Genomic DNA, 70,251 nt, shown 5'->3' on the forward strand with positions numbered 1-70,251 from the left:
CCCCCCACCCTGGTGCCCCCCTTCCTCATCCGTGAGAATGCAGGGAGTGACAGCTTCGGCATGGGCTCCAGGGTGTTATGGGTGTGAACACTGCAGGGATCAGAATTGTCTGGGGACAGGAGAAAAGTGCTGGTGGAAAACGCTCATCTGTGCAGAGGGGGCCGTGGGCCTGTGCTATCCTTGTGGGTTTGGGGAAGGAATGAGAGTTGGCTTCCGAGAGAGGAAGGCCAGAGGGGGCAGCCCAGTCCCAAGCGTCAGTCCTGTGTATCAGCCTCGATGGAGACGGAGTGAAAGTTCCCAGGCTGTGTAGGAAGGACAGCGGTGAGGGGGACAGCCAGTGACGCTCCAGAAAGACAATGTTTCGCTCAGAAAGGGCCAGGGAAGCCTGTCGGTGGGTCTGCCTTCTCTTAGCGTCACCTTGTGGGCTATCAACTCCTGTCCCCAGGAGACAGGGACCATTGGATCTGTTGCCCTTAGAGGTGAATTTTCCTGACTTCACCTTGTCCTCCTTCTCCCTGGGACAGATGCCATTCTCTGGAAAGAAAATGAGGCAGGGAGACAGCTATAGTGTTTTAGTGCTGGAGCCAGCTACTGTCATTGTGCAGATGAGGAAACTGAGGCACAGAAGGTGCAGCAAGTTGCTCCAGGCCTCTTACCTACACACAGGGCAGACTGGAGAGGCCTCTTCCCTCTCCTCCTCTCTCCTGGCAAGGTGAGGCTGTGAGTGCCTCCTGACAGGTGTGGGGGATGTCAGTGGTAGGGGACAGTATTTTCTCCTCCTTTCAGATAGGTTTTCTAGTTACTTGGGAAGGAAGCAGCTTGCAGCGGGGAGGGAAGTTGTTCGGTTACTTTCCATCATGCACCACAGGGGATACACAGTTTTGAGGGTCCTGTCAGAGCCAAAGATTAGATATCCCTCCTGCCCTGATGCCAGCAGCTGTGAACACAGCTGGAGAGCAGGAACCCAGGCCAGAGAGACTTTAGTTCTCTCTCTGACAGCATCTCAGGATGGGAGGCTCTGACCAGCCCATTATTCCGAGTGAAAGGAGTCACCGTGTGTCTGGCTCGGAAACAGCTGCTTTTCGGAGACACCCTCTGGGCACACAACCCCCAAGGCTGGCTCCTGGTGACTCCACAACATGCCGCGGGCAGCATGATAATCACCAGGAACTGCTGGGGTGACCTGGGGGGAGGGATGGAGTTCCCAGCAAACCAGATGGAAATCAGCTGCTTGTCAGTGACAGTGTAGTGTCAGAGGGGACAGGACGCATCCTACCAGAGGGAGACCGTGGGTCTGGCTCCTCTCCTGGGGTCCCAGAAAGCTGGTGTGTCTCCCTTAGCTAGCAGAGGCAGGGGCAGGCCTCGGAGGGGCCCCCCAAATCACAGAAGGAGAACCAGACTTGTAGAGCAGACAGCCTGGTTCTGGACCGAGAAGCTCTATTGGCTGGCACTCTGGCCTCAGTTTCCCTACCTGACAGCTGGACATGAAAACACCTTCTTCAGATAGGTGGAAGGGCTTTGGAAACTTGTCAGGTGTTTATTAGAGACAGGAAGTGTTATTCCTGGAGACTCTAGAAATCCTGGTCTAGATCAAAACCATCTGTTTCCTGCCATGATGGGGGAAACGTAGTTATTCCTCAAAGGAGGATGCCGTCTCTCTCTGTGGCCATCTAGGGCACCCTTCCAGGCTTGGAAGGCAGGCCAGCCCTTTCCAACCCACTTCAAGTTGTGTTTGACCCTTGAGGACTTCCCTTCCCCCATCCTTCCTGCAAAGCGGACCTTCCTGCAGGCCTGTATCCTCTCCACTGACTCTTAAATCCCAGGGACTCTCTACTCTGGTTTTTCCTGGGAAGTGGCTGGTGGAGGAACCATAGACATAATGGGCATAAAGTGCTGCGAGCTCTTTGCACAGAGTGTCCAGGGTGCGGGAATCCACGTGGTATTCAGGCTTGGGCAGACTTGCACTGGGAAAGGCTGTAGTGAAAGCGCTTAGGGGAAGTGCTCAGTTTCAAGAGAGATCTGCAGCTTTTAGTACTTTGTTTTGCATGAAGTGGGTTCCTCATGCTCTATCCTCTTCCCTCTCCTGGGAAAGCAGTGGTTTTCACAACTTAGACATCAGCATGGGTGTGTCAATGAGACTCCGAATCCTTGCCTGTGAGTTGGCTGGTACACCTCGTGCAAGGTAGGGTTGCATGGGGAGCTGAAAGGAGAATATGGGCAGCTCAGGAAGGATGATATGTTCTTGTTCTAGATCTGTCTGGATTGCTCAGGGCCAACCGAGGCTGGCTCTTAAGAAGTGCACACTGCAGCCAGAACTCCATGTCTGTGTTTCTAGGGCAGGATCTGCACCCAAGCAGCCAAGTTTCTTGTTAGCACCTGGGGGCTGGTACTGAGACATGCAGAGGCAGGGCAGGAGGTAAGGGGGCGCCCCATTGCCACCTCCTGCCTCCTTCTGGTCATTAGTAATGTTCCCAAAGGGGAAATTGAAGCAAGGACCCATTTAGAAAACCAAGACTAAGATCCTAGTGTTCTGACCCCACTTTCTGCTTTTCTTACCATTCCACTCTGCTGTCGAGATTGTTTTGTTTTGTTTTTGCAACTGGCCGGTAAGGGGATCCAAACCCTTGACCTTGGTGTTGCCAGTACCACATTCTCCCAGCGAGCTAACGGGCCAGCCCTGCGGTCAAGATTGGAAGAGCTGGGCTGGGCTGGATGAGTTATGGCACAACCCTGTGCCTGCAGGCCTTCTTTCCTGCAAGTCAGGGCCTCTGGTGTCCTCAGAAGACCAGACAGAGAGGCCAGGCCAGCTTCCGGTGGGGAGCTGAACTCTCTCCTGCCCATCACTGAGTGGCCTAGCCAAGGAAGGTGGCCCTGAGACAGGAGCCTTCTCCTCACTCTGGCTGGTCTTTGCAGAACCATGTCCAGCCAGAGGGACACTGGCCTCAGGCCTTGTGGTCTAGCAAAAGAGCAAGGGGCCCTAAGATCTTTGGAGGTACAGGTGAGCAAGGTGGACCTGTGGCCAATTGGCTGGAAATAGGGCCGTTTGTTGGGGTTTTGATGTTGAGGCCTCATGGCCCCCGGGCATCTGAGTGGTAGTGACTTGGCCCTAGGCTAGAAACACAGCAGAGGCAACTGGATGCTCACCCAGGGCCCTGTGGGGAAATCAACTGTGCTTTTATGGGGGGCGTGGGACCATGGAAAGACCTGTCACAAGCAGACATACTGCCTGGGGCACTTGGGAGCTGGGTTCACACCTGCTCCGTTACCCAGTTACACTTCCCTCACTTCCCTGAGTCTTCCATTGGCTGCATGGCAAAGCAATTCCCACCCCACAGGACCATTGGGAGGATAGACAGGAGGAAGCAGAAAGATGTCCAGCATGCTGCCTGGTGACAGAGTCCCCTTCTGTCCCTGCTGTCTGGCAGTCCAGGGATCTCTGGGGTGACTGACCATGCTTTGGTGGCACTCAACAATGTCCAGCAGTGTCTGACCAACAGTGCCGATTGCCCCAGGCACTGTTAGAACTGAGCTGTTCCCTTCAAAAAAGCTTCAGACCCCTGAGGACTGGGGTGGTTCTCACACCAGAGGGTGTGTGGAGGAGGGGGTGCCCTTCAGTACAACAAGCTGTTGCTGGGCCAGGGATCCCCCCTGGGCCGGAGCTTGGTATGTCCAGGCCTGTGAACTAGGCCAGGCTTGGGAGAGCTTCTCAGGCACCAGAAGAATAATAGCCTGAATGGTGAGCCTGGCCCAAGACCTTGGTGCCACTCAGCAGCCTCACGTTCCTTGTCATTACTTTTTAATCCTCTCCACACTCAAGGGGAGAGCTAGAGCAGGTATGAGTTGCCCACTCAATAGATGAGAAAGCTCAGGCTCCAGCCACAGCCCCCCCCCCCCACACACACAGCAGCAGGATCCAAACTGGGCCCACGGAAGGTTTGATTGCAGTGGACTGACTGTGAGTCGTCCTCCCTGGGCACAGTTGACATACCCTGAGCTCACCTCCTATTGCTGGTGGTTTTGCTGAAGTTGCTTAAGACAAAAGGACCTGGAAGTGAAGGTCATGCATCTCTCCCCTTCCCCTTCACTCTGGGCAGGGTGCCCAGAGCAGGGTTCTGCTGAAGGACAGCTCCTGTCATAAGAGCAGGGAAAACGGAAGGGATAGGATTCCCACCCCACCCCCACCCATGCTCAGAGGGGCTGAGCCACTCGGTACAGCCATGCCCAGGCTCCACACTCCATAGGTGGCTCCTCGGGGCCCTGACCCAGGCACGTGCAGCTTTCCCTGCTTGGAGTGGTCAGGATGGAGGGGACAAGGAGCTATGCACAGGTCCCTGGCCCAGACACAGAGCTGCAAAGTGGAGGAGCGGGAGGAGCCCCAGTCCCAGCGCTCTCCCGTGGGTCTGGGGAGGAAACCCAGGCCAGAAAAGCCCTGACTTTTTCCCAGACACAGAGGAGGGAAAGAAGTTGGGAAGAGCAGGCTTTCTGACCTAGGCCTTATTCCAGAGGCTGGGAATGCAGGCTCTCCTGCCTACTTACTGGGTGGGTTACCTTGAACCCAGCTCTGACCTGGTCCATCCTCACTGGCTCCCCGAGCCTGCCCTTCAAAGACTCATCTGCAGTTAAGCCCGAACAACCTTATCCAGTAAGGCCCCTTCCCACACACTGTGGCTCTCACTCAAAGGCTCTTCATGTGTAGGGAGGGGGCATATGTCAGATCACCTTGCAGTTTTTCCTAAATATACATGCCCAGCTTTTCTGCCCGGCTCACCTCCAGCTTGGCTAAGAACCATTGCTCTGGCAAATCAAGACATATCAAAAGGTGATTATCTGCCCCATGCCTTGGACTGTCTGATCCACCTCCTCCTCCCATCCCCGTCCTTGTTTTCTTCCCCATCCTCACCTATTCCGTCTCCCTGTCCTTCAAAGCCCAACTCAAATGCTACCTCCTCCATGAAGCCTGCCCTGGATCTCAGCCAGAAGAGGTCTCGAAAGCCTTTAATGCCTTTATTGCATCGAGTCTGTCTCTTCTGCTAGACAGTGAGCTCATCATTTTTCAGGTGTTCATTGAATGCCAGTCACACATGTGTCCTCTGGTAATTCATGGGGAAAGGGGCAGGTAGGCAAGGAATAGGATAATGACAACAGCTTGAGAATAATAATAATATTCTATAGTAATGGCAGAAGAAGATGCCTGGTGACATTCTGGCAAGGGCTAGTAAAGCTGACAGTGTACATACTTTATGACCAATGGTTTCACATCTAGGTGTGTAATTACCTAGAGAAACTCATATGTGCACATAAGGAGATAGTTCCAAAGATATTAAGGGCAATAATGCTTGAAATGCAAAAAGGAGATCTCAACCTCAATAGCTACAATATCTACAATAACGGAATATACAAGAATAACTGTGATATTATGCAGTAGTTAAAATATGTCTAATTGGAGAATTTTATTTTATGTAAATTATACCTCGATAAAGCTGATACGTACACACACACACACACATATTCTGTACTACATGAATAAATCTTAAAAACAATCTTGCAGAAAAAAATTGCATAATAATACCATTAGTGAAAATTTAATTTTAATGAAAATCACAAAACAATACTATTTATGTTATATAGATAAAAACGTGTTGTGATACCTACCAAGTTCATGCTTGTGGTGGTCTTTGGAAAGAGAAGGAGCTGAGACCGAAAGGGGAAAAGGAAGGACTTCTGATTTGTCAGTAACATTCTATTAACAAAAAAGATTTGAAGCCAAAATGACAGAATGTTAATATTTGTTAATTCAGCTGGTTTTATTCTTTTACCTTTTTTGCTTTAAAAAATTTTCGGAATAAAAAAAAAAGTAATCTGGGCGTCAGAGGAAAGGCACTGATTTCTCCCTGTGGAGTCAGGGAAGGGTGCAAGAGCAGGTGACAGCTGGGTGTTGAAGGATGGGTGGGAGTTGCTGGGTATAACTAGGGGTGGAGGAGTTGGGAGAAGGAAGTGTAGGGTATTCAAGGCCAGGCAATATGTGGGCAGGCTCTTTGCACTTTTGAAAAGTTTGTTGAGTGGCTTGTGTTTATCAAGCTTCCCCTACCCTGCCACCTGCTCATCCCCATCCCTGGTCTCATCTCCTCTCTTTCTGGGCTGTGTACATAATAAGTAGGATCCTAAGGAAAAACTCATGTGTAATTTGATGATTTTTTAAAAAGCCTTGCTAATCTAATGGCAGTTGGAGGAGGAATGAGGCAAATACATAAAACTGAACATTAAAACGAGAAAGTAGCCACTGATAGAAAATAGGAAGACTTTGTAAGGGTACTGTTTAACTATATGCAGATTCAGTTGAAAACCAGTTGAAACAGATAGTTTTCTGGGAAAATGTAAATCATCAGTTTGAACCCAGAAGAACTAGAAAACCCAAACGGACCAATAATCGTAGAAGAAACTGAATTTTCATAAAATTCTCCTCCAAAAAAATCCCAGGTTTAGACAGCTTCTAATTTCTTTCAAACCTTCAAGGAGCACCTGATTTCAATGTTATTTAGACATTGGTACCAACTACACCAGATCACAGAGAAGGAGAGATTCTAAATTATTTTATGAAGGCAGCACAACATTGATACCAAAGACTGATAAAGATAGCAGTAGAGAAAAATGAGTAAATTACTAAAAAAAAAAAAAACCCTCAAGTATAAATTGGTGCAAAATTCATAAATTCAATGACAATAAACAGAATCATGCAGCATTATGTTAAAAGATTAATACAACACAAGCAAGTGGGGTATATTCGAGAAATATAGATTCAATATTAGAAAAACTGTTAAGATAATTGAGCAAATTAATGGTTCAAAAGAGATGAAACATCATATATACAGCTCCATAAAAGCTAAAAAATGCCTAAAAGGCATTTGATAAAATTCAACATATGTCCCCAATTTAACTCTTATTTAGTAAGAATAGATGGATATTGCTTAACATGACTCGTGTGTGTGTGTGTGTGTGTGTGTGTGTGTGTGTGTGTGTAGACATAAACACATATAAGGAAAGAATGCTTACCACTACCTTAATTCCTTAGCACTTCTCTGGAAGTACAAGCCAATGTAAAATTTGAAAAAACAAGTCGTAAAATAGGAAAATTTATCAAAATTGTAGATGATAAAATTGACCATGTAGAGAAAAAAACAACACGATTGTCAACTGAAAAAAAAAACTATTAGGAATAATAAAAGAATATACTAAGATGACCAGTAATAAATATTAGAAACAAAAATGTATAACTTGTCTATATATAAAAATTATTTTCTTTTAAAATATAATAAAAAAAAACATTTACAATAACAGTAAAAATGCTAAAAATAACTAGAACTAAGTCTAACCAGAGAGAGTGGGACAGCTCTTATTACTGGTTCCCCAGCGCTTGGAACAGGACCCGATACGTAGTAGTAGATATTTGTCAAATGATAGAACTGGCTCACAGATAAAAGGAACAAAGTACATTTAATATGCAGTAATAATAATAGTAATTGCCAGCAAGCATATAGTAGTTCCCACGTGTGGACACTGTTCTATACTCTTTACCTGTAGCTTAACGCATGACCTATCCTGGATAACATTCCATATGTGCTTGAGAAGAATACATATTCTGCTGCTGTTGGGAGGAGTGTTGTGAGTATGTCTGTTAGGTCTAACTGGCCTATAGTTTTGTTCAAGTTCTCTGTTTTCTTATTGTCTTCTGTCTGGTTATTCTATTTATTATTAAAAATGGGGTATCGAAATCTCCTACTGTTATTGCATTACTGTCTATTTCTCCCTTCAATTCTGTCAATGTTTGGTTCATATATTTGGGTGCTCTGTTGTTAGGTGCATATATATTTATAATCTTATATCTTTCTGGTGAATTGACACTTTATCATTATACAATGTCTTTCTCTGTCTCTTGCAATAGTTTTTGACTGATATAAATATGGCCACCCCTGTTCTCTTTTGGACTTCTCTGGCTTTTCCCAGCATGTAGTCCACTGAGTCTGTCTTCACATGCAGCCACATAGGAATCTGTTAAAATACAGATTCCCAGGCACTTCCTGGTGATTCAGATTCAGTGGGCTAGGGTAGGGCCTTAAACCTGCATTTGAGCAAGCCCCACTCTCAGGTGATTCTGAGGTAGGTGATGCCTATGGCCCCCTCTGATCTCCCTCAGCTCAGCCCTGCTGGCATTCTGTGCACCTAGGCTGAAGCCTCCCACGCCAGTGAGGGAAAGTGGGGTGCTCCACCTCACCAGGGGCAAGTGACTTGGACCTCTTGGACTTCTAATGCAACACTCCACCCATGGTCCTGCCCCCAGGCCCCTGCTCAGCTGAAATGAATGGTAGCTCCCCAGCTCACCCACCCCAGGGGTGGGCATTCACTGGCCTATATTTGGAGGTGGAGGGCAGACTGGTGGTCATGGGTGTCTATGGGGTACATGTCACCCCACCAGAGTTCCAATGAGGCAGGCCTTGTTGGAAGATGCTGACAAGCATGTTGGGCCTGGGAGGAGCCACAAGAAGGCCAGGGAGGACTGAGATCCATACCTGCCTGCACTGAGAGTGTTCCATTGTCCCTGTGCTGTAGAGCCTTGGAGGATCCACCTTTGTGGTCAGGAATCGAGTGGGCATGCGGCTGTGCCACTCAGAAGCACCTTTTTCTGGGGACTGATCAAGAGGCAGGAAGACCCAGTAACAGCCCATCAGCCTGAGCCCCAGACCACACCTGCCACTCCAGGTAGGTGCCTCGGTTGCTATCCCACCCATCAGGGCTAAGACCTAGTGCCAGCTCCTCCCTTAAGCCTGGGAAATGTGGCCATCCCCATGCCTTTGGTTCTCCAGTCAGCACTTGGGCAAATGCCCTCCCTAAGCCCTTCTAAACCCAGCCTGACAAGAGGGGAAGGAAGGGCCTAGTCCCCTCTCCAAAGGGCACTATCCCAGGTGACCCTGGCTCCTGAGGCCTGGGAAAGGGGCTTTGGTTAGGATACCCTCTGCCCCTTAGAAACTCCCCAGGCTGAGCTTCAAGCTGGGTCCCCTGAGTGGTTGTTGCCTAGCTGACCCTGGTTTGGGGCAAGTCCAGAACCCAGCCAGACACAGCTCTTCAAGGAGTCCTCTATGTCTTGACACTTTTTCCTTGGGAAAGGATTAAGACAGATGTTATCCTCATAGACGCTAGAGCTGGAAAGGATCTTAATGATATAATTCAATTGTAATCTCTTTTTACTTCTTACGCATTACTTATGTCAATAGTATAGTTTTGAATGTTGTAGCTGAACATCTCAGAGGAACCAGGTGTACTCTTGTCAAAATCGCACAGGAAACCTTTGACTTCAGACAGCCCTTCTAAGTTCAGCTGCCTCCTCCCTCCTTGGCCTCAGCAAAGTACTTAATGTCCATGTCTCCCTTATGATTTCCTGGTCCTTTCTTGGGTGAGCCCTCCAGGGTGAGAAGACTTAGCCACTTCCTTCCCTCCAGCCACACCCAGAGCTCCAGCCCTGTGCCAGACCCTTGTTCATCTGGTCTAGATCACTGTGACAGGCAGCATCAAATAGTGGTCAAAAGCTCAAGCTCTGGAGCCAGATGGCTTCACATCCCGTCTTAACCACCTACTAATGTCATCTCTATGTACTTCAGTCTCTTCATCTATAAAATGTATATAACAATAGTACCCTAGGGTTACTGTGAAGATTAAGTTAATACTGTATAAAGTTCTCGAAACAACCCCCTAGCACCCAGTAAGTGCTTAACACATTAGCTCTGATCTTTACAAAAGCCTGCTCTCTCCCAATCACACTCTGCTGCCTGATTAACCTCCCTAAAGCATATTGCAGTCATCTCACTCCCCTGCTCTACAATCATCCATGGCTCCCTGTTGCCTGTTCAATGACTATTCTCTACCCTACCCTTTAAGATCCTTGAAGGCAGAAACTATATATTGTTTACCTTTCACATAGGAAGGAATCAGTAATGTTCATTGAGAGAGAGGGTGGAATGAGTTCCTAAAGAATGGAAGTGCAGCCACCTACAGCTCCACGGCTGGCAGTTTGATCCAAGTTCCCCTGCCTCCCCGACATAGCCCACCATGAACGGACCAGGATACAGCGTGTCGGATCTGCACATAGTAGGAATGGTTTCCCTTGGATCTGCTGGGACTGCAAATGCAGAGAGCCCTATTTTGAACTCCAGCCATGGTACACGTCAGAATAAGGAGAGGACACCCGGCCATAGCCCAGAACAGGCAGTGACTGCAGTTATAACGCATACTCTGAGGAGTTCAGGTCAGGCAGCAGATGTGAAGTCATTGTCTTAATTCATCAGTGGGAGGTGGCAGAAACCTCGGGCTCCCATAGCTTAGGACATTTTGTTACATGAGTAACAAAATAAATGGTCTCAGCAGAGACCACCCATGATCTGGCCCCTTGGACAGAGCACTCAGCAAGCTCCACATCCTGTGTCCCAGCTGCTTCTCTGGCAGAAGAGAGGCCATGAACTGTGGGTAAATGAGCACTGGGTTGGACTAGGACAGACCTGAGTTTAAAACCAGGTTCCTCATCTGGCAGGGAGACCTTGGCCATGCAGTGAAATTCTCTGAGCCTCTATTTTTCCATGTGTGTTAAGGGGAAGGTACACTTGGTTCATAGGGTTGGTGTGAGGCCAAAATGAAACAAAATGCCCAGAGCTGTATAGGTAACTTGCAGTTATTCTGATCAGACCATTGGGGTTTTCTTCCAGGCTGCCAGGTGGAGCTGCCTCAATCCTGCAAACCTCTTGCTTGTTGTAGGTGAAATTGTCCTCTTCTGGTCTCCACACCAAGATGAAGGAAAATAGTGGTGGTTTTTGGCAGGGGAGGGAAGGAGGAACATTACAGATCTTCCCAGACTCCTGGCAAGGGTGAGAGGCACAGGAGGGAAGCATCACAGTTCTGTCTGGTTTTCTTAGAGATTTTCCACTCGGAAGCCTGGGTACTGCCGAGCCCAGGAAGCCAGGAGTCAAGTGACAGGGAGGGAGCAAACCAGACCAAGCTGGTTCCTGCAGGGTGATATTTTTCTCTTTATTCGTTCAACAAATGAATGCATGTGTTGAGATTCTGGTCACTGTGCCAGGCAGTGGGTATTAAGCAGCAAGTGAAACGGACATGGACTCTGTCCTCATGGGGCCTGCATTCTGAGGGGAGTGGGGGCAGACAATAAACAGCATAAACCATGGGTGAGGTGTGTTAGAAGGAGATAAGTGCCATGGGGAAAATAAAAACATACAGCAGGAAAGGGAAATCGCGAGTGCCAGAGGAGCTGTGTTATTAAATAGGGTCATCAGGGTGACCTCACCGTAAAGGTAACATTTGAGACACACAAATTATTTGCTCCCCTTGAGATTCCTCTGAGAGGCCTGGGGGCTTGGAATCAGGGCCAGGTCCTTTTCGTGAGCTCCTAGGACAGAAATGAAATCTAGAAGCCCTTCTAGTCCCAGCCGAGATAATATCATGCCTTTCCTCCAAAACCTTCCATAGCTCCCCGCTGCCTAAACAATTAAGTGCAAATCATTCAGCCTGAGATTCAGGGTGTCATGGACTGACCCCAACCTGCCTGTTATCTCACCAGACCCTTCTCACCTCACCTCTGCAGCCAAGCCTGCCTGCCAGCTATTTCTGGAATATTCCACACTCTACTTCCCTTCTCTACTTATTTGTCCCCTCCGCTCAGACTGCCCCTGTCCCCACTGATTTCTGTCAGCACAGAAATCTCACCTGCCCTCCAAATGCTACCTCTCTGAAGCCTGCCCAGGCCCCTGGAGCTGTGGTCTCTGACCCCTACAACGTTGGCTTGTACCTTTCTCATCATATGGCCATTTCTTCCTTGGGTTTAGGCATTTGTTTAACTGTCTGGTTCTCCACCTGGCTGGAAGTGCCCTGGACAGGGCCTGGGCCCTTTCACCTCCAGCTGGTGTAGGACTCAGCTAACACATCTGAATTGTATCCAGGCTCAAAGGCCTCCAGTGACACTGGGACAAGCTGGGGGAGCCTTTGGCCCACTTAGACAAGGAAGGCAGAAGTGGAAGGCAAGCAGGGAGAGAGGAAAGTAAACTGTAGGTGAGATACAACAGAGGAGCTAGTGAAGGAAGGGGAGAGAAAAATCCCCAGCATATTTTTTTTTTGGACAGACTGTCACAGACTGAAAGATGAGTACCTAGAAATAGCTACTACTCCCTTCAGCATCCCAGGCCAGTGCTTCCTTGTGTCTAACTGTAATATCTCTTGCTGCAGCTGGAGCTCATTTTCTCTGGTTCCGTCCTCTGGATTCAGGTTGGATCAGAGAAGCTTTCCTGACCCCCCACCCACCCACCCCCCACCCAAGGGGTAAGAGCAAGGTCAGAAGGAGGCTGACCCCTGGCCTGGGGGCTTGTGCCACAGTTGAGGAGGTCACACAGAGACTGTCTGGGGCTAAGGTGTGGGGGCCACCATAAGCCATGGAGGTTGTGCCAGTCTTTACCCCTCAGCGCTCAGCCCCCCTTCAGCTAACCTTCATCACAAGCAGATCTATAAATAGAGAGCTCCCACCAGGGAAGCACATGATTCTCAGGCCCCTCGTGTTCTGGGCTCTCTGTGCTCCCTGTGAGGCCCTGTGAGCCAGACCTGCAGCTTCTGCCATCTGGCTCCCACCCATCACTGGAGCAGCTGGGCTCAGAGAGCCCCCAAGGCAGCCAGTGCAGCTCCTGCCCTATTTAGACATATGGGGCCAGAGCCCCAGGGACAGAGCCCAGGGACAGGCTGTGACCTGGTCTCCTTCCCGTGTCTGCTGTCCCTGAGGGGCAGCGCATTTCCATCTGGGGACATGAATTTGCCCAGGGCAAAGCCTGAATACAGTCTGGGCCCACAACTTGTCCTGCCTCCCACTTGGCTTTTGTGCATGCCTGGTTTCTGCCTGGAATGTCCTGCTTCTGTCCTCCGCATAGTAGGAGGCCCATATGCCCTCAGGCTGGGAACGTGGCTGCTTGAGGCCCAAATCTCATGTCAGCGATAGTGCTTCCCATCCTGGGGTTGTTGGGAGAGTTAAAAGCACTCATGCTTGCAAACTCGTGCTGTGCTAAGACACATAGCAGCAGGCCAGTAAGCCCTCAACTCATGGTGATCCATGTTGTAAGAGCTGCCCTGGCTAGCACGTCCTCCAGGCAGCCTTCCTGGACTCCCCAGGGCTGAGGCAGGTGCTCCTCCCCTGTGCTCCCAGCACACATTGAACAGGCCTCTGGAGTGCACTTCTGCAGCCCTATTACTGTCTCTTTAGGGGTCTGAGTACCCACTAGAATCTTGTGCTAGACTGTAGGCACCTTGAATGTAGGGAATAGAGTCTGGACGATACTTTGCTGAATAAATGAGTTTATGAGTAACAGGTGGGGGGCTGGGAGAGCCACTCTGAGAGAATCAGATTAAGAGAGCCAGGCCTGACTTTTCCAGGAACTGTCCTAACAGGCCAGGCTGCCCACACCCAGGTCTGGGGGTCAGATGAGGGACCAAAGAGGAACCTCCATTTCTTGTTATATGGTCCAGTGCAGTGATTCTCAAAGCATGGCCCCGTAGTCCAGCATTATCAGCATCACCAGGAACTTGTTAGAGTTGCAGATTCTCAGGCTCCATCCTGGACCTGCTGCATCAGAGACTCCAAGGCAGGGCCCAGCAATCTGCGGTGTAATGAGCCCTCCAGGTGATGCTGCCCCACTGGAGTTTGAGATCCACTGCTCTAGTGTTTCAAAGCAACTCAGATTCATTTTCCCTTGAACTAACCCCAAAGAGCAGAGGAGATAAAATCTCTCTGGGGGGACTCTGCTCTGCTGTAGGCTTCCAAGAAGGCTCTTAGGCTGGGCCCACACTCCTGAGCTTGAGACGATTTTGCTGACAGAGCAGGTGTAATGGGGACACTTCTCCTGCAGACACTCTTTATATTCCCCTCCCTTTCCCGGGTGGCCCTAGACCAGAGAGGATGCTGCTCCAGTCTGGCCTAGAGTCTATTCCATCCCTTCTGCCAGTGGCCAGCATCCCTTGAGGCCAACCCCTACAGCAGGAGCTCCCAGGCAGACTTTTGGGAAGACAGGGCCGAGGAAGAGCCCAGAGATTGTTGGCTACATGCACATATGCTCACACACACACTGAAACACACAAATATACACACATACACAAATTCATAGACACAACTCAACTTGCACACATATAAACATATAAACTTGCATGACCCCCCCACAAGCACCCAAATCCCAAATTATAGTCCCAAGCACATTCCCAAGCCCACCCAAATACTCTCCAAAACATACACAGATAGACACACACACACACACACACACACAACACATCGACACACACACCTCAAAATATACAAACACAAATGCATAGAACCATGTGTTAGCTTCCTAGGGCAGATGTTACAAATTGCCACAAATTGGGTGGCTTGAGACAATGGAAATTTATTCCCTTACAGTTCTGGGGGCTAGAAGTCTGAAATCAAGGTATTGGCAGGGCCCTGCTCCCCCTGCAGGCTCTAGAGGAGGATCCGTGGTGGCCTCTTCCTAGCTTCTGGTGGTGCCCGCAATCCTGGCATTCCTTGATTTGTATGTGCATCACTCCAACCTCTGCCTCTGTCCTCGTGTTGTCTCCTTTTAAGGACACCAGTCATTGGATTGAGGGGCCACCTCATCTAAACCAAAACAATTACATCTGCAAAGACCCTATTTCCAAACAAGGTCACATTCTATGGTTCCAGGTGGACATGCATTTTGGAGGGACACATTCAACCCACTAGATCCACACATCCTAAAACACATCAATAGAGAGGCAGACAAGCAGGTTCACACACGTGCGTGCACGAGCGCACACACACACACACACACACACACACACACACACACACACACACTGGACAGACAAGAAACCAACGTCCTGAGAGGACAGGAGCGTCCCTCAGTGTCAGAGCTGTCCCTTCCTCCTCTCTGGGCACTTAGTACTACATAGTTCACACGCTTATCACAGCCCTTGTCACGTGGAGCTGCTTTTCATTTTGGTTTTGTTGTTTTGTTTGAAGTGCTTAGATATGCGTATGATACAAAATTCAAAAACCAATAAAGAGAATATAGTGGAATATAGCAGGTTACTCACCCTGCTCCTGCTGCCACTTCACCCCCACCCCCAAAGGCAACCACTGCCAGCATTTCTGTGGATCCTTCCAGAGAAAACCTAGCTCCAGGCAGGCACACGCACAGGAGGTAGCATTCTGCATGTGCTGTCTGCATCTTGCTGTTTCCACTGGACAGCGCATCTGTGACTTTAGAACTGGTTGTCTACCAACACCTTGCTCAGGGTCTCCCCCACCTGACTGTGCGCTCACTCAGGGCAGGGCCATATGTTATCGACCCTTCCTCCCCAGTTTCTAGCTTGGTACCGGCACAGAGCAGGTGTTCAGTCAAGGCTGGCTCTATCCAAACATCAACGCATCGTCAGCTGGTTGGGTCTAAGTGGGACTAGGGCTCAGCCTCCTGGCTGCAGAGCCTTGGTCAATCAGAGTCCATCCCGGCAGCAGCAAGAGGTGGGGTGGGATGGCACCCAGCAGCATTCTGCCCCCTTGCTCCTGCTGGTGGCACTTGTCTGCTAGCAGCCTTCATCCTGGCTCTAGCTGGGGCTGCCTCTAGGACCCAGGCCTCTGCCGTTGCTGAATCCCTGTGCTCCCCTCCCCTGCTCTCCCTCCCTGCCCACTCCAGACTCTTGCAGAGGAATGTCAGGGAAGAGGCTGGGGAGAGATCCACACTGCCGGCATCCTAGCCCAAGGGGCCTCTGATGACAGCTGAGCAATGCTCAGTCTTGCTGGCTGAAGGCTTAGTCGGGACTTGTTACCACGGAGATGAGAATTATAGCAATAACTCAGGATCGAACTGGAGCCTGCAGCTTCGCCCAGTTGCAGTGCATGTATTTGCTCCACAGCACTCAGATATGAGATGTGCCACATTTTTTTTTCTAAATGAAGACAGAAATGAATGCCTCAGTCTGAGATTTCACCATGTCCTTCATCAGGAGGCTTAGGGCAGAGGCCCAAGGGGAGAGAGAGTGGGGCAGGGGCTGCCCAGCCCCTGGGAGACTGGAAGCCCAGGGAAATGTTAGCCAGCAGCTCCCTTGCCCATCTATGGAAGGAGGGGCTTAGGTTAGAGGATTTGTAGGATCCACTCCAACCACAGCACTCTGGGTTCGAGACCACAGGGGCCATATGTGTCCCACCCCAACCCCACTACCAATCTTTCCTTTCTTCAACCAACATTTGTAAAGTGCTCAGCCCTACCCAGCATAGCAGAGAAAATAATTGGTAAACACAGCCCTGGACTGTCATCAGGGAGCTTTCCCTTCAGTGGGGGAGTTGGCCCTTTTGCTACGTTGTCCCATTAATGAACCTCAAATGTTCTAGGGACTAATAAGGAAAGTCATGTTTGACTTTATTGAGCCATTACTGTGTGCTAGGCAGTGTTCTAAATGTTTCATGTGAACTGGTTCACTTAATCATCACATCCACCCAATATGGTAGATGCTATTAACATCTCCATTTTACAGATAAGGAAACTGATGCACAGGGAGGTTAACAAACTTGCCCAAAGACATGGAGCTAGTAAATAGCAGCAGCAGGATTTGGACACAGGGAGTCTGCCCACATTTAAATGCTACACTGTCTGCCTCTCAAGATGCTCTGAGGCATGGGATGTGCAGGGGTGCTTGACCTGGCCTGGAGTACTTCCCTAAGGAAGCAAAAATTGAGCTGAGATTAACAAGTGGAAGGATGAGTCAACTAGCAGGCAGGAGAAACATTCCAGGCAAAGGGACTAGCATACACAAAAGCCCTGTGGCAGAAGGGAAGGTGGCATGCTCCAGGAACTGAGGAAAAGCTGTAGGGGCTGGAGGTGAAAGTGATGGGGAATTCAGCAATATGAAGCTGTCACACTAGGTAGGACCACACGTGGCAGGCCTCGCTGGCCTGGTTGAGGAAAGTGACCTAGCTGATTCCATCCTCATCCAGGAAGCCTCCCTGGGCACTCCAGTGCCCCTCATCTGTGAGCCCTGCCACTGCGGCAGCCCTTCTCACACACCATGTGTTATAATGCCTCAGTCAAGGAGTCAAGGCCTTTCTCTCTCCCCTTCTAGAATGAGCTCGGTGAGGGCAGGGACACATCATGTTCTCTTTAGCACTGACTGCTGGGCAGAGAGCTCAGGAGAGAACAAGTGAGAGCTGCAGGAGTTGAGGGGAGGTGAGACCATGGAGGCCTGGGGGTGCTCCCAGAAGGCTGCCTGGAGGAAGCAGACTTGAGCTGGGCCTCAAAGGTGGAGCATTCTCATTGAGGAAGGATCAGGAGGTCCTCCACAAGGGGGAGGGCTGGAGGTAGCAGAGAAAGCCAAGGCCTTTGAGGGGCACTGAGGCTTCTTGCAGGAGATGGGGGAGGGAAGACTGGAGGAGCTTCTGGGGCCAAGAGGGTCTCCCACGTCCGAGCCCCTGTCCCTGGAGCAGGCCAGGAGCCGAGAGCTCAGACATCAGGAGGAGCGGGGAGTTGTGCAAAGGATCAGGCCTTGACATTGGACCCCCACCCTGTCTCACCACTGCTAGCTGTGTCATCCTGCCCAGGCCATTCATCCACTTGGCCTCAGTGTCCTCGTTTGTAAAACGGGGACAGTCATCACCCCAACCGTGACAGGACTGTTGGGGGTCAGGTAAGATGATGACTCCAAACACACTTTGTAACCTGGAAGAAAGTGCACATCAGGGCCTCTGTCAGTCACTTCAGAGACAGCTCAGAGGCCACACCCATCTCAGGAGCCCTCTCACCTTCACCCAGGAGGCTCTTGTTTCTCTTTCGTTCCCTTTCCCATAGGAGCCTAGGTTTAGACCACCGTCCCCCAAACCAACTATAGGGGCTTCAGTGGTCACCATGTCTCACTGATGATTGGGGATGGGGAGGAGAGAAAGGGGGTGCTGAGCAGGTGACAGGGCAGGCTGGCCCTGCTTGCCCTACTGAGAGCTGTGCTGGGGGGCCACTGAGCCCCCTTCCTGATCACTGCACCTGGATCTTGATGCTGTGGCCAGCACAGTAGCACAGCTGCCAGGAGAAGGCATTGATCTGGGAAGGGAGGGTGCCTCTGGCTTCCAGGCAGACCCCAGGGGCTTGGTGGCCACCTTGGCCCAGATGGTGCAGGGTCAAGCCTTAATCTTCCCACGGCTGGTCCAGCCAGGCCCTGAGGGCAGGAGGTGGGGGAGAGGAGGTGGCATCAGATTCAGGCCTTGAGTCTTCTTCCTGAGTAGGCAGCCTGTGCAGGAACCGCTGGGCTGCATGTCATCGGGAGGGCCCAGCCTTCCACCCTCTCCCATCGACAAGCTTGAGTGGGAGCTTGTCAACATGAGGGCGCTTGAGGAAGGGAAGAGAAGGATTTGATGGAGAAAGAAGAAGGAAGCTGATTCTATGTGTGCCTAGAAATATCAAGCCTTACTTTTAAAATATAATCTTTTTCTCATTACACACAATCATACATGTTCATATGAAATAGTTTTTCAAATTCAGAAAAAATATTTAAAAGACAGTTGAAAGAACATGGTATAATTTTAGTTTTTTACTTTTTCTTTTTCTTTTTTTAATTTTAGAATCGAGATCATCTAGTTTAACAGCATTATATCCTGCTGTTTTTACTTACTATTTTGTCTTTAGCACAAGCAGGGAGTCACCCCTCCTTCTCTTGGTGTCTGCCTGAGTCACTGCCCAGCTCCCAGGAGCCCGGCCACAGCTACCTCAGCCCCATCTGGGCATGATCATGGCTGCTCACCAATTCGGAGCAATGGGCCCCTGGGCTGGGGTGCAGGGTCTGGAGGGCAAGGAGTGGCATTCCCACAGGAATCCCAGAGGTGAGATGGTTGCGGTGGGGAAGCTGGCACACTCGGCTTCCAGCCCGGGTCCAAGTGGCCACTTTCTCCCCCCATGGCATTCCAGCTCCCTCTGCCACCTGCAAGCTTTCCTTCCTTTCAGCTGACAGTCCATTAGATGTAGTGCAGATCTGGGAGGTGTCTTCCTGTACCCCAGACATATAGTCCTCCTGCAAGGGGCAAAGCTGTGCTCTCCCCAGTTGAGCCTCCAGAGACTGCGTGGTGTAGTGGAGCCAGACACTTAGGTTCCAGTCCTGCCTGTCTTTCTCCAGCTTCATGACTTTAGGCCAGGTACTTAACCTCTTTGAGCCTCAGTTTCTCTACCTGTGAAACGGGGACACTTCTTTGTACCTTAGGTTGCCTGTGACGATTAAACGATGTTCAGTGCGATAACCATAAGAAGGCACCGTACCATGCCTGGCCCGTCCCAGATGTCCAGACCCTCGCCTTCCCGTTTCATCTCCTGATGCCCTCTCGTGGGCTGCTGCCACTGGAGCTGGGAGGATGGTCCCAGTGTTCCCTGTCAGCATTTTCTTTTCTCCATTTAACTTCTGTCTTGAGCCTATGGGCTTCATTCCTGTTTGTCAGAATCAGTGTTCTCTGCCTTAAGGTTGGCACACAACAAAGTAATTTGGGGGGGCTGACTTTACAGCCCCCCTGGGCTCAGGTCCCAACTTGACTGTTACCAGCTCCCTGATCTGGACAAGTCAAACTCTCTGGGCCTCAGATTCCTCACTCATAAAACAAGATAATAATAGGACTTACCTCTTCTTTGTACAGGAAACAAAAAACACTCTAAGAATTTTAAACAAAAACAGGACTTGAGACAAGGCATTCCATACTTTCAAAATCACTGGCAGGGTTAGAATCTGAGTCTTCAGAACAGCAGAACTGGCCCACCAGACAAACTGCTCCTCACCCACAGTCAGGAAGGCCATTACTGCAGCCACCGGATTCATGTCCCCTCACCTGCAATCCAGGGATCAGGAAACCTCTTCAGAGTTTGCCACATTGCCTCCCACGCCCCCATTCCTGGAAGCCAGAGGCTGGGCACTGAATCTGCTGCAGAGACTCTTTCCTCTCTCTATGTGGCTTGTCAGCAGAACACAGCCCAAGCATCAGGAAACCTCCTCCTCCATTCTGCCTCATAACTCTATCTCCAGTGCATCTTATTGTTGGGACCTAATCTGTATCCAGCACCCCAGCTGCAAGGGAATGTTGGAAATGTAGTTTTTAGCTTTCCAGATTCTGCCATGTAGGAAGGCACACTAGTCAGAAGTGGGAATGAATGCAGAGGGCCGTCAATCACAACCAATATGCAACCTCATAGGCTTGTTAACCCAGACGACCCATTAAGAGATGTGGCACAGTGCTTGGCACATGAAATTACTCCATAAATGCTTGCTGTTATTCTTATTATTGGGCCAGGGCACCAGTGAGCACTGCCTGGCCCTGCTCTCAAGCCCTGGCAGAGAGAAGCTGCAGCAGAAATGCAGTGCTCCACGTGGTGCTGTCCACGGTGCTGGGCGTCCTGCTAGACCCCGCCGCTGGCTGCCTTATTACTTCCCAGCTTGCATAATGGGCCTCGCAACAAAGTGGAACCCTAATCCATTCACCCCCTGCTGAGGCCTCAAGGGTGAAGTGGGGGGCATTTGGGGGCTTCTGAGGGAAGGCTGGTCTCAATCCTAGGAAGAAAATCGCAAAGGCAAGCAAGGGGCCAAGACTGCTGCTACCGAAGGTGCTTTTGGTGAGCTGCCCAGCTGTGCCAGAGTGGGCACGGAGGTAGGAGGCACCGGGGGCACCTGTCATGTGATCTATAGGAGCCAGAGCTTCCTGACTTCAGCCCAGGAGCCAAGGGGGATGGCCGACCCCAGGCCAACCTCGTCCTGCCCTGGAGCAACTTCACCTACCAGAGCAGGCTGCCCAGGCCGTGGGCACTGAACTCGGATGGCAGAGACTCCACATGGAAAGGGGGCCTCAGAAGCAAGAGAGAGAAGGGGGCTGAGGAACAGGCCAGGGGCTTGCCCAGCCTGCCCTTTGCAGGCTTCTGCCCCATGCTGTCTGCCCAGCTGTTCCACTTTGGAAAGAGCATTTCCTGGAGGGGCAAGCCAGCGAGCCTCTTCAGTGCCCACCTGGGGCTGCCTCTGCAGGGCCCAGTCTTCTCGGCCTTCAGGGAGACCCAGACCAGCCCCAACCTGGTGCTTGGAAGCCCACACTTGCTCATGAAGAAGGAAGGTGGGTACTGGCCCTGCAGGAAGGCACAGGAGGGGCTCAGCTTGCACACAGGAGGAACTCAGGCTCTGAGGGAAAACTTCTGGTGGACCTGAGGTACCGACAATGAAGGGCCATGGATAGTGACAACTCGGACCAGTAGGCCTTGGGCAGCAATGCTAGCAAACTCAGCGACACCTCCATGGAGGACGGGGGTAGCAGGTCGGTCGTGAAAGGCAAAGCCCTCAAGTTGTGAGTGGCTTCCTGGCTTCTGTCATATTCAGGGAAAGCAGTATATCTGTGCATGTGTATAAATAATACTCATGATTAAAAAGAGAGGAAGCTGGAGTCTGTATTCATAGCCCTGTGTATATGTACTAACACCAAACGATGTTTTTATTTAACAGGTGTGTCCTGATAAATATGTTTTTTGTGGATTTTTGTAAATTATTTAAAGTGATGTAAAAAATATTTTTGGAAAATATTGTCATTCAATTTTGTAGGGCATTCCTAACTACAGTTTTCTGTGGTCTGCAAACAAGTCTTAGATTAGCAAACATTTGGTCCTTACCATCATAGCCAGATTCAAGAATACTCTGAGACAGGGCTTTTTTGGGTGATTGCTGGCAAAAATGTCCAGTGGTACCTGCAGCTCAAGCCTGAAGAAGGCAGCAGTTGCCCTCCCCAAGAATCATTAACTGCCCAGAGGTGACTATAAGGAAGCTCCTGGGACAGCACTTTTTATATAAAGGACCCCCCTGGTCCCTAGAGGACAGAGCATGACTTCTAAAAACTGCAGTCCTAGCCTTTGATTGGAAAAATGTTTCAAATCACAATGGCCAATGCACAAACTGCCCAAGCTGTTCCCTGTTGCATGTGGAAACCCCAGTGAGGTCTTGGCGGTGGGTGCTCTGCAGCTCAGCCCTGGAGCCTGGAACATTTAATGTCCGGTCTTGTTCATTCACTAGATGATTCTAACATCTAAATAGACCTCTTTTTATATGAGGGGGAAAAAATAGGAAAATAGCAAAGGCAACAATTAACATTTGTGGCACTCACAGTTTACAAAAAAGTCTCCATGCACTATCTCCTTGAACCACTCCTCATACCCACCCTGGTGTAGTCAGGACAGACATAATGATATCCTTATTGTAGAAGAGAAAACTGAACAGCAGGAGGTTAAGTAGCAGCTAATAAGTAACAGAGCCAGGTTCACACCCAATCTCCTGATGTAAAATGTATGTTCGCTCCATTCCATGCTATCACCTGGGGAGAGAGACTTGGTAACCAATAGTGTGCGGTGAGTAGGCAAAAATTCAGGACTCAGGTGCTCTCTGTACACTATGCAAATGTATACGAGTCACCCATGTTTTATTTCCTATCCCTGAGTGTAAAGGACTATGTCTCTGGGTAAAAGACCATCTATCTTTCATTGAGGCTTACTACATGCTGGTCATTGTGGGAGAACCATGGAAAGTTTTTTTTTTTTTAAATGGCCCCTGTCACCAAAGATCCCACAAGTTTGTTGAGGAACTGGCTGCTCATGTGCATGGAGGAATAAGACGATAGTGCCAGGCGGTGGTGGCAATGCCGTCTGTGTAAAGAGGGTGAGGACAAGGTGCAGACTAGGCTGGTCACAGGAAAGAAGGTTCCAAGGATAGGATATGAGCTGGACCCAAGGGCTGTAAATGCTGATGAGACCAGGGCCGGCCCGTGGCTCACTCGGGAGAGTGCGGTGCTGATAACACCAAGGCCACAGATTCGGATCCTGTATAGGGATGGCCGGTTAGCTCACTGGGTGAGCATGGTGCTGACAACACCAAGTCAAGAGTTAAGATCCCCTTACCGGTCATCTTTAAAAAAAAAAAAAAATGCTGATGAGACCAAGGCCCCCACCGAGCCCAGAATGAAGTGGCTCAAGCTCTGCAGGGTGGGGCAAGGAGCTCTGAGACACATGGCGGCGGCGGGGGCGTGTGGGGGCAGGAGAGAGGGCAAGCTTGGTGTCCATGAAGAAGTGGCCAGGCCAGTGGCCTCTGATAATGGGAAAATGCCAGATCTTGGAGATTCCAGTGAAGAGGCGGTGTGGACCTCTGTAGTCCTTCAGCCAACTCTCCACACTCTCAGAACCAGCAGGGAGGGGGAGAAGGATGAATGGACCAGCCTCAGGAGCTGCCCCACTGGGACATGATTTAAAGGGCACTGAGTTACTGTTGTTTATCCCCATCCTCTCTCATTTAGGGGGATCAGAAAACTTTTTGAGTCTTCAAGAACTGCTTATCTACATGTAAATAACCCTGGAAGTCTGAAGCTGGTGGTGCCGTCTCAGCTGTGCACAAGAATTGACTGCAGATTCTTATTCTTAACGTCTGGGTGCAGCGTGAGTATCTGGATCTACTAAACACCTTCCAGGTGATTCCGGTGACACCGCCCCTCCAGACTGAAGGGTCACTGAGAGCATTCGGATGGGGAGCCTTTAGCCCGGTTTTCATCCCCAATCCACCACTTTCCTCAGTGAAGTTGGGCAAACCATCCTTTCTCATGAAGATATGAGGAGACTGAGGACAAGAGGACAGTTTAGAGCCAGGAAGGACTTACTGACACTTAGGGGAAGATTCATGGTCAGCTGATATGGGGGGTGGGGAAGGACATGAACCAGAACCCCTCATTCTTGTAACCCCTCAACCTCTCTTCCCCTTCCGCCAAAGAGTACCTGCCCTCCTAGTAGTGAGAGTGAACCTAAGCCACCGAGCTGACCTCTGCAAAGGGGTAGTAGGGACAGGGGAGGAGGCCCAGAGAAGAAGGGGACATGGGAGGGGGTGCCCGTGGCCGGGAACTCCAGTTTGTTTGTTTTAAGTCTGAAACCTAGGGAGATAATCTTTCTGGTTAACAAAAAGGTGATGAGTTATTGAAGAGACGGAGAAGGGCAGATGGCAAGGGGGGCAGGACAGGGGCTGTGGCTGTGTGCACTCTGGGGGTGATCCTAGTACCCAGGGGTCCTTGTGAGGGTTAAATGAACTAGTACTTAAATGGGAAATATTCAGCCCAAAGTAAGTACTCAGTAAATGTTAGCTATTAATAAAATTGGCCTCTCCCTAGGGTCTCCTGGACCATCCTAATTCTAGGGTCGTACCTGAGACTTGGGTTCCCCACACAGAGGGCTTGACCTTGACTTGTCCAGCTCATCTGGAAGGAAAAGTCGGGTACAGAGTGCTGGCCTAGCAAGTCAGGACAGCAGTAGGTGACCCCAGGCTAGTTCTGCAAGCCTGGTAGTGAGCAGTGGGATGGAGAGTCAGAAAGACAAAGCTGGTTCTTTTCAAACCCTTTGCCCAGTTGCCAAGGAAAACTTTGCCCAGCCTCAAACTGCTGAGCCTCTGCCGTTTGGCAGGGGAAACCAAAACATGTGAGTAATGAGTCATGGGACAGGACAAAGGCCACACACTCCCCCATCAGACAAGACGTGCAGCTGGGGAGGGGACCTGAGAATCCCCACCCACCAGCCAGCATTCACAACCCCTCCACTGCCCCTGCTTGGCCCCAAAGCAAGGCTGACATTTGCTTTGCACGCACAGCAAGAACAGAGGCACTGGCTGTCTACCGGCTGCACTTTGGGGGTAGTGGATGGTCCTTCCAACCTTGCATCTCTCCTCTTGCCCATCCCAGAACAGAGTAGGTGGAAGGAGCCTAGGGATGGTCCAGTCTGGGTCCCTCACCACCATCTCACAAATAGCCAATGATAGTGATGACGGCACTGGCTGGTATTGAGCACTTACATTGTCAATCATTGTGCGAAGGGCTTTATGTGAATTGTTACCTCATCTCCACAATAACCCCGTAAGGCAGTACTACCATTATCTCCACTGTCCAGGGAGTCAGGTCACTGTCCATGGCCGCACAGCTAGGAAAGGTGGATCTGGGATTTAAGTCCAGACAGTCTGGCTCCAGAGAGCCTGATTCTCCCTGCTACCCCAAACAGCCTGTCCGTGTCCCCTGCTGTGACATTGATGACCAAAGAGATGATTCCCGGATGCCCCCTGACCCAAGCCAGGTTGGTGCTCCTGTGTGTGTTCTTTAGCACCCTTGGGTTTCAAGCTTCATTCTTTCTAGTCCTGATGCTTTCTGCTTCTCTCCTTCACACTCAAGAGCTAGCACTCCCTCCTGAAACAAGGAAGGTCCAGGGATGGCGAAGGGGTGTGGAGAAAAGGCTTGGTGCTGCTCTAGGTTTCCATGACAACAGCCTCCTTGTTACTGCCTCTGTGTGCCGTCTGAGAAGGCCAAGGAGGGGGTGAGCTGGGAGGGGGGAGGATCTCCTCTTCTCTTTTCCTCCCTCACCTGCCCTGCAGGCTGGGCAGCCGGGTTAAGCTGGATGCCTGCACCTGACCAGCCTGCTGGATGGAATTCCCAGCTTAGAGGCTGGGTCCTTGTAGCTGGGGGTCCTCCCTGGCAGTACAATAGCCTGAGCCAGGCCTCCAAACAACAACCTTCTCCCCAAATCCCAAAGGCTATGAACTCCCTGAAGAGGACCTCATGTTTGCACTTCCAGGGCCTATCCAGGGCCTGGCAAGAGTAGATACTCAGTGAATTCTTGTTGAATGAATGAATGAGTGAACGAACCAGTGATCCATCCTACATTCTAGCCACGACTATTCACTTTCTCTTTCCCAGAACGCTATTCTCAGTGTCCCTCTGGGTCTTTGCCAATATGACTCCCTCTGTCCTCACCTCCCCTCTGCACAGTGCTACCTCCCACACCTCTTTCACATCTCAGCTTTGAGGTCACTTCATTCTGTTCAAAAGACACCATCAAGAAAATAAAAAGACAAGCAACAGGCTGGGAGAAACTATCTGCAAAACACACATCTGACAAAGGACATGCATCTGAGCCTAAAATGAGGAAAGGGGCCCTGTGGGATGATGCTGCCGGTGAGGGGGGTCCTGGGTCCCTAAGTGTTGTGGTCTCTCCACTGCGTTTGTTCTTTTACAGCATCCCTGGGGCTGAGTGGAGACTCCAGGCCTGACTTAACCTTCCCTGGAGAACTGACTCAGGTAGGAAGTCTCCCTGGGACCTTTAGAACTGCAGTTTCCTTCCCACACCTTGTACCACTGGCCTCCCTAGTGCGGGCTCCCCCCTGTGTCCACCAGCAGCACCGCAGCTTCCTGCACAGCTGCCCTAGAGCCTGAGGCAGCACGGATGCCTGCTCCACCCACCAGGAGACCCTGAATGTGCCACTGCAGTCCTCTGATGCTCCGGCAGAAGGCTTACTGTCAAAGTGTGCTGTGTTCAGTGTAAACTATTATAAGTTGACATCTGGCTAAACATGTTAGCAAATGTGTTCATCAGGGAGCTGGGGTGGAGATGATGAACCCATGGGCAGCCTGGGCAGAACAAGGGGAAGCAGGAAGTAGGGAAACATAGAAAGATAGACAGGAGACCCCCTGTTCTTGTTAGACCCTAACCCGGAGGGTGGGAGTGTGAAAAGTTTCTGTGTTCTCCTTCCTTGGCCAGGACTGATCTCATTATGCTCTCTAGCTCTATTTTTGTGAGTGAGCACGTGGAGCCCTGGGCTCGCAGGCCACTCCCATCTTCTGCACTCCAGCCCTTTACCTTCATTCCCTTCTCCATCCCCATCTGCCACCCCTCCCTGGCTCCTGAAACCATTCCACTGTGCCCCCTGGAACTCCACGTCCACGTTTTATTTTACAGATACTTATGCGACACTTCCTGTGTTCCAGGCAGTGTTCCACATGATTGACAAATCTTAACTCATTCACTCCTCTTAACAGCCCTGTGAAGTGGGTTCTAATGGCTGCTGCTTCTGCATTTTACAGAGGAGTAAAGCAAGGCAGGGAGAGCTTAAGTACCTTGCCCAAGGTCGCCCAGCGAATAAGTATTGGAGCTGGGCCCAGTGTCACAGAGCCCATGATGCCCAGAGACACCCCAGCTCCTCTGCGCCTGCTCACTGAGAACGGAAACGTGACACCCCCCGGACCGCTTCCCTTACCAGCCTCCCAGAGAGCGGGTCCTGCTTCTCCCTCCACACCGCTGGCCTGGGGATGGAGAGATGTCTTTCTTGCTCCTCTTTGCAACCTCCACATTCTTCCTCCCTCCGCCACTAGAGCCCCATCCTGGACCTGTGGTTGTCACCCTAGACATCCCGCTGCTCCTCTCTGACACAGTCATCAAGGACTCCCCCAGGCCACTCCTCCTCCGTCCTGGAAGAGTTTAGTTCCTGCCTCACTGTCCCTCCAGTACCATTTCCGTCTTCATTCTTGCTGATCCACATATCCACAAAGATGGTCCTTCCAACACTCTGGCCTCGCAGTTCCTTGACCTCCCTACTCAGCCACTCACTCCCAGGGTCATGGCCTAGACCTTAGCACTACCAATAACTGCAACCTCTCTCTAATCTCAGTGACAAACCTCCCACTTTCCGACGGCCACTCCAGTCACACCCTCTGGTACTCAACAGTTCCCTACCCCACTTGGAACTCCAACACCTCTCACTGTCCTCACCCGTCTTATGTCTACCCGGTGCAAACTCCATGGGCAACCATTAAAATTACCCCCTTGCACACACCACAGCCCTCTTGCCTCATGTTCATACTCGCTTGGGAAAACCTCTACCCCAGTGAAAAGTTCCGCCGCACCTGCAACCGCACAGATGGCTATAGCACAACGAGTCTGCCTCCTGTCACTGTAAATTCAGGACCATGAACTTCAGTGAGCCTCAGTGCTGCCTGGCGGTCCCATTACATTCCCCCTAACCCACTCACTCTTTCACTCCCCTGGATTTCTATTTCTACCTTTTTTCCTGACCTCAAACATCCAGCATCTGCCCACCATCACCATCTCACATTCAGCCAAGACTTTGTTCCCGCCTTTACTGAGGATGTAGAAGCAGTGAGGGCAGAACGTCCCAGAGCTCCCGCCACCACACCTGCCGACCCGCCGGCCCCTGTGCACGTGCGCTGCCTTCCCTCCCGCTCCAGGAGCCAGCCATCCGGCTCTCAGCAGAGGCCAGCGTCTCCACTTGGGCGCTAGTTCCCAATCCCTCCTGCTGTCTAACGTTGCTCCAGTGATGCCGCCCTCTCTCCTCCATCGCCAAGTGTTTTCTCTACTGGACCATCACCATTAGCAGACAGTGCTGTCTCTCCCATTCCAACCACGTCCATCTCTAGTTGCCCTTCCAAAGAGTTCTTTGTGCCCTCCGGCTCCAATCCCTCTCCTGTCATTCTCTCTTGAACCTTTTCCAATCTGGCCACCAATAACCCGTCCGTTGCCTCAACCATGGCTCATTCTCAGTTGTCGTCTTACTTGACCACATCAACACAACTGGTTCCTCCCTTCTAGAAACGTTTCTGTTGTTCGGCTTCCAGGACACTACCCTACTCTGCTTTTGCCTTCCTCACTGGCTGCTCCTCCTTGTCCCTTTTCTGTTTCCTCCCAACCTCTATACACTGGAGTGCCCACGGCTCACACCGTGAACCTCTCTCTTCTCTCTCAATCCAGTCCTTTGCCTCTGAGAGTCATCTACATGCTGGTGACTTTGCGTCTCATTTATGTCTCAGTATCTCCTCTGACCTGCAGACTTGCATGTCCAACTGCTTGACATCTCCACTTGGCATGTCCAGAACTGAGCTCCTGATCACCCCCGCCGCCACTCTGTGCTTTCCACCCAGCACTTCCTGTCCTCGCCACCCAATAGCAGCAACTCCATTTTCCCAGCGGCTCAGACCAAAAGCCTTAGAACTTCATTCATTCATGTTCCCCACCCTATCCGTTAGCAACTCTTTTTGGCTCCATGTTCAAAATATTTCCAATATCTGACCACTTCTCACTACCTCAACTGCTCCTAGCCCGGTCCAGGCTTCCAGGACCTCTGCTGGATCCTGACGGACCCCTCTTTCTGCTTCTCTGCTTGTTCGCACCACCCACCCCATCTATTCTCAATGCATGGATCTATGTGATCTGTTTAAAATGCAGATCATTTCACGTCACTCCTTGGCTCAACCCCCCTACCCCATGCCCTTCACTCCTCTGACCAGCCACACTGGCCTGTCTGCTGTCCCTCAGCACTGGGGCAAGGCTGCACCCCAGGGCCTGTTTCTCTGCCTGAAGTGCCCTTTCCCCATAACTATATGGTTTGCTCTCTCTCTTCAAGTCCTTGCTCAAATGTCATCCTCTCAGGGAGGCCTTCCCTAACCACCCTCTAACTTGACCCTCCTCCCCGCACTGTTCCTCCCACTGGAATCCTACAAAGGAGGGATTTTTATCTTGTCCACTGATGTATTACTAGCATCAATTTGGCACAAAGCAGTTGCTCACCAAATATTTGAATGAATGAGTGAATGAGTGAGTGAGTCTACTTTTCTTAAATGAGGGTGAAGAGTTTCTAGGGTGAGGTGAGGTCTGGAGCCAAAATGAATGATCTTCTCAGATCTGAACAACCTTGCAGACAAGTTCAAGCAGCCACCAGTTGCCTCCAGTCTTCAATGGCTCTTTGCACACTTATCCATGCCCGAAGAAGCCAGTGACCGTGCATTTGACTCTAGCCTAAAAGCTTAGCTCACTGATTTGGCTCAGGTCCCTGGGCAAGTGCTGATCTCCCTGGTTCAAATGCAAGGCAGGACGGGGAGGTTTACAGAGTCACTGCTATGTGCCAGGCACTCCACATCCTTAGGAGCTGTGGCCTTTCCCTGGAACTGGATTGGAGACTTGAAAAATGTAGAGATGATCCCCAGTGAGCCCCATCCTCACGGGCATCCTGTGAGCACAGCGGTTCTTTTCTTCCAAACGGCACATTTATACTCTGAGGTCTGACCCACCTTTGCGAGATTTGTTAATTTGTAAACAAGAAAAGCTTCACAAGGTAGATGTAGGAAGACCGATTTGGATGTGCATTTGACAACTCTTTTTAAAGAGATCAGGTGATACAAAATGAGAACGCTCCCAGGGAACCTGAGCTGCCCTGTCGTCACCGCGCAGGTATGAGGCAACTCTCCCCTGCAGGACAGGGCTGTGTACCATCATATGGGCTGACACTCCTGCCTTGACCAAACAGTTACAAGCCTGGCCAGAGCACCCAGGGCACGTTCTCCTGGCTCCCCGGCAGGCTTCTGTGTCTTGCAAAGTGAGGGGGAGTCCTCCTGTCTGATTTGGAGACCCCTTTGTTCACCAGGAAGCCTCCCACGATGACCGCCTCACCGGACGACATGAGTGTGGTGGGAAAGTTCCACAACATGACAGCTGATGACTGTTTCCAATCTCGGAACACTGTCCTCCAGGGGCAGCCCTTTGGGGGTGTCCCCACCGTGCTGTTCCTCAACATCATCTTGTGGGTGGTGAGTGCTGGGCACTGTGGGGAGCAGACAATGAGGTCTCAGCCAGGGTGGATGGTTGAACTTTCACCAGTGATGCGATGGGGCACCAGTTGTCTGAGCCGATGCCAGTCACAGTGATGCTAACTCCCTGTGTGTCAGTCCTGCTCAGGGCGGCCCGGATGGGTGGGCCTCCGGGAACAGGCAGAATTCCTGGAATTCTCTTCCATGCACCATTGTCCAAAGGCCCATCTGGCTGGCACCCTTGGGCCTCCCTTCCCTTTCCCCTTGCTGAAGTCTGCAAGAGGCATTCTTGTCCCATGGTTCTAAATGTGCCGCTGGCTCCTTCATTCAACAAATTCTAAATATCCACTCTGTGCAAGGAAGCTGTGGGTACGGAAAAGCCAGAGTTGAAACAGAAGGCCCCTCCTACAACAGAGCTTACCTTCTAGTCGGGGAGCTCCCTGGGGACCTCAGGGACAGGGTGTCCCCCATGGGAATGCCTGGGCCAGCCAAGGGGAAGGCATCGTGAGTTCTGTCCCACATTGCTCTCCCTGGCCCGTAGCTTGTCCTTGTGGTTTACTCCTTCCTCCGGAAAGCTGCGTGGGACTACGGGCGCCTGGCTCTGCTGATCCACAATGACAGGTGAGGAAGGGTGGGGGTCAGGATGGGTGGGATGTTTGCTCCTTTGCAGGGAATGTGCTGCCCTGACCAGGATGCGGCTCTGCCCAGTGCCCAAGCTGCAGCACGCATCTCGTCAGCAGGTGGCATCTCATCACCATCCCTTGCCCTGTTCTGCCCCTTCCTACAGCAAGGGGACTTACAGCATAGCCATCTCTGCACAAGGCCGCTTTTTTCTCTGGTCTCAGACTTTCTGGGTCCCATGGCTGGACTCCCAAGGTGCATTGTGCACCTGGCAGCAGGGGTGATTGCTGCGTGTACCCAGAGCTGTGTGTTCAGCACAGGAGCTGAGGCATGCTTGCTGCTGGGCACAGTGGACAGCAGCCCTCAGCCCAGGGAGGGGGAGGGAGCAAGGCAGGCATCTGAGGCCCTTTCTCTCCTTTTCTGTCTCTCACCACCTCTCCTGGCTGGCAGCCTGACCTCGCTGATCTATGGTGAGCAGAGTGAGAAGACGTCTCCCTCGGAGATTTCCTTGGAGATGGAGCGCAGGGACAAGGTGAGTGCTGGGAGCCGTCTGGGCCCAGGGGGAGTCCTGGCCCTGGGCAGGCCATCGAGGTGTGCGCAAGAAGGATTAGGGCTCCAATGCAGAGGCTTTGCAGTCAGCCAGACTCAATCGCCTCCAGCACTGTGACCTTGGCAAATTCCTCAGCCTCCCCAAGACTCAGTTCCCCAACTGAAAGATGAAGATATTAACCATACCTGCCTCCTAGCGTGCAAAGTACATGTTAGCCAATTCTAATATCTTAGAGAGATTTTTAAAATTAATTTTTCTTCCCAAATCTCCCAGCCCCAATCCTGTCCTCCTCCCCACCCCCTCACTCTGAGCCAAGGACTCACCTCCTATTTCCCATAGAAGATTCAAGTCCTTAGGCAGGGATTCCCTAAAGCTCCTGCTTCCCAACCCCGCCCGGGGGAGCCCAGTCTCCTGCTCCCACCTCTGGCCTCCACCTGGACTTATTCTTTCACCCCCCGTGCTGTGCAGCTCCTGCTGAGCGCCAGCCAGTGGTCTGGAACTGGGGACTGGACAGTGAACACAATGGACCAAGTCCTGCCTCGTGGCACTTTCCTCCAGGGTAGGGTGACAACCAGATAGATGCAGATAGAATGGTGACAAGTACAAAATGGATAAAAAGGGCAAGGAAGGCACTCGACAGCAATGGCAGGAGCTGTGTCATTGTCATCACTGACAGTAGGGGATGGTCTTGGGCAGAGGGGGACACGTGAGAAGGACCTGAACGCAGTGAGAGAGGAAACAACTCCTTTGCCCCACGACAGTCCTCACGACTGCCTGTCCCCCCACCCATCAAAGTGGTTTTTGTTGTCCCCATTTCCTCACCTGCCACTCCCTCCACAGCTGGCTCAAATGTGGCATCTGCCCTGTCACTCCACCTGGACAGCCCCCGGGTCATCAGTGGCCCCTGCCACTAAATCCAGCGGTCTGTCCTCAATTCTCATCTCACCTGATCTCTCAGGAACAACCGACCCTGTCCACTGTTCTTCCTGCTTCTGGGTTTCCTTCTGCCTCTCTGCCTGCTCCTCCTCTGTCCCCATGCAGGCTCCTCCCCTGCTCCTGGAGTCCCCCCAGCTTATCCCACACCTTCCTCCCCACCCACTCTCCCCTCTCTCTCCTGGGCAGTTCGTGCACACCCACTACTTCATTTGCCATTTCTACACGAAATTCTACCTCCCTTGAACTTTTCTCTGGGCTCCAGTCCCATCTGTCCAGTGGCCTTCAAATACCTCCACATGGATGTTGTAAAGACATTTCAGACTCAGTGTATCCAAAGCATTCCGTGGTATCTGTCCACCCCCACCTGTTCCCAGGGTCTCAGGCCCTTCCCACCGTTCCCACCTCTCCCTCCTGCATAGACCCCTGAGCACAGCCAATTCATTACCAAGTTGTGCTGTTTTTACCTTCCTGGTTCTCTCTCCACTTCTCCCACCATCCCCAATCTAGGCCTCCATCAGTCTCTTGCCTGGATGACTGCAGTGGCTCTCACTGATCTCTCTATGTGTACACTTGCCCCCCGAATCCTCCTTGCCCCCCATTTTCCTCCTGCATCCAGAGTGATCTCCTGAATGGGGACACATATTCCCCTGCACGAACCTTCAATGTCTTCCTGGTGCTTTTGAATAAACTGCAGATGCCTCGCCGTGGCCTGGTGGTTTGGCCTTTTTCCCTCCTGTGCAGCCTACCTCTCTCCTCCATCTCCCCATGCCCAGCCACACTGGTCAACTTTTAGATCCTCAGCAGGGCCACTTCCTTCCCTCCACCGGGTCTTTCCCCTGCTCTTCCCTCTCTGCCTTCCCCAGTGGCGTTTCTCAAGTCACCCACCATTTGTTCAGATTTCAGCTCAAGCACCACTTCCCCAGGGAGCCCTGACCACCCACCTGCCACCTGAGTCCAGATTTTTTGTTAGGCACTCATGGAGCGTGTGTTGCCTTCAACGTCCTGTCTCTAACAATCCCTCATCTGTGTGATCGGTCTAGTCTGCTTCTCCCAGTGAGAGCAGGCGCTGAGCTTGGTCTTTAGCATCTGATACATACTCATTGGATGCAATAAGTAAGGAGAACCATATTCCTCCCATCTCTTGGAGGGTCCTTTACTTGCCAGTATCTGCCCCGTACAAAGTGTGAAGCCTCAGACGAGTTACTTAATCTCCTGGAGGCTTCCTTGGTAGAATGAGGACAGTAACACCTACTCTGCAAGGTGGTTTTCAGGTTTATTTAGAAATATCACTTTTTAGAAACATTGTTTTTCCTTTTTATAAGGACCACAAGATCATTTTATTTTTAAAAATCTGGGAAGGTAAGTCATTATGGAGCAGTGAAGAGGTCAAACCCAAGGGTGGACATGAAATTAACCAAGGAGGGCAAGTGTGGCAAGGAGCCCCTATAGTGGTCCAGCCAGGGTGGTGAGGCCCCCACAGTGCCCTGAGCAGGCCGGGGCAGGTGTCTTCACTCCCACAAGGCCAGGCTGGGGAGCGTGGGGGACCGAGATGGGCCCAATGAACTGACTGATGACACTCGGTCTCGCTGGCTGAGCTGGCTCCTGGGAACTCGTGGCTGTTTCCTGCAGGGCCAGGAAGAAAAGGTCAGGGAGTGTCTGCCTCTCATGCTGCTGTTCAGCTGCTGAGTTTGCTGAAAGGTTTAAGCCTTCCGAGCTACAGCGTACACACAGGGGAGTGTGTGTGTGTGTGCGCGTGCACACAGGTGTGCACACGCATGCACATGCAAGAGAGAGTGATGGATCCACACAGGCTCCCACCCCTATGCAATTTCCATGAGCGCATTGGCCTTGCTTCTCCTTATGACCTCTGTCCTTTCATGGACCTCTGTCCTGTGCGTCTTCCTGTATGTATACGTGCCAGTGTGTGGAGATGCCTGTGCACCTGTCATGGAAGGGGCGAAATGCATTCTTAGCAAGGTGTGTCCTCAACTGTGCATAACCATGAGGGGCCACCATATAACCTACTTGCTCCTTTAATATACCTCACCCTAAGGTTAATAGATTTCCCCAAGGTGGGCATGGGCACTGGAGAAAGACTCTGCAAGCAGGAAGGGGTGGCTGGACATCTCAGCCCAGCTCTTGTCCAGCAAGTCACCACTCCCTAGGGAGGTTCCCATTCATTGCTGCCAGCACAGTGCTGTCCCTGTCATTGCTCTGACTCAGACCTGCCATCTGCCCTTACTTTAGCTCCTAGGACACAGCTGGGGAAATGGTGTCCCTGCAATGGACCCCCCCATGATGGGCCATTTTCACCATCAATCTGACACAGGGAAGGGGACTCAGAAGGTGGGCCATATGTTGAAGGAAGCATTCCTCCTGTTTCTGTTTTGCCTGCCTTTATTGCTTTCATTTGGGAAATACCCCTCCCCTGATCTAGGTGCTCCCACTGTCAATCAAGTGGACCTGCCTGGTTCATGGAAGTGCACGTGAGCTGGCCAAGGCTGCAACCTTGTCCGAGATTTTGCTACACCCTCTGGAACCTCAGAAGGAAGCGTGCACTAGGGCAAATCCACCAGCTCCCAGCCCACCCTCATGCACACACTTCCCAAGCTGATCCCCAACTAGGCCCCCCACCTCCCCATGGCTGAGATCACCTTTCCCCACCACCCAGAATCTCCAGACAACAAGACCCCAAGAGAAAGGCATCTTCCATAGGACAAGACCCTCAGATGCAGGAGAAGAAACCCAGCTCAAACTAGTTTTATCACAAAAGGATAATCTGTGGTTCAAATGTGGAGAGAGTCAAGAAAAGCAGCAGCTTCAGGCACAGCTAAATCCCGGAAGTCCAGCAATGCCACCAGCACCCTCTCTCTGGTCCTTTCTCCTCTTAGCTGTTTTTTTTCTCAAACTCTTTATTTGTGGCATCAAAGATGGCAACAAGACATTCTAGACTTCATGGTGTTTGCCCAAGTGCAGGAGCTCCAAGGGAGAGAGACACCATGTCAGTCCCCTTGAGAGAATTTTAATTGGCCCCACTTGGGTCATGTTCCCATTGGCCAACTGATCACTGGAGGCAGACCTCTACTTGAAGGACAGCCCACAGGGCCACATGCATCTGGGAAGGGGCATTTCCCAGAAGGAAGCAACAGATGTCCACCCCAGAAGGAGTCCTTTCTCCCCTCCAGTCCAAGGCCCACTTTGTTAGCCCCAGTTCCTGTAATAGGATGGCAGGAATGTCCACTCACTTTGTGGAGACGTCTCCTTCAGCAGTCACCACTGGTTCCAGGCTGAGCCTTCAGGCTCTTTCCTGGGAAAGAGGCCCCTTCTGGACACCTCCACAGCTGCCTCAGATGACCCAAGGGCCGCCTGGCTTCCCAGAGCCGGGCAGGGCAGGCCCGGGCCTGCGTTTTCTCACCGTTTCTTTCCCTTTTCCCCAGGGCTTCTGTTCCTGGTTCTTCAACAGTATAACCATGAGGTAAGTGCCTGAGCTCAGTGAGCTTGTGACAGTGTTGCTTTGGGGGATGGGAGGATGGGGGTGTGGAGTCACCTGCCAGAATTAGCAGCCCCCAGCTCAGGATGACAGAGCAAGGGCTCTGTCCCCCCAACCCCACTCCTCACCTTCCACCTCAGCCCAGCACAGGCAGAGGACACTTTCCGGGTTACAGTTGGTGACATGGGAACTGGACATAGCCCGCCACCCTTGTCTCTGCCACAGCCCTCAGGGAAGAACCACTTTTAATAGCTGGGTGGTTACTCACACGCATATAAAAATGAACGTCACGCCAGGAAAAAGAAAGCCTTCCTGTGTGCTCTTTGCCTTATTTCGGTGAACATCATCCATCGTATTTGTCAAGAGGGAGCCAAAACACTGGGCAGAGGGCAGGCTTCCTCGCTCCGCCTCAGCACCCAGATTACAGAGGGACAGTCCTTGCCTGCTCATTTTCTGGATTTCTTTAGTGCCAGACCCCACTTGGCAAGGAAGCAAACCCCAAGTCACCTGTTCTCTCCTGATTCCCAACACCAGCCAGATGCTTTGGCTGAGCAGACATTTATCAGAACTCTAAGCCCCCACAGCATGAGTGCACACACCCATGCACACACATGCACATGCACACACACACACACGTGCATGTGTGCACACAGCTCTGCCTCCGCCTCAGAGCCCTGTACACTCCTGGACTCTCCGTGAATATTCCCATCTGTCCTGCCTGGCCCGTCCTTCAAACCTCTTTTCTGAGTCCTTTCTTGCCTGGTGATGCCCACTTTAGGGTGCAGCCTCACTGCTCCTCAGAGACCACGTGCACTGGGGGGCCTGAATGGGCCTCTTGTTTTATTTCTTTGCAGAGGTCGCAAGACTTCTTCCTTCATGTACCTTCACACCCACCATTCATGGTGAGTCCTTCAAGGGCTTTCCTGAGAGCATTCATACTTTGTCACGAGACCTTACCTACTCCCAGGAGCCACCAGGGCAACCCTTTTCCCCAAAACAAAGGGCTTGGGAGCCTGGGGAGCTCAGGGCACCCTGACTGGGCCTAGGACCAGTGGCCTGTTGTGTTTGCTTCCCAACCCCATTAATGGGGGACCCCCCACTATGGCCTTGGCCTCCAGTCTCCCTTCCTCATTCATGAGAGTCCCCGGAAAGTGATATAGCTACTCTGTGTGCGGCTCAAGAATTGGCCTCCTGTGGGCAGTAGAGGGGAGACTCTTGTTTCTTGGCTCCTTTCTTGGTTTGCTTTGTTAATTTTTTAAACATGCACAAGCCAGCATAAAGAGAAACATAAAAGCCCACCTCCCGTCTTTCACACCCCTCTCCACAACACCCCTCCGCAGAGGCAGTCCTGGTCAGCCCCTTCAAGGGAGCTTTACTTTTCCCAGCATTTATGATTTTTGTATTGTTTAGGATAACCAGTAACGTGTATGAACTTTTGGAGCTTGTTCCCCTGGGAGGCTGTACGGGCTGTCTGTAGGTTCCTGCGTTTAGCAAATTTATGAGTGATAGACAACGTATAGTGGCAAATTGGCCAGTCCTCTGCACGGGGACGAGGGAAGGAGAACCTGGACGAGGGTGTCCATCCCGGCTCACCACATCCTCAGGTCGGAGGGAAAAGGAACCCCTGGGAGTAGTTTGAGGCTGACTTTCTGGATTTTCTCCACTGCCTGCTGACACGTCAGACGTAGGGTATACATAGGGCAAGAAAGAAAGTATCTGTGTTATGGGGGACTTGAAGCCCACGCAAAAAACATATAACAAAACTTCATGAGCAGGAGTCTGTGTGTCTCTGCGGTGTGCGTGTGAGCATGAAATAACAGACTCGGGTCACTGCTTATTATAACTAGTCACCAGGTAAAATGGGCACAACAGCAAGAAGCTAAAGGAAATTAGCCAAAATGCTAATAGTCATCATCGTAGGTTTGATGAAATTGTGGATGAATTATTTTCTTCTCTTTTGTATTTTCCAAAGTTTCTATAAGCATGTGTTGCTTTGATATGTTTTTAATTGAAGTATAACACACATACAGAAAAGCGCACAAAAAATAAATGTACAGATTCATGATCACAAAGCAAAGCCTACGCCACCACCCATCCTAAATCCGGAAACAGAACGTGGCCAGCATGCCGGCGGCCCTCCCCCTGCTCCCTACCAATGCCCTTTCCCTTCCCCCGCTCTTCAAGGTAGCCGGTATTCTGTCCTCTAACTGTATAATTGCCTATTTCTGAACTTGATATATGAAATCATACATGTGTTTGTGCCTGGCATCTTTTACTCAGCATTGTGCTTATGAGGTTTGACTGTGGGTCGTTCATTTCTCTCACTGTATAGTGTTTTGTTTTATGTATATCACAGTTCTTGTGTCCATTTCACCTATGATAGACATTGAAGCTGTTTCCGGTGTGGGGATTTTGCAAATAATGCATCTATGAGATTCTTATAGATGCCTCTTGATGCACATGTCATATATTTCTGTTGGGTAGGAAGCTAGGAGTGAAATTGCTAGGCCTTAGGATGTGCATATATTCAATCTCCGTAGACAATACCAACTGCTCTCCAATGTGGCTGTGCTAATGTAAACACCCATGAGTACAGGAGAGATGCCAGTGCCCCACACCCTCGCCAACACTTGATGTTGTCTAGCTCTCTAACTTTGGCCAGTCTGGCACTATGGAGTGCTATCTCACTGTGGTTTTCAGGTATTCCTTTTTAATTTAAGGGATTAAATTTTTTAAAATAGACTTTTCAAAAACTAGACTGCATGTCAATATCACTAGTACTTTTTCCAGTGCCTGCACCATAGCAAGCACTCAAAATGTTTGAAGAAGGAATAAAAAGAGAAATGAATGCTTGATTTCAAGAGTGTTTCTGGATTCCTAAATGTTTATCTGTAGCATAGCTTCTATCTTTGATATGTCTGTGAAATCCAGTGAAATACACTTCAGGCATAACAGAAGCTTCAGGAAGAAGGGTGCTATTGCCCCCCAAATGTGAGACTTATGGGTGGGGTGGTAACCTTCTCTCACTTTCCTCCACCTCCCCCGCACTTAAGCTGTGGCTGCCTGGCTCCTGAGGCATGTCCTTGTTGTGGGTCTCTTCCAGGGACAGCGATCTGATCAGCAAGTGCGGCGACGACGCCCGCATCTACATTATGTTCCAGTACCACCTCATCATCTTCGTGCTCATCCTCAGCATCCCCTCCTTGGGTGTCATTTTGCCCATCAACTACACCGGAAATGTTCTGGGTAGGCGGAGTTCAGGGGCCCTGGGGCCTAGGCCACTAGACCCAGAGGCAGCCTGGTGGGCCCATCAGAGCTTGGGTCTGGGGGGATCTAGAAATCTGGATTTTAATCCTGCCTCTGGAAGTGAGTTGTCATGTGACCTTAGACGAGCTGTGCTCCAGTTCACCCATGTGGAGACTGGACACGATACCTCCTCTGTCACATGTTTGACCCAGGGCCTAGTACCTGGTGGACATGCAGTATTAATTCAGTCTGGAACAGGATGCTTAGTCATGTCCCCACACTGCACCTGGCCAGGTGTTCATGGAGGCCCTTCTGTGACATGTGAACCACTACCAAAATCCTTGAGCTTGATTCCCCGTGTCCATTCTGTTGGACACAGCATTGCAGGTGCAGAACTTGTCTTGTAGGATTTCTACCCACTCTCACTGAAACAGGGTAAGTGCTGTTGACAAAATAGCATTGTAGGTGAGGGATTAACTTTGAAGACAGAAAAATCTTGGCTTGCAACTTTTGCCCACATCTGCTCCCCAGAAAACACCTTGGCTCAAGCTAACATATTATGCGATCTTATACTTGGCAAATCAATCTCCCCAGGCCTCAGTTTCCTCACCTGTCTTGGAGATCGGGAGAAAATGTGTCGAGTGTCTAGTACAGTGCCCGATACCTAGTAGGTGCTCAGCGAAGAGCAGCCAGTATTGCACTTAGCAGTTGGAGATGGACAGAGCTGTATGGAGACTGTACAACCAGCCTTACCTCGATTCCTCGGGTTTCTACCTGTTTCCCCTCCACGAGAGGTGGACCTTAGTTAACTCAGTGTAGCACATTGACTGTCTGTGCCACCAAACTCCACTACCAGACTAAATAAATTCTGAGTCCTCCTTTCCAGATTCTCATTCTTAGAGCTAGTGTGTTGGCAAAGATACTATAATGCGGGATTTTTAGACACATTTCACAAAACCTGGAGATGTCTGAACCAACAAACTAATATACTTAGCCAGAAAGATTTACTCTGAATGAGGCAGCGTCACGTTTCTGGTGTTTCAGGTTCTTGTTGTAATCGTGCCCGTGGTGACAGTGTTGCTAATTTCTTCATTCTGCTCATGGCCAGACAGCAGCTCCTTACACTCCTTACTTGGTGCGGGTCGTGTCCTGGGGCTACCATGCAGAGTTGGTCTCGCTTTACTGCCGAGAGCCCCAGTCAGCAGTACCAGAGCAAAGAGGCCTCTGATGTTTTTGTTGGAAGCTGGGGACATGCTCTGGGAGCCAGAAGGAAGAGCAGTTGCAGGCAGGCATCTCTGGACCCGAGGCCCTCATTGAGGAACCTTGAATTCTGGTGCCCCACAGCACTCAGGGAGCTGGGCTCCTGGTCAGCAGCTTTCTTCTCTTTCAGACTGGAACAGTCACTTTGGTCGGACCACCATCGTCAATGTCTCCACAGAGTAGGTAGCTGATCTTCTTGCCTTTCGTGCTACTGGCTGGGGCATTGGTGGGAAGAGAAGGGCCACCAAGTCGGTCCATGCCACGGGCCCTGCTTTGCTGATAGGAAAGGCCTGGTTTCCCTGGGAATCCAGGTCCTGAGTGCCAGGCCCAAAGTTGCATTCTCTTGGTGGGGCAGGACTCCTGGTGCCTCACTGTCCTTGTCTGACATGAGTGTAACTACCCAAACTGGCCACTCCTGAAGACCTGAAGAAATGGTCCTCTTTCCCTGGGATGTGCAGCTCCCAAGAGGCAGAGAGCCTGCACCAAGGAGAGGTTGAAGTGACTGCTTCCCAGCCCACCAACAGATCCAAGTCAGCCCTCATACACTGAGGGGGTCGTGGGCCTGACGGTCCTCCCCCTGTGATTTCCGCAGTGGAGAGGCTTGGGTTCATGCCCCATGTCTGCCACTCACTGGCCCTGGATCCAGGGCAAGGCACCCTCCCCCTCCAAGCTTCAGTCCTGGTCCACGGTGGGGGAAGGGCTGTTGGATATGATCTCTAAGCCCCCTCCCCCTCACAGTCCGGGAACATCAGCCAACCTGATTGGTGGCCAGATCAGTTTGTACTGAACCAAGTGTGGCCCTGGTGGCCCATGCTGAGGCCCACCGGTGTCCTGGCTGGGCTCAGCTGACTCCCTGCCAGGGCTGCAGAAGCAGTTCCAGTAAGTGTGAGTGGGGGTCACACTCCCACCCTGTCCCCCTGCCCCCCACCCCTGCGCCTGCCCCATACACTCCTGGAATATGCCTTGGGGCAGGCCGGCTCAGCCAAAACTAAAATCAGTGGAACAGTGCATGGCATCCTCTCACCTCCCTTTCAGCCACCTCCTCCCCCAGGTGCTGCCACCCAGAGCACAGCTACCAGCTTCTTCCCTGGGCCAGTCCCTAGTCTAAGGTGCCTACACCTTCCCAACAAGAAGTGAATTCAAATAGAGCAGCAGAGAGCCTTTGACATCCATACTAGCAGAGAGCTGCAGTGTTCCTTAGAGACCGTGTAACCCTCTGGCCCTCTGTGGAAGCTAGATGGGGAATGGTATGTGAAATGTCAGGCACTGGGACAGGGAGCAGAGGAGATATTTTGAAGCAAGGCGGCCTTTCTCTCCTCAAACCACACCAAATAAGGTGGGCCCTATTTCTGAGCACTAATCCTGGCCAGATGCCTTAGTACAGCATCACATGAGCCAAAAGCAGGGATGGTGAACGTGGCCCCAGTGCCACCACTCCTCCTACCCAGGAGAGGCACAGCGAATCATCAGGATCCTCCCTTGGGGCCTGCACATGACCCGGGGCCCTCTTCCCTTGGCCTGCTGGGCAGCTGTGGGGGCCTGAGCCACGATGCTAGCATACGACACGGCGGTGACGGATCTAAGTGCTGCAGCAGCCCTGGGTCACCTCCCAGCACTGCCACTGTGATGAGTGACCTTGGACAGGTCACCTACCCACCCTGGTCCTCATTTCCCTTTGGGTAAAAGGAAGATAATCATAGCACCTCCTGGTCACTATGAGAGTCTAGTGAGAAAATGCACGAAAGCCCTTATTCCCACCTGCACCCGGCCCCTCAAGCCCTCGGTAACTGTCAGGCCTTCCTAGCCAGAGCAGGACACCTTCTCACCACTGCCCCCTTCCGAGGTACCTGAGTGTCTGGCCTCTAAGGGGGTGGTCCATGGAGGCTGCCTGTGGGGTGGGAGAGGGGGCTATGGAGGCCACGCACAGCGGGCTCTACACGATCTCACCGTGGCGCCTGTCCCCTGTCCCCCGCAGGAGTAAGCTCCTGTGGCTGCACTGCCTCTTCTCTTTCTTCTACTTCATCACTAACTTCATGTTCATGGCTCATCACTGCTTGGGGTTCGTGCCCAGTAAGAGCCAAAAGGTGAGTAAACGCAGAGCTGCCAGAGCTGCTCCCTCCTGGCTGGAGTCCCCTCCCCAGCCAGGCCACCCACTCCTGCCTGCAGAGTAGTCCCAAGTTGGTCCATCTTTTGGAGGGGTCTCACCTGGCCATGGGCAAGCCCCCTCCCCTTAGCCTGGTGCGTAATCACCTGTCTCCCCACCTCCTCACCTCCTAACCCCTATCCTCTGACCCCCAATCCCTACCCCTGCACCCCAACTCCAAACCCCCTAGCCCTCGACACAGCTGTCCCAGTTGTTAAACCACTGAAAGTTTCAAACTGGTTGGTAAACATAGCTGCTGCCCAGGTGGTACCTCCTGTCCCTACACCTCTGCTGCCCTGGCCCCTCTCCAAGGACCCCTGGACTGCCCACCATTCACAAACTGAAGGGTTAACAAACACCCGGGCCAGTCAGGTCCTCCTGCTGGACTGCTGGGTGAATTTTGACTGGCCCCCTCCCGCTGCACTTTTTTGCCATCTCTCTGAGGTCAGAGATTCCCTGTCTTGCCCCTTGTGATCCCCACCGTCTTGGTTTGCATGACGCTCACGACCCACCCCCCTACCCCACCCCTGCCCAAACAGACCCTGAGGCCAGAACTTAAGTAGCGTTCTTTTATTTGGGAGATGATCTCAGGAAAGCCAATAGGGGAGTGGGGGAGTAGCCGGGGAAGAGAAGGCACCAGTAAAAGGGTGTTGAGGGACAACTTACCAAGCCAGAGCTTCATCGCACATGGGGGAACTCTGGGAGCTGGTGTAGAACATGTGCCCTAGAATTTTCCCAGCCTAGAGGTGAGCAGTCGGTGCTGTTTTTCACAAACTCCCCATCCACCAGTGCTTGAGGGCTGTGTCTGCGGACATTAACACTTCACTTCCTGCCCTGTGCACAAGCCGAACACGCTCCCAAGGCCAGGAAAGAGCACCAGGAGAGTCTTGGTGTTTGGAGTACACAGCAGCCCTGGGTGTGCAGAGATGAACGCCGAGAGGCCACGGGCAGGCACCGGCAGTTTCACCTGCCAGGACCAGTTGCCTGATGCAAAAGAAAGGCCAAGACTGTCCATGTTCTGGTGGGAAGGGCAGCAGTGAGAAGGGACACCCTCGGCTCCATCCTCAGCCTTCAGAGGTTCAGTGGTGTGGGACTGGCTCCTTCGAGGCCATCCATCCTAAAGACTGGTTCACTTTAACCCACCCCAGAGTACAAATCCACATGCCCTGAAAAGTTACCCGAGTGCTTCAGCCTGCGGGGCATGGAGGCTTGGGCTACCCGACCAGTCTGGACTCGGCTACTTCAGCTTCCTTATTGCCACCAGAAGCTTTTGCCAAGAGCCCGATCTCTTGCAGCACAGTTTACCAGACTGTCATCTTGAAGGAGATGGCTCAGGAGGACATTTCACACACACAAAATAAATAGGAAGCTTGGGGGAGTCTTCCCACCCTCTCCCCAGTCTTGCTCATTCTCCCGATTCCCTGCCCAGTCCAATGTTAGGGATGTGCCTAGTGACATGGGGCTGTGCAGTGGGAGTTGCAGGGAGATCAGAAATCACTGTGGTGCCACAAGGGCAGCAAGCGGGTGTGAGCAGCTCTTTCTAGTCGTGGAGCTCTGGTCCTCCACCTGGTCCTGTCTGCAGCCTTCTGGCTCTGCCTCCCTTGACCAAAGCTGTCCATGGCAGGGGGCCCACAGCTGGGGCACAGAAAATACACAGGCACTGTTTGCTGACCTCAGGGCTGCCTGGCTTGGCTGGGACACCATGGGCCGGAGAAGCTGGCCTTCAGCTTACTCAACAAGGAGGCCCTAGGCATCAGACAGCCTGGTGTGAGCAGAAGGCCTGTCTTCTTTCTGCATTCCCCTCCCCGCCCAGGTCACAAGGACGCTGATGATCACCTATGTGCCCACAGACATCCAAGATCCAGAAATCATCACCAAGCACTTTCAGTAAGTGGGTGGGGTGGGCCGAGGCATGGATGGCCTCCTCTGGTGACCCTGCCTGGGTCCTCAGGTGGGTGGTGAGTTGGCACAGGATGGTGGGGCTAGGGGCACCGCAGGAGGTGACTCCCTGGACTCAGCTCAGGATCACCTGTTCAGAATGCGGAGGGCCGCTGGGGCTGGAGCAGGGTTTCCTGCACGGCACAGGTGTGATGTGGGGGATGCTAATTTTCCTTTCCCCTATTGCCCCAGCCTCTGAACCCAGGGAGCCTTTGGGCCACAGCTATTTAGAGCAGATCATCTTGAGACATCTTTTGTGACCCCAAAAGGGACACTGTCCACTGAGATAATTATCTTTCCATAACAACCCTCTCCTGAGTCCCCAGTGGTTGGAGTTCTGTGCCCCTAGCCCCTCTCTGAGTCATCTAGTAAAGACGCAGCAACTCAGATTACCAGGGTTCAAACCCTGAAGTTCAGCCTTAGCAGCAAGGATGGATTCACCCCTCCTGGGAACCCCAGGCAGCTGAGCCACCCAGCCCTGTGGGCTGTCGTGCTGGACAGTGGGTAGGGACGGCACCTCCCCAGCCCCACAGGCCAACTTAGCATCCATGTCTGTGGCTGCAGCGAGGCCTATCCAGGGTGCTTTGTGACCAGAGTCCACTTCTGCTATGACGTCAGGACCCTGATCGACTTGGACGATCAGAGGTAAGGCCTCAGTGGGGGCTTTCAGGGGCTGCGGTGGGAGGAGAAGGGGAGGATGGGGCTCTGTTGGCCCCTGACTCGAAGGACCTGCCCCACTGTCTGCTGCTGGCAGGCGCCACGCCATGCGAGGCCGGCTCTTCTACACGGCCCAGGCCAAGAAGACTGGGAAGGTAATGATCAGGATCCACCCCTGCTCCCGCCTGTGCTTCTGCAAGTGCTGGACCTGCTTCAAGGAGGTAACCGGCTCGGGCACCGGGGGCATGGCAAGGGAGGGGCTGGGGCTCTAGGCTCTGTGTCCTGCACCCTCGGTCCCCTGGCCCCATCCAGGTGTGCTCCAGCGCTACAGCACCCAGCTCCTCCCCTCCTTTCCACCGTGTCCTGCCCCCCAGGCAAGCACGCAGAGGAGATAACACCCTTCTTGGGGCCCCCTCCAGAGCCATCCAGGGAGGCTTGCTCTTGTCTCCCTTCTGGTCTTGGACGGGAGGACCAGAGAATACACAGCAAGCTGCAGTCAGCTGCCAGCTCAGGCTTCCAAAGAGATAGGACAAGGACATTTGAAGGCAACAGCCTCTATCTTATCACCCAACCACTGTGGCTAGAAGGGGCCTCAAGACTTGGACCCCTGCCTCAGGGAGGACTGACCTGTAGCCAGTCCTGAAATGTGGCAGATACATTCTATCACCTCTCTGGGGTCCACCCCAAGTCTGAAAAGCCCTCCTTACCCTGAGCTATGCCTCGCTTACCCCAGATCTAACGGCAGGGAGTGAATTGCAGCATCACAGCCTCTTCCTGTTCTAGACGTGAGCCTTCGGAGCCTACTGAGGTCCTGAGCTCTTTCTTTGCCAGGCTTCAAAGCCTGCCCTGGGCTGCTGAGTGGGCAGGAGCACCGTGTCCAGGCAAGGCCTGCTGGCCTCCTGGCCTCTCCAGCTCTGAGGGCCGCCTCTCGCCCCAGGTAGATGCAGAGCAATATTATAGTGAGCTGGAGGAGCAGCTGACCGACGAGTTCAACGCCGAGCTCAGCCGCGTTCACCTGAAGCGTCTCGACCTGATGTTTGTCACCTTCCAGGACTCCGGGATGGTGAAGCGGTGAGTGCCTGGGCCAGCAGCATGCAGCACCCAGCCCAGCCCCAAGTATGGGCCTCTGCTTCCCTGACACCATCCTCTGTCACCCCCCATTCCAGCCGAGGAGGAGGAGAGGGAGCCTCCCTCTGGGCTGCCATACTCTGACCCACCCACCACCCCTCCATGCTCCTCATGGGAGCTGCCATCTTGCTTTCCTGAGCATGCCCGTACCTGTGTCCCCAGCTGCCAGGCTCACCTTGCCTCCAGGATGCCCAGGCCCTGGGCTCCTTGCTCCCACATGTCCTTGCTTCGACACAGAGGTGGTCAAAGTAGCCTTTGACCTCTTGGCTCCTCTTCTGGGCCTTGACAAGTGTGACATCATTTTCTCCCTCCTTGCACACATTCCACCCCCTCTCCTCGCCATAGGTGGTGCTAGCCCTTTCTTGGCTCCTGCAGCCAGCCTCCCTGTTCATAACCCTACAGTCCCCTTTCTCCTCTGCCTTAGCCTCTGGGAGCCCCACCACACCAGGAGTGAATTAAGTCCACTCTGGAATGTTCCAGAAGGATCCTTAGGACTGGGCCAAATAGACGGGAACTCCAGAATCAATCTATTAAGGATTGTGGGGGCCTTCCTCTCCATGATCATGAGCCCAATCATGCCCAGCAATTTGTCCTCACCCACCCCAGCCCTGCAAAGGAGTAGTGGAGCAGCCAAGATTTCAGCTGCAAACCATGATGCGCAAGTTTGAAAGTCACACACTCAGACCTCTTATCTGTCAAATGCAGTTACTGTCCTCTGCCCTGCCCACCTCCCAGAGGGTTGGCAAGGGATAGGCTGTTCTACTTTGTGTGTTTGTTATATAAAGCAATATACCCACCTAAGATAACACTGTTCATTTTTTGAGAAACCGTCATTTGGGGGAGAGGATCTGAGGCTTAATTACAGAAGAATATGATTAGAAGGCCAAAGATGCGTTCCAGTGCCATCGCCTGCCCCTCACTGGTTGTGTCTCTAGAGACATCAATTTAGTAATCTGTGCAATTGAGATTGCATTAATCACCAATTGACACAGGGTCAGGCTCACAAAAAAATTGATAGCAATGATATTAAGAGGCTAAAATTAGTACTTCCCCATCAACCTCAAAGAAAAGCACATCTATGTGATGTCACTGCTGTTAAGGGGGAAAGATGGGAGCTGAGAACCATCCCCTTCCCGGGCAGTCTGGGCACCCTCTGGTGTCCCTTTCCTCCAGATACAGGGCCTCTGGAACTCTCCACCTTCTAAGGTCCTGGAGACATACTCAAGGCTTCAAGAGTCCCCATGCGGTAGATGAGCCCCCACCTGTACACTGCCACAGTGGCCCTGGGACCCTGGCATGAGACCCTCCTAAGCCCCCAAACTACTGTCTCCTCCTCTTCTCCATCTCTGCAGCATCAAGGAGGATTACAAGTACATCCACTGTGGTGTGCACCCCCAGCAGTCCTCAGTGACCACCATCGTCAAATCCTACTGCTGGAGGGTCACTCTCGCCCCGCACCCTAAAGACATCATTTGGTAAGCCTCCTCTGTCCCTCTCATCTCCTCTGTGCTCCTCTGAGACTGAGGGAGGCCACAGGACAGGGCCTTCTCTCCCACTTTGTTGCCTGGCAGAGACTCCACGGGGACTAAGCCCAGTGCCGTGCAAATACAGCCCCTGCCGGGCTGGGCCAGCACAGCCTCTGCCTGCCCCTGAACACCCCCACCAAGCGTGGGAGGTACCGAGGCCTTGGGGAAAAGGTTTTTCCTGCAGAAAGAACTCAGATCCATTTCTTGTTTCCCTGTGAGGTATCTTCAGAGCCTTTACAAGTGGCATGACCGAGGGAAGCCTCAGGGGCCTGTTGCATGCAGTTCTGGGCAGGTGGCTGCATTAGAACAGGGCAGCCTGGTCCCACAGTGGGCATGCAGGAAGCAGCACGTGGGCTCCCTCCAAGGGCTGGGACCCCTGCAAGGGCTGGGACCCCTCCAAGGGCTGGGACCCAGGGTCTAAGCGCGCCTCCGTCCTCCATCCCTCCTCAGGAAGCACCTGTCGGTCCGCCGCTTCTCTTGGTGGGCCCGCTTTATCACGATCAACACCTGCCTCTTCTTTCTCTTCTTCTTCCTCACCACGCCCGCCATCATCATAAACACCATCGACATGTACAACGTCACCCGCCCCATCGAGAACCTGCAGGTGCCTCCTCTGCTCAGGCCAGGCCTGAGGGCCCCAGGGAGATCCAGAAAGAACTCAGGCGAGGATGGGAGGGGGGGTCCACTGGGACGGGGCTCTGGAGCCCCCGCACCACCAGTGTTGTGGAGGTGGCAGTGGTGTAAATGGTGGGGCAGTGTTCTTTGTTCTAAAGAGGATGAGTGTGGGTCACTGCCCACCTTAGGGACTGGGGCTGGGAAGGAAAGGGGAAGTAGGGGCACTGTAGGGGTTCGGGGTAAGTCTAGGGGGATGGGTGGCCCAGTCAATGTGGGCTCAGAGGGCTTCACTGGATCGGGCCATCCTAGACCAGCTAGGGGTCCAGAGGGGGTGGCAAGTGTCAACAGCTCTGCTCTCCCCAAGTTCTCTAGGGCTGGGGGTTTCTGGTTTGAGTGGTAGGGCTGAGGGCGAGCGAGAGTGAGGTGCGTCCCAACACAGCCCTTTGAGAGAGGTGGGACCTCCAGATCTGTCTCCACCTTCCTTCCTTCTCACGGGCTCCAGGCTGGGAGCACTCAGCACTGCAGGAGCACCCCCTCCGCCCACGGTGCAGTTCAGAGGAAGCACGGCCCTTCCAAATTCTGTAGTCTCAAGGCTGTCATCATGAGCCTGGAGGGCCCCTCTCTCCACGTTATGCACATGCCTATTCCCAGCAACACACACTTTACGGCAGGCCCCTGGGGACCCTGGTCCACCCTGCTCCCCTCTCTCCCCAACTGCACACACAGCATCACAGTGCAGGTGGTGTCGCCTCCCTAAGGTGTGAGATATGAGTGGCAGCGGCTGGCTCTGGCCTCAAGGTGAAGTCACTGGGAAAGCTCAGGCTGCCCCTCCAGGGACCTGCCTAGAAGGTCCTCGGGGACTCCACTTGACCTTGGGGTAGAAGCTTCTGTCTGCCCCTGCCAGACAGACTCCTGGCCAGGAAGGCACATGAGAAAGGCCAGGCCCACTGCACAGCCTCAGGAAAAGCAGGCCACCCTGGGAGTGAGCTGCGGGAGGAGAGGCCTGGGGTACACGAGAGTCAGGGGCGGCCTGCCAGCAGAAGGGGCTCCTGGCACTAATGTCTCTGCTGCCCTCCTCCCCTCTCCCCTGCAGAGCCCCATCGTGACCCAGTTCTTCCCCTCCCTGTTGCTCTGGGCCTTCACGGTGATCCTGCCTCTGATCGTCTACTTGTCCGCGTTCCTCGAGGCGCACTGGACCAGGTGAGCGGGGCCCTCCGCCCTGCCCTACCCCGCCAGCCGGTACTGGGGCCTCCCATCTGGCCTAAGGAATAGAAGTGATGTGGGATGGTTTTTATCCCCAAAATACCAACAGGAGTTTTCTTTTATTTATATATGTTTTTCTCATTTTACATGTTTATGGGATACAGTTTGTTGTTTCAATACATGTATGTACTGTATAATGATCCAATCAGAATAGCTAGCATATCTATCACCTAAACATTTATCATTTCTTTGTGTTTATAACATTCAAGATCCTCTTTTCTGGCTATCTTGAAATATACAATACAATATTATTAGCTATTGTCACCCTAGGGCACCAGAAGTTATTCTTCCTATCTAGCTGTGACTTTGTAACTTTGTACCCTTCTACCAACCTTTCTCCATCAACCAACAGGTGTTTTCTTTTGGGAAGGAGGGGCTGGGTGGTCTCTGGGCCTCTGGCCTGAGGGATGTTGAGAAAGAGCCATGATTTAAGGGGTGTGGGGCCAAACCCAAGCCCTCCCTGGGCTTCTCCTTCAGCCCCAAGCCACATACTGAGGGGATGGGGGTGGGGAGGGGGGTTGGACATGAGTGAGGCAGTGCCAGGAGTTCCAGGCAGAGAGCGCAGGGTGAAAAGACCTGTGTGGGCAGCAGCAGGTAGGCTACTGTGGCCACAGCAGAGGGGCCCATGAACTCAATCTGGCTGTTAACACATTTGGCCCACACAATCAGGAGATTTCCCATTTGCTAGCCCTAATATTTCCAGGGTGGTAGCTAATTGGGTAGAAAGGATTTGCCATATCCTGGGCAGGTGGTACTGCTATAGCCTGAAGGTTGTGTGGGTCTCAAAAGTTATTCCTGTGCCAGAAGTTCCTACCATTCTACCAGGCAGTAAGCCAGAAGGTTTTTCCTAACAGAGATCCTTACTGGCCTTTCCTACAGCCGAGAACAAGGCTTCTATGGATAATTGAAACTCTGCAGGGATTCCGAGTATCATTGGTAATGTCTCTTTAACACACAGATGTCATATATATGGCACAGGTGTGGCCTCCCTGCCTTCCTGTGTCCAGGGCAGACATCACTAGTTGATCGTGCTATTCTTTTTTTGCTGCTCCCAGTTGCAGCACAGCTCCGTGCTCCATGGAGATGGGGTTGGGTTGCACCATCAACCCATTTCCAAGCCCAGGTAGTGAGCTGCTTCTCTCCCTTTCTCTCTCCATTATGTAGTTAGGCCTTGGGTTCTTGTTACATCTCACACACTGATGAGTACCTCTGTGTTTCCTTCTAGATCGAGTGAGAATCTGATCATAGTACACAAGTGCTACATCTTTCTGGTGTTCATGGTGGTCATTCTGCCCTCTATGGGACTGACCAGGTACCTCACTTCCAATTATCCCTCCTCTCTCAGCCAGAGTTAGAACGTCCTCTTCAGATACTGCAGGCCTACCTGTGGGTACTGCAAACGCATTCCTCAAAGGACCCCTGCCTGTCATGGATATAGCATGAGCCAGGTGTCATGTAAACTCTAATACGTCAGCCCTCAAACTCTGCCCTCAAAGAGCTTATCCCCAGCTGGGGAGATAAGGCATGCCTGCTACCTGACCAAGCCCAAGGTGGGAAGAGGGCCTCCAACAAGCAGCAGAAATTCAGAAATGTGGGAGGAATGGCTGGTGAAGGTTTGCTGGAGGAGGTGGCCTTGAGCTGAAAAGCCAAAGGGCTGGGGACAGTGTGGACCAGCCAGTTGGAATAGAGCAAGTGTCTTTGGGGATTGTGCCAGGGAAGAAGGAAGGAGGGAAGCCAGGCAAAGAGGAATTGATCCCTGGGTCCTACTTCATAGAGGTGCTAACTAAAGGGCCGGCTTTGTTCTTGCTTCTAGTTTGGATGTCTTTTTCCGCTGGCTCTTTGACGTCTACTATCTAGAACAGGCGTCCATCCGCTTCCAGTGAGTACCCACGTGTGCACCAGGGCTTCTGTGTGCTCACACTGGGGTGGGTATGTGTACCCTTCTGGGAGTCTAACACCTGTATTTGTCCACAGAGCTCTAGACCAGTGCACGTAAATGCTCTTCATCCAGTTTTCCCCAGGGGCAACATTTTGTATAACTATAGCACAATTTGATTGACATTGGTACCATCCACAGAGCTTATTCAGATTTCACCCGTTTTACATGTAATCTGAATGATGTCTTTAAGTGCCCAAAATACATGGATTGCAAAGAAAACCAAATACACTAAAATATAGTTATCACAATATTTTAAAAATCAAATTTGTAACGGTCTTTATTAACACATCAATAACAAGATAATGCATTTGAAATATTGGCAAGCTTAAGTTACATTTTATTGTTTTAAAGACCAATGTGAAAGCTGATATTTTTTATTTACTGGAATAAGAACAGTAAATTGGGGTGGGGGTGTCTTTGACAGGGCAACATGCAGATCATGTTGGACATCCAGCAAATTTCGATTTTTTGTTTTCATGGTTACAAGTGTTGAAAATCCCAGTGTTCAAAGATATGTTGCAAATGACATGCAAGCTTCCATCGCTTGTGCTCTATAATGCAAGGACCAGAATTTGCCAGGGTTTCTGCAGTTCAACTAGCATGGTAAAAACTGCTTTTTCCCCATAAGGTGAATGAGTTCATCTTTGGCTAGGCCAATATCTTCAGTACAGTTTATATATGAGAGAAAGGGGTTGTGAGCCCGTGACTCAACCCTGATGCCATCAAGAAAGAATGATGGAATTCTTTTAAGGAGTTCTGAGATGTGTTCAGAGGCTCACAGATACCTCTCATCAAGGAAGTTGACAGAATTGTGGAGAGGAAAACACTGGAAAGCAACAGAAATGTTTGAGTCACCAACGTGAAAACAGGCAGCAAGGCTGTTAGGTGGCTGGATGACTGCTTGTTGAAGTTGGCCACATCAAAAACACGTCTATAGACAGGAGAATTTCAATCATGTGTCACAGCAACAGCTAAGACAACTGTGGTTCGTTACCCACATTCTTAATGAGACCAAATGCTAAATCGCAATTAGATTAGTGAAAGGGGGCTGGCCAGTTACTCAGTGGGTTAGAGCGTGGTGCTGCTGATAACACCAAGGTCCAGGGTTGGATCCCTGTACCAGCCAGCCACCAAAAAACAAAAACAAACAAACAAACAAACAAAACCCAAAAAAACCCACAGAGATTAGTGAAAATAAAGCATAATTTTTTTTTCCATCCAAGGTCACAGACCGCCCCCCCGCCCCGCCGAATTTTACTAATGGACTCTCCAGAGTCTGTGGCCCTGGGTCAGACACCCCTGCTTTGGATCAAGCCAGTGTGTGTATCCCCTAACACACCCACACTTTATGTACCCTGCTCAAAAGGGCTGCTCGCTGATAAAAACTGAGCTGGGGAGATAGATGTGTATGAAACTTCATCCTCCTCGTCTGCATCTCCACCCCCCACCCCAACTTCCTCTGCTCTTTTCTTTCTCTCTCCTCCTTCATCCAACATCTCTTCCCTTTCCCTGTGCCCCTGGCTTCTGTCACTGTCTTCCACTCTCCCCCATTGTCCAGGTGTGTGTTCCTGCCAGACAACGGTGCCTTTTTCGTCAACTACGTGATCACGGCGGCTTTGCTTGGCACAGGCATGGAGCTGCTGCGTCTGGGCTCGCTCTTCTGGTACAGCCTCCGCCTCTTCTTTTCCAGATCAGAGCCAGAGAGAGTCCACATCAGAAAGGTACGGGCCGGGCCCTCCCCTGAGCACAGTTTCTCATGGGGGGAGGGCCTGCCGGGTGCACTGAGGGACCGAGCTGGAGGCATGGTGGGGATGGGTGGCTGCTTCTTGGACGCTAGGGTTGGAAGGGAGGTGGCCTGAGGCCTGAGCTGTCAGTCAGCTCCCAGGAGGCCATCGAGGAGCCACAGAAGCAGCCAAACCAAGGGGCCAGGCAACCTCAGGGTGACGCCTGCCTTCTGCCCCCAGAGCCAGGCAGAAGACTTCCAGTACGGGCGCGAGTACGCGTGGATGCTGAACGTCTTCAGTGTAGTGATGGCATACAGCATTACTTGCCCTATCATTGTCCCTTTTGGTGAGTCATCTCTGAGGCAGACCCAGAGCTGCACACGCTCAGACTGGGAGGAGGAAATCGAGCCCCTCAACATCAGGCCACCCCCTGGAGCTTGAGGAGATCTGGGACAACCTGGGGCGGGGAGGTGTCAAGGCCAGGGCCAGGGCCAGACGGGGGGCTGTTGACATAGGGTGTTTGTTGAATGAGTGCTTGAGTGAATGACTCTTCACCAAGCTGGAATGGCAAGTTCTGGGGGCTCAAGGGAAGCTTCTGGTCCCAGAATGCAGCACCACGGGGCACCCACAGCCTGTTCTTGGCTCTTGCTACTTTGGCAGCCCTGAATCTGGCTTCTCAGGCCTGTGGCGACCTTGGGGCAGCACGGGTCCCAACTGTTGAAGTAGCTACTGAGTATGTCTCTGTCTTCCGGCCCCCCAGGGCTTCTCTACCTGTGCATGAAGCACTTGACCGACCGCTACAACATGTACTACTCCTACGCTCCCACCAAACTGAATGAGCAGATCCACATGGCCGCCGTCTACCAGGCCACCTTTGCACCCCTCTTGGGTCTGTTCTGGATGCTCTTCTTCTCCATCCTGCGATTAGGTGGGTACCAGCCTGCCCCACTGCCCTGTGAGTCCCTCCACACAGACTCTGTTAGAGGAGAAAAGCCCAGGAAGAGCAAGATGGTGCTCATTGGACTCGGCCAAGTCTAGTGGCTTCTCTGGGCCACAAGAGCCTGTATTAGTGTCTCGGCAGAGTTTTGAGGCAAAAGGGAGGGTTTGGACCAACATGGTCCAAGTTGTATGGATTTTGGTTCCCAATCTTCAGGGCAAGAAACATCGTATTCCTTCATTCTAACTCAAGGCTGGCAGGAAATTGAATATTAGCTATTCCGGGGCTCGGTTCACATGACATTTCCTCTGGGGTCCTATTACATGCCTGGTTTGTGCCACAAGCCCGGAGGAGGAATCAGAGTCTGCAGTGGTGGCCAACTTTGCCCTCACTCTTTGGCTACACGAAGCTGCTGTCCCTGCACAGGGGAGCTCAGAGACGCCCGTGCAGACAAAGTCCCCATAGGCCACAGGCTGGAAATCCCTCAGCAACCTCCTCTCTGAGGCCACCAGGCAGCCCCAACCCCACTGCCCTTCCCTCGGGACACTTGACTTTAACCTTCTCAGTGGAGCAGAGAAGGGGGACAGTACTTGCTTCACTGTCCCCATCACAATTGCATCCAGAAACGGCCAACTCATTCACGTGGCTTATCCATTTGTTGTCACCCCCAGTTTTTTATCCTGCCAGCCTTTTCCTGCCTTCTAGCAGACAATGTGCTCTCCATAATGCTTTATTTCTAAGAATAAAGGACATGTTTATTATCAAAAATAGAAAAAAATAGAAACACCAAAACTTAAATTGCCCATAATCTATTGTTACTTTACAAAATTGTGATCAACCATACTATAACATTCAGCCCTGTATCCTGAGTTTTTTACTGAACATCATGTTCTGAGCAATTTCCTGTGTCATTAAAAGACTGTTTGAATACATGCCTTTCAACAGCTGCCTTAGAGTCTGTCGGTTTTATTCAGGTCTCCCTTGTTGGATATTGAGGTTGTTTACCATTTTTTGCTGCTATAAAAACACTGCAGTAATCAGCGTTAAGCAGTGACCTTTGACTGTAATGAGTGATTTTTAATATTTACCTAGTTAGAAAACTGCTGCCATAAAAAAAGGACTGAATATCTCTAAATGAAATGCAAATGACATTTGAATTCTGGGTTACATCTTGGTGCCATTAGCACCGATAACTGAGCATGCTTGCAGGAAAGGTCAGAGATGGTGTTTAGGGGCAGTGGCAGAAATGGGGACTCAAAGATACCTCTGTGGTGTCGGAGGTAACTGACAGGTGGAGAAGGACATGTTTAATGGGTTCTTAAGTAGATACTTAAATCAATCAAAACATTTTTTCTCATGGAATCTAGAAGATGCCAAATTCTAAACTGGTCCTTGTGTCAGGCTCATTGATCCTAGGTGTTCTTGGAGGAGAATTGGGCAGTGGTCTCTCTGTCCCAAGCTCAAAGTCCCTCCGGAGGTGCTGAGACAGGCCCCAGGCATGCCTCAGTTGGGTGGCATCTCAGCGGGCAGACTCCTGCCTACAGCTCCAGTGCTCAGGCTCCGAGCCCACGGCCTTTTCTTCTCCTTGGCAGGTTCCTTCCACACCATCACCTTCTTTTCCCTGTTCTCTCTCATCATTTCCATGATAATTGCCTTTTTTGGCACTTTTCTGGGGAAGCTTCGGGTAATCAACGACTACGAGGTGAGTCGCCAGCCTGCCCTTTCTCCACTGGCTCTCTCAGCTCCTGGGGGACTCTGCTGCAGGGTCCCCTCCTGGCCTGGGCACCCATAGCACCGCAGGACGACAGGGTCTTGCCTTCCTCTGTGACTGTGGGGTGTGGAAGTTCAGGGCGCATGAGGCATGCATGCACACCTGGCACTAGCTTGGGCACTGGCCCCCATTCAGAAGACAGCTGTCCTCTCCTTTTCTGCCCTCGGACACCTCCTCCAAATGGGGCTGCTGGCCCATCCCTCCTACAGTGTGAGTCTGGTCCAGCCACAGAGCTGAGAGCACCATTCCCAGGGCTGAGTGCTGAGAAAGGATGGAGCAAAGGAGCAGGGGGAGAGCTGATGATGACTTGGGAAACAGGGGATAGTCACTTCCTCACCTTTAAGAATCCTAGGCTGTCAAACTTGAGGTCATCATGTTTGGAGTGTCCCCTTTATGACTCCTCTGGTTCTTTGGCAGTGGGGCCCACCTAATCATTGGGCCACCAGGGAGAAGGGAGCCAATCCATGTCCTTTCAGAGGCATGCTATCAACACCGTGAGTTCTAGATCAGCATTTCCCAAAGTGGGTGTCTGTACTGGGGTACTGGAACGATTTCTAGTGGACCAAAACATAATTTTTAAAATTTTTCATTGTTACATATTTAGTTTTCTAGTTAACTTTCCATATATGGCAACTGGCACAGACTTTCTGCTTATAATTGTTTCCTTTTAAAATGAATTTATGCAAAGAAAAGAAAGTTGATTTTGAATACTGACACCCTGTGGAGTAGAGGAGGGAGCCTCTTGGAGGAGGGTCTTCTTGCTGCTGGTGTCTCCATATCTGGGGCTATGGGCACAGGAGCCCACTGCCTTCTGCCTGGCCCCACTCCTCCACCTGGCTGAGTGCCATGCTAGTGAAAGGCCAGAGTGAATGACTCCTCTGGCTCTGTCTTTGTAATTCGACAATGTCAGGTGATCCTGTTGCCCAAGTGTCGACTCTAGAGGAGGATGGCAGGGAACCTAGGTCTTATTAGTTTAGGACTATCCCAGGAAGAAAGAATGCAGTGTTGAAGTCAAGGCTTTTCCTGGGGTCAAAGCAAGCCTGTCTCTGAACTCTAATCCCACCTCTGCTTACTTTCCTCCCATTATGATCCTTGGAAGTAGAACATTCTAGAAGGAACTCCCTAGCATCCCAGCCCTCTCTCTGCCAGCTGGGCTGATGGTCTGGAGAGACAGAAGACGAGTTGAGTTCCAGGGTGGCATGAGGCTTGGGTGCAGGGTCCAGGCCCCACTGGGTGTGGGGAGAGGGGGGAAAAGAGCAGACACCCCCATTCTGTGACCTCCCACCTCTCTCCCTGTTGTAGCCCGAGGAAGAGATACAGACTGTGTTTGACATGGAGCCAAGCAGCACCTCCTCCACACCCACCTCCCTTGTGAGTCATCGCCTTCACCCTGGGGAACAGGTCAAGAGGGTGGTGCCTGCAAGGGTGGTCTGCACCAGTGGCATTGTGGGGGGCCAGCACTTAGTGCCCACCCTGGGAATTGGGGAGGAGATGGGGGCACCCTGGGCTCCTGCCTCTGACACAGCAGGACTTGGCCCAGGTCCAAATGCTGCCGTGGCCCTGGCTGAAGACACCGGAAAGGAGAAGAACCATTTACTCAAAGAGGAAGCGCTTGGACAGGGCAACCGAGATCTCAGCCACCTCAGTCGTGTAGATGCAGGGGCGTGCTGAGGCTCGGCCTCAGGACTGAAGGCTGCCTCCAAGGGCACAGGTGCCAGGCAGAGCGGCACAGACAGAGCTGCAGGGAGCTATTGGAGGGCTGCACTGAATGGTAAGGCAGGGGTGGCAGATGAGTGACCTGCCAGCGTGCAAAGAGGCCAGGTGGACTCAGTGCAGGGGCCCAGCAGGCTGGGCGCTGGCTCTCGCACCACAGCTCGGCTCGGCCTGGAGGGGCACGAGCACTCACCCGCACCCCTGCCACAAATGCAGATGCAGGGCCACCAATGCGGGCACCAAGCTGGGTACCAGCCTGGCCCGTGCCCCAGTGCCAGGGCGCCTTGGAGGAGCATTGATGAAGGGTGCTGGCCAGCCTGGGCCTGGAAAGCTTCCCAGGGGAGGGAATGTGTAATGTGATTCCAGGAATGGGAGCAGGGTTTGCCAGGTGAAATAGGGTGTCAGGGAAGAGCCTTCTAGGAAGAGAAGCTCCTGTGCAAAGGCCTGGAAGAGAGAATCAGAGCGTTTGGGGAAATTGAAGACAGTGCTGGGCATGGTGGAAAAGCAGAGTGGGCGGCAGGGCCCAGTGGGAGATTAGGCTTTCTTTAGTCATGTGGATTTGGATAAAAGTGCATAGACAGAAGCAGACAGAACACCAGTGGGTCACGCAGTGCTCAGTCACGAGAAGGAATCAGGACTACAGAATGAATGGAACACGTTCTGAAGGAGCAGTGGACTAGGAGTTGGGAGACCTGCCATTAAACTAGCCCTGGGACCTCGTAAATGTTCATTAAATGGTCAAGAACAATGAGGCGGGTGGGATGGACAGGACTCAGACTGCTGGGGAAGAAGAGGAATCATGGCTTGGAGCAGACAGAGGTGTTGGGGGACAGGACATAGGGGAGAGGGTGTGCCCAAGGCCTGGCTCTGGGTGTGACCTTGCCCCCATCTCCCCTCTTTCTCCGAGCAGCTGTACGTGGCCACTGTGCTGCAGGAGCCAGAGTTGAACCTGACCCCAGCCTCCTCCCCAGCCCGGCACACCTACGGCACCATGAACAGCCAGCCGGAAGAGGGAGAAGAGAGTGGTCTGAGAGGCTTTGCGAGGGAGCTGGATTCGGCCCAGTATCAGGAAGGGCTGGAATTGGAGGGCCAGAGCCAATACCAATGACTGGGACCAGAGGCCTCCACCTGGTGACTCCAGCCGAGGGCCCAGGGGAGGGCCCAGCAAGGTAGGCAGGGGGGCAGCTCGGACCTCCCCACTACCTCCTGCAGACTTTGGGAAGCCCCCAGTGGAAACATCTGTCGCCTTGGCCGTGGGCCATGTGGAGGCCCCCACCTGCTGAGCAGCTGGAACGGGAGGTGCTAGGAGTGCAGAGGGACTCCAGGTCAGGATGGAGAATACAGGCAAGCACTGTGTCTTGGGAGAGGTGGCTGAAGCCCTGGGCACAGAGACTGAGTGCTGGGATACCTTCCTGGGGTCAAGGTGGCAAAGGCGTGTGTAAGGGCAGAGGCAGAAGGAAGCCCGCCAAAGGCTCTCCGGGGTCTTTGCTCCCCTGCCCCAGCTGCTTGTCTAAGGAGCTTCTGCTGCTGCACCCCCTTGCAGCCCCACCACCAGCCCAGGCTCCCCCGCAGTCTGAGGAGGCAAAAGTATGTGCACTGGCCTCATCAACACACATGGCCATCTCGTCCCAAGTTCCCCTGCATGGAGGTCTTTGAAGAGAAAGTTTCTGCACCCACCAAAGCAAAGGACAGCAGAGCGCATAGACCTGAGAAGAGGTGACTGAGCCACCCTCCTGTTCCTCTGCCCCTTGTCAGATGTCGCCTGGAGCAGCAGGGTGGAGGCCCTGCTCCTTCCTATTCTTACGAGGGTAGCTGGGGCGTGGTCACTCGGGGCTCATTAAATGAGACCTCTGTGCATTTTGATGAAGGAAACCTTGGCTAGTTCTTGCTGGTCAGTATAAAGTGGGGAGGGGCCAAGGCAGAATTCATGGAGGGGGGGTCTTCTCCCCAAACTCTGGGTGATAGGAAACTAGATATACCTCCCCAAGCTCCAGGGCCTAATGAGATCTCCAAAACCAAGAATGCGGCCACTAAGAGCTTCTCCTGCCTCATACCCACATGAGGGCCTGGGCCCCCAGTGTGGCCAAGATGACAGAAGCTTAGGGTAAGAAACCCATGCTCCAAATGGAAGGTGCTGGCCATCCCTGCTCCCCAAGTAGGACCCCTCCTCTCCTTTCGGGACTGCCTTGCACCCTGCACTGAAAACCACCCAAGCAGCCTCCAGCGTGACCCTGGGTCAGACACAGCAGATGCTTCCAGCAGTGACATCACCCCAGCCCTGACAGCTTGGGGTGGAGGTGAGGGCTGCGTCCTCCATGGAGAAGCCCTTTCTGGGGGAGCAAGTCTGCCTTCCCAGGGCTGCCACCACCTGAGGCCTGAGGAGCTGAATCCTGAACAATGCTGGTAACACCAGCACCTTTGCCACAGAAGGGGGGATACAGGTCTCTGCCTTTTGGGACAGGCCGCCATCAGGATCACCATGTAGCCCAGCTGGAGAGGACATGGAGAAGGGCTGGCTGGGGCCTCAGTGAACCACAATGAGCCAATCAAATAGGGTCTGCGTGCTCCAGAGCCCCCTAAACTCCCTCCTCCAAAGGCCTGGGTCCCTGCTGCCAACCTGCTGAAGGTGGGCCCCTGGCTCACCTCACCTGGGCCTTCCCAGTGGGTCTTGGATACATGGCTGCCCTGAACTCAGATCACCTGGGCCTCGTCCCTGCTCTGCCTTTGCCCAAATCCCAGCCCCAGAAGCTCCAAGCTTGACCCCAGGTGAGAAGGAGTGTTTAAAAGGCAGATATTGCCATACACCCAAGGCTGGGCCCAAACTTTGGCACAGGGGATCTTTCCAGAGAGCTTGGGTCGGCTGGGGAGGAGCTGTCTTTCTTATTCTTTGTCCAGGCAGGATAAGGGGGAAATTACACCCAGTTAGGTCCTTACACACCCAGGTCCCACAGGGCCCCCGCCCCCTGGAATTTTACCAGCCAAGAAGGGGAAAGGACCCTTTCATAGCTCAGCAGGGAGATCTGTCCAGGGCAGGGAGATGGCCTACTCTGGGACCTGGCTGACCCCCAAAGTGTGTATTTGGTAGAAGCTGGCTTGGGGCCACTCCCTGGCGCCTGCCCCGGTCCCTGCAGCCCCTACTGGATGCCACTGCTGGTCCTGCCGCTGTCTCCTCCTCCCACGGCCTGTGGGAGCTGCATATGGAAAGGGTCATGGCAGACAAGTGGCAGGATGTCTGCGGTCTTCCCCCTCTGAATCTGGGTTGCAGTCTTGTTCTGAGAGAAGGTGGTACAAATGGGAAAGTTCCAGAGTCCACTCACTTCTCTACACTTCCTGAAGACCTGGCAAGGCTCCACTGCAGCTGGGCTGGACCTCAACCTCCCATGGTCACTGCAGGTTGGGAGTGGGGCATTTTAGCTCCTCCCACACACCACATACAGCCCTCCCCCAACACACCTCCCCGCCACCTGCTCTCTCCTCCCACACCTGTCTCACCCCTTAGCCTCTGCCTCCCACCATCCCACCTGACCCTGCCAGCCCATTCCCCAGCCGCCCCACCCCTAATCCATCCACCAAAGCACACCCCCCTCCAGACTTGATCCTCCAGAGGGGAGCTGCCTCCTGGGAGAGCCGGGATTGCCCAGCTCCTCCGAGAACGGCGCTCTCCAGGCCTCAAGCAGCCCCACACCTGCCTGCCTGTCCAGCCCTCAGCTGCCTCTGGAAGCGAAGTGCCTATCAGCAGCATTGCATCCTCTGGGGCTCCAAAGGGGAGTGTGGACTAACCTTGGCCACCACCACTAAAGGAATGTTCCAGATGCCGAACCTTCTTGTTGTTAATGCTATGATTGTGCCTTGAATAAACAAGTCCTCCTAACCTCTGTGGGCCTGTGCCTCTGCATCTGGACCAGACCCGCAGGGGCCTTCCCTCCACCTGGAAGGAGCCAGAGTCCCTAGGGATGAACCCCTAAAGTCACCACACCTCACTCCGTGGCTTTTGCCCCTAGGGGCCAGAGCTACCCCTTCTGGGGTCACCTCGCCCCTGAGGCCTTTCCTGGGCCCTGGCCCAACAGAGGAAGGCCTAGTAAGTGCTGCCTGGTCTACTGGGAAAACAAGAAGTGACTTTCCCTCACTCTGCTGTGCAGTAGGTAAGAACTTTCTGGTCCTTGAGCTACCCAGGAAACTAGCAGGGCAGGCTCCCCCGCACAGCAGAAGCCCCTGGGTGATGCTGGGCCCTGTGAACAGGCAGTTGGCGTTGACTAGTGGCTGGTCTTGAAAAGACACAAGTTTTAGGTGGAGGCCCCCAGAAAGAGTGGCAGACAGGGCTCAGGTCTGCACCAGGGGAGAAGAGGGAGGTAGAGGAGAGACTGCACATCAGGGAGGGATGTGGTCAGCCAGGTCAGGCCTGGACAGGAAAATCCCTTTAGCAAAGGTTGCTGCACCTGTGGCAAGGAGGAGAAAACAATCCCCTGCCCTGGGGAACATGTCTCTGGGTTAGGAGTCTCAGTTCTGGCCCTTCCCCTAGCCAGCTGGGTGACCCCAGTGAGTCACCTTATCCAGAAAGTAGTGGTAGGACATGAGGTCGACTGCCCTGCCCTATTACTGTACAGAGCAGGTTCAGCTGGGGAGAAGAGGGAATGGGGGTGTACTGGGGACAGGGAGGTGTCCTCCCCCACTGCTCCCTGTGAGGACAGAGGATGATAGCCTCAAGGCGGCTGCCAAGGCCTGCTCCCCACCACCACCCTTGCTGGGCCCTCTTCTCAAGCTTCCACAGTCCAACAACAGGCGTATGTTCAGAGCCCCACATGGTGTGAGCCTAGGCATGGCCCGTCGTCTTGTCCCCTCTCCCCTTAAAACAATGATTTTCCAAGTCACGTGAGATGGGCTCCACAGGGAAAGCTTCAGAGGAGAGAGAAGTTACAAGATTCCCTACTGGGTGGGAGGGGCTGTGCCCTGCTGCCTGGGAACGTGGGTGGGCTGGTGGCTGCTGTGGAACAGATCTAGAACTCCTTCAACAGCTGCCTCTCGGGGTCTCCGCCCGGGGGCCAGCACCCTCAGGTCCCGCGGATTGCAGGCTCTGGGCCATTCCTTGGTTCAGCAGGCCCTTCGGGGGCTTTGCTCAGGCAGAGACAGAGAGATATAGATGAAGAAGGAGGGGAAGTCCTCAGGCAGGATGGGGTCGGTCAGGAAGGGCTGGAGGCCTAGAAGTTGGATATACCTGGGCTGGGGATGGGACTGGGGCAGGGCAAGAGGGAGCCAGGAAGGCCCAAGATGCTGGCTGGACTGAGCTGTGCCCCAGAGGGGATTGGAGCACCAGCCTGAGGGCCATGCCAGGCACCTCAGGGCTCGGGAGAAGGCAGGAGGGCCTGCGGCTCCCCAGGGACCCTGCCTGGAGGCCATGGCTAGGAGGCGAGAGGTACCTCCTGGGCAGCTGCAGCAACCTTCCCAAAGCAGCTGTGCTGGAGGCAGCTCGGGTCTATCCCGAGGAATCTCCTTCCTGGCCCAGCTCCAGGCTTCTAGGTCTGCTCTGTGGAAGGCCCTGGGAGGAGTGGGGAGCCTGGTGTATGGGAAACAAGTCCCCAGCTTTTCTCAACTGTTTTCTGAACAGTTGAGGCTGTTTTCTGAACACTTGACAGTCCCTCGCCTTGAACACCAGCAGTGCAGTGACGCTCAAGCCTCAGTTGCTGGATTTCTCCATCTGAGCTGCAAATGGGAGTCACCTGAGAGGTCTGAAACAATCCCAGTGTTCAGGCCCCATCCCTGAACAAATCAAAATTTCTGGGGTGGGGCCCAGGCACCTCTATTTTACAAATTACCCCAAGTGACTCCAGTGTGCAGGGAAGGGTGAGCTGGAAGAGAAAACAAACCTAGCCTCAGGCACGATGCACCCAGAGACCTCAGCCTCTGTTCTCAGGGAGGGTGTGGCCCCGCAGCCTTTAAACAACTACAAATCCACAGGCTGCTCAACCTCCCCTTCTCCACTCTGCCTCCAGGGGAGCTCAAAAGTCAGCTGCCTATTAGATAAGCAAAGGTTAAGCCCCAACAAACACTTGCCTTCCAGCTCAAAGTGATGAATACCTAGCTCAGCACAACCTCTGTCATAATTAGCTTCCTCTGCAATGAGTATGACTGCTATTTGAGCCAGAAAGCCATGCACCAGGCTTCAGGGCTCACTTCTGCTACCTTGTCACCTTCAGCAAGGGTTTGAGGAATCTCTTCCTCCCTCCCCTCCAAACACAGAGCCCAAAGTGGCTTTCATGACAGCCTGCCCATTTCTGGTGCAACAGATTATAAGTGCAATAAAAAAATTTATATAATGGGATAGGCAGGGATAAGTGCTTTGAAGAAAGAATAAAGCAGGATAAAGGTGGGGGTGGTGACTGGAAATGGGCAGGGGCAGTTTTGCAGCAGAGGGTGCAGGACAAGCTCTAGGAGGATGAGACATGGGAGCCAGTCCAGAGTCTGCGGGAACAAATGCAGGACCCAGGAACAGTGAGGAGACCAGAGCTGCCGGAGCAGAGCAAGTGAGGGAGGTGAGGTCCGGGAGGGCTGCGGGCTGTGCAGGCCACGGTTAGAACCCCTCTAGTGACATGGGGAGCTACCAGAAGATTCTGAGCAGGGGAATGACATGATCCCCTCACATGTTTTTTTTTAATTGTGGTAAAATGCACATAATAAAATTTACCATCTTAACCATTGTTACTTAGCAGTTCAGTAATTTAAATACAGTCATAATGTGCAACTATCACCACCAGTCATCCCCATAACTCCTTTCATCTTGTAAATCTGAGACTCTGTACCCATTAAACAATATCTCCCCATCCCCTCCAGCCCCTGGCAGCCACCGATCCCTTATGGTAATCACCAATTCACCTATGAAGTGATCACTGTAGCTGGTGTGGGGACCAGTGGAAGCAGAACGCCCAGTTGGGACTCTGCTGAAGACATCCAGGAGAGAGAATATGGTAGGTTAGACCAGGACAGGGTGGTGAATAGGAGAGAAGTAGTTAAATTTGGAATAGAGACAGAGGATTCATGGATGGATTAGACGTGGGGTCTGAGAGAAAGCACGAAGCGAGGATAAGTCCCAGTTCTTCAGCCTGAACAACTCGATAAGCAGTGGTTTACCAGGTGGAGACAGCTGGGAGATGCAAGCCCAGGGGACAGACTAAGAGTCCTCTTATGGTCATGTTAAGTCTGAGATGCCATGTGGAATGCTGAGGTGGTGGATACAGGAGTTAGGCTGGAGATGTAAATTTCACAGTCATCAGCATCTGGGTGGCATTTAAAGCATGGGACTGGCTGAGACCTAAAAGGAAGCAACACAGGTAAGGGCTGAGCCAACACAGAGCAATGCGGAGGGGGCTGGCCGGTGAGTTCAGTTGGTTAGAGCGTAGTGCTGATAACACCAAGGTCCAGGGTTCGAATCCCCATACCAGCCAGCCGCCAAAAGAGAAAAAGAAAAAAAGAGAGAGAGAGAAAGAGATGGGGAGGAGAATCAGCAAGGCAGACTGAAAAGGAGCAGTGGCAGGAAGGAGGTACACCAGGAGGGACTCAAAAAGGAAGGAGGGAGCCCCCCGTTGTAACCACACTTGATGGTAAATATGGGGCAGAGAAGTTAAAAGACGCCACAAGGAAGCATCAGCCAAATCCATGATGCTGGACGTGCCATTAGACAAATGACCCTCTTTCGGTGACCCTCCCATTCAAATCAATGGCATAGAAAAAAGGGAGAGGGACGGGTATAGAGTGAAAGCTTAAGAGACACAGCCAAATGCAAAGTATGGACCTCGTTTGGATCCTGAGCCGAACAGAACAGCTGCAGAAAGTCATCTTTAAGACATCAGGGAAATTTGAATCTGAACTGGATATCGGGCGATGTGGAGGAGATCCTGTTCATCTTTCTGGGTATGTGGATGGCATGGACCAATGTGTGAAAAAAAAGTATCAGCTAGAAATTCATACAGCAGAATTTGCAGGTGAAAGAACATGAAGTCTTGGATTCGTTTTAAAATTCTCCAGTAAAAAAAAAAAAAAAAGGAAAAAAGCAGTGGGAGGAGATGGTGAGGTGGTCACTGCTGATGCTGGGTAAGGGGCACTGGTCTGTTGATTTCAGTGCATGCTAACATATTTCACTAGTTTCATATTTCCAGAATGAAAATTCAAAAATAAAGGAAGGAGTGATAAATCTCTCAAGTGCTGCTGAGCAGAAGAGCAAGATGAGAACAAAGATGTGACTCCTGAATTTGGCAAGATGGAGCTTGTTAGTGACCTTGACCATAGCAGATTAGAAGTGGGTACAAAGCCTGGTTGAAATAGGTCCCCATTCTCTCATGGGACACGAGGAAATGAAAACAACCAGGAAAGACTACTCTTTTGAAGAGTTTTGCTATCAAAGGAAGTAAAGAAACAGAGTGGTGGCTGGAGAGGGGAGAGGGAGGGGCTGTTGTTTGTATTAGATGGGAGGCGTGGGCTGATAGAATAAGGAGGAAGGCAGGAGCGAGAAAGAGGACTGCAGGGACCTTGAAAAGAGAAAGAGGGTAGGAACTATGCACCCTCTCCCCCCCACACACATGCACACACACGTACACGCACGTGCACGCACAAACACGCACACGCACGTGCACGCACACATACATGGCCTTCAAGAGAAGTGAATGCACCCACACTCAGGATGGCTCAAGACAAGGGTCAGAGGAAGGCGTTTGGACTTTCCAAAGCCAGGTCACCCCAGTCATCTGAGTGGGCATCAAACACGTGGGAGCCTTAGGCCACGTGTAGACGCCTGAGTCTGAGCCATTGTTAGGTCACATAGCAGATGAGGCCGTGTCTCACTGGAGCCTATGGCACTCCAGAAAATGCTTCCGGTGCCATGGTGGGAAAAGCATTCTTAATGGGCTACAGACCCAGTATATGCCGTCACACGGCCTGCAGTCCTGGCTACCCGAGCCTCACAAAAATTAGGCCCCAGCTGGGAGCTAGCAAGGCCCTGCCGGCACCAGCTGTGTCTTGTCTTGGCTGAGAAACAGAAGCCCAGGGGTGAGGGCAGCTGGCCCTCCAGCCATTCACAGCCCAGCTCCAGGCCCATGCCTAGAGGCTGGAAGCAAGTGGGCGACTAACCGCAAGCTTGCTCAGCTGAGGCCCACTCTTAACGCTGCCCACCCCCCCCAAATGACCCAGGCTCTCTCTCTAGCCCACCAGCCTATGGGTTCTCAAACCCCTGACCAATGAACTAGGTTGAACTGTGGATTAGTGCGGGTGTGTGTTGTAACCAACCCCAAAACGTATAATGGCACAAATACAAGAGAAGTTTGTCTCTTTCATGTGAAATTCAAAATGGGTGATCCTAATCAGCGGGCACCTTCCTCCAAGCAGCAATTCAGGGACAGGGCTCCTTTCACCTTGTGGCTCTGCCACGTTCAACACATGGCCGTCAAGGTCACAGTGAGGTCTGCATCAAGCCAGCTGAAGGCACACAGCACAGAGGAACATGTGAGGCCAGGTCTGACAGTGGCACACACATCCACACAGTCCCCTGGCCAGAACTCAGTCACATGCCCCACCACTGCAAGGGAGACTGGGCAAGGTAGTCCAGCTGTGTGCCCATGAGGAAGAGGAGCTGGGTTTGGTGGCCTGCCAGCCAGTTTTGGCCACAGACCCCTAGCTCCATCCCTGACACTGGCTTCCAGCCCTCCCAGGCCTCACCCATCTTTTCCACCCCATCTGGCCGTGGCCCTCCTGACCCCACCCTCCCATCCTTCCCTGAGATCCCAAGAAAAGACCAGTCCCAGAGGGTCAGAGAGGCACACAACAGGTTTATTCTTCATTAGTTTATAGAACCACAGCACAGAGCAAAAGATGAAAGTGCAGATGGCTGGGGGTGAGGGCAGAGGGCCTCTCCTGCTGCTTCTTCCCCTATACATCTGCCTAAGTTCAGGCACATGGCAGGTATTAATATGGGGAGCTGTGGACCCACAGTAGGTGCAGGCTGAGGCAGAAAGGAAGAGCTTTGGGAACACAGATCTCTCTGCAATGAAGTCACCCTTTACCACCCTGGCTGGCTAGCAGGGGCTCCCACCAGAAGTGCTGAATGAGGGAAAGGGAAATACTGCAAAAGAAAAACTACTCTATCAGGTGGCATTTGAGCAGCCCTTGAGACCCAGATGGGCCCCATTGCAGACCCAGGTCACCTCCCTTCCTTGGCAGTGCTCAACTGCCTGTGATTCCACCATGAAGGCTAAACCTGGTCTTTCTCTTTATTTGTGAGAATCAAACACTCTTGGGGTAGGAAAGCATCCAATGGCCTGGGCAGACAAGATGGAAGGTGCCTGAAGCTCAGCCGTCTTACCCCTCAGCTTGGCCCAGGCTCACCTGAGAAGAGTGGACAGACAGTAGAGCCCCACTCTCTCAGCCCTGTACCTTCCCGGCCCTGTGCCACCTCTGCCACCAAAACTGTGCTCCTCTGCGTGGTGCAGGAGGGGGACCAGAGAGGAAAAAAGCCAGTCAGGGAAGAGGATATTGGGGATGAGAAGGAGTCCAGAAGCCCCTTCCTGAAGGAAAAGCCACTCCTCCTGCAGTTGGGGGTGGGGTAGGGGCTGAGACCCAGCCCTCCTCCAGTATGGCCAAGGGGACAAGGACCAAGATGCAGAGAGGATTGGGGGAGACTGGGCTACAAGAATACAGACCAACAGACAGATGCCAACAGATGGGGGCCACCGAGCAGGTGTCGCCTTTCACTCTCTGTCCCAGCCTCGACTCATGGCCTGTACCACAGCCCCGAAGAGCTGGCTCCAGGCGGCCCGTGTGGCTGGTGTGAAGGCAGGGCCCAGACACTTCTCCAGCATGTAGAGCAGGGACTCCCCCACCGTCTGCAGAGGCAAGGGGTGCCTTGTCATTCCCAAAGTCAAGAAGGCATTGCTCTATTTCACAGGTGAGAAAACTGAGGCCTGGGCCTTTCTTCTTTTCTCCACAGGGCCCATGCTTCCTGAGCAGAGTCCTGCCCAAAGCCTTGGGTACCACATTGTGCCCACTTTTCCTCCTAAATGTGAGGCTTTATAGTGAACAAAGCATTTCACCCCACTCCTAGCCTTGCATTCACCCCATAAGTGGGGACAAGGCATTGCCTAGGACCTCCCAGCTAAGACCAAGCCAAGTCATTGCACCCAGGCCTCGGTTTCCTCATCTGCAAGGTAGCAGTCATGGGGTTGCTAGGCTCTGGAGTCAGATAGAACCTAGTTGAATTCTAACTCCATTTGCGAGCTGAATGACCTTGAGCAAGTTATGTAACCTCTCTGAGCCTCAGTTGCTTCATCAGTAAAACGGAAAGTAACAATTCCAACTCATGGGCTTGTTGGGATAATTAAATGGGATAACCATAAAAAGCTCTTAGCACAATGTCTGTACATAGTAAGACTTCAAAAATAATAATGGCTCTTACTTGTTATTGTTAATCATAATGAAATAAAGTTTCTTTATTGCACAAATATTTACTGAATAGCCACTAAAGACCTGGCACTGTGCCAGTGCTGGGGATGCAGGAGAACAAGACTACACGGCACCTTCCTCAAGGTGACTGGAGTATGTGATAGTCTGTCACATCAGTGGCCTGTAATGACCACACCTCAAGGATTCATGCCCCTGTGTAGGGTCCTCCCATATTGACCTGGCTCATCCAGGTGACTGGTTTTGGCCAATGGAACATTAACAAGAGTGATGCAAGCAGAGACTTCATAAGCACTTGCACATTAGGGCTTATCCTCTTGGAACTCAGCCATTCTGTAAAGAAGCTTGGCTAGACTACTGAATGATAAGAGACCACAGGTAGAGAGATCTCAGAGGCTGACAGACCATCTTGAACATTCCAGCTCCAGCTGAGGTCCTAGCTGAACACAACACATAAGTAACTCCAGCTACACCACGTGGAACAGAAGAACTATCCAGCTGAGCCCAGCCATGAGAAATGAGAAATCGCTCTAAGCCAGTACATTTTAGGGTGGTTTGATACACAGCAACAGAAAACTGAGCAGACCAGCTAATCCCAAAGGCTTCTTAACTTTTATGGTTCTAAAAGAAGCCACATCAGAGAGGAGAACTTGGAGGCTCAGAGAGGTCAAGCCAGTGCCAGGGTCGCATAGCAGGTAAGTAACAGAGGCAGGCCCCTAGTGCTGGTCATCTGAGGGTATGGGAATGAGGAGAGAGAACAGGGGGATAAGGGAGACTGGAAGAGAGTGGTGGCCCGAGGACAGGAGCCCTAGAGAGAGAAAGAGCCCCTTTACCCACCGAGAAGGAGCTGAGCTTCACACCCACTGCCCGG

The 70,251-nt window shown here is 52.3% G+C and overlaps 2 protein-coding genes across 2 annotated transcripts in view; one reads left to right on the forward strand and one right to left on the reverse strand.

Annotated features, from left to right (window-relative positions):
* Positions 1–30,337: 30,337 nt before the first annotated feature.
* TMEM63C (transmembrane protein 63C) lies at positions 30,338–59,052 on the forward strand. Its single transcript, XM_063090152.1, has 22 exons — positions 30,338–30,487; positions 31,029–31,108; positions 31,559–31,640; positions 36,032–36,069; positions 39,188–39,330; positions 40,721–40,769; positions 42,566–42,674; positions 44,547–44,620; positions 45,236–45,316; positions 45,426–45,549; positions 46,266–46,399; positions 47,809–47,931; positions 48,433–48,586; positions 49,691–49,797; positions 51,086–51,172; positions 51,674–51,739; positions 53,358–53,520; positions 53,764–53,869; positions 54,284–54,451; positions 56,053–56,162; positions 57,534–57,602; positions 58,855–59,052. The coding sequence occupies exons 1-22, from the start codon at positions 30,338–30,340 to the stop codon at positions 59,050–59,052; spliced, it is 2,415 nt and encodes an 804-aa protein (XP_062946222.1).
* Positions 59,053–68,529: 9,477 nt separating this feature from the next.
* The window catches only part of NGB (neuroglobin), a 3,999-nt gene continuing 2,277 nt past the window's right edge, over positions 68,530–70,251 (reverse strand). Inside the window, exons 3-4 of the mRNA XM_063091592.1 lie at positions 70,218–70,251; positions 68,530–68,806 (exon numbers count right to left, since the gene is read on the reverse strand). The exon at positions 70,218–70,251 is cut by the window's right edge and continues 86 nt beyond it. Of these exons, the coding sequence (XP_062947662.1) occupies positions 68,672–68,806; positions 70,218–70,251 (169 nt within the window). The 3' untranslated portion in view covers positions 68,530–68,671. The remainder of the gene's footprint in view (positions 68,807–70,217) is intronic.

This window comes from Cynocephalus volans, chromosome 3, assembly GCF_027409185.1.
Source record: "Cynocephalus volans isolate mCynVol1 chromosome 3, mCynVol1.pri, whole genome shotgun sequence".
In the NCBI taxonomy this organism is placed as follows: Eukaryota; Metazoa; Chordata; class Mammalia; order Dermoptera; family Cynocephalidae; genus Cynocephalus; species Cynocephalus volans.

Bases quoted from the DNA above. Each gene is read 5' to 3' on its own strand.
- TMEM63C (XM_063090152.1), top strand. From the start codon at position 30,338: ATGACCGCCTCACCGGACGACATGAGTGTGGTGGGAAAGTTCCACAAC. The intron at 47,932-48,432 runs GTAAGCCTCCTC...ATCCCTCCTCAG, and splicing joins CACCCTAAAGACATCATTTG to GAAGCACCTGTCGGTCCGCC. The intron at 51,173-51,673 runs GTACCTCACTTC...TCTTGCTTCTAG, and splicing joins CCCTCTATGGGACTGACCAG to TTTGGATGTCTTTTTCCGCT.